This window comes from Salmo salar, chromosome ssa18 (assembly GCF_905237065.1).
Source record: "Salmo salar chromosome ssa18, Ssal_v3.1, whole genome shotgun sequence".
NCBI lineage: Eukaryota > Metazoa > Chordata > Actinopteri > Salmoniformes > Salmonidae > Salmo > Salmo salar.
In genome coordinates this window covers 60,081,397-60,153,485 of record NC_059459.1, presented here as the reverse complement: position 1 = coordinate 60,153,485, position 72,089 = coordinate 60,081,397, and the positions used below count along the sequence as shown (strand labels likewise).

Here is a 72,089-nt window from a genome sequence, read left to right as displayed (position 1 = left end):
ATTATGTCAGCAGAGTACCCAGCCAGAAATAATCAGACACCCATTTTTCAAGCTAGCATATAATGTCACAAAAAACAAAACCACAGCTAAATGCAGCACTAACCTTTGATGATCTTCATCAGATGACAACCCTAGGACATTATGTTATACAATGCATGCATGTTTTGTTCAATCAAGTTCATATTTATATCAAAAACCAGCTTTTTCACATTAGCATGTGACGTTCAGAACTAGCATACCCCCCGCAAACATCCGGTGAATTTACTAAATTACTCACGATAAACGTTCACAAAAAACATAAATTATTTTAAGAATTATAGATACAGAACTCCTCTATGCACTCGATATTCTCAGTAGATAGCCCAGCCATCACGGCTAGCCATTTAGACACCGACCAAGTTTAGCCCTGACCAAACTCCGATTTACTATTACAAAAGTTTGATTACCTTTGTTGTCTTCGTCAGAATGCACTCCCAGGACTGCTACTTCAATAACAAATGTTGGTTTGGTCCAAAATAATCCATCGTTATATCCAAATAGCGGCCTTTTGTTTGTGCGTTCAAGACACTATCCGAAGTGTAAATAAGGGTCACGAGCATGGCGCAATTCGTGACAAAAGATTTCTAAATATTCCATTACCGTACTTCGAAGCATGTCAACCGCTGTTTAAAATCAATTTTTATGCAATTTTTCTCGTAAAAAAGCGATAATATTCCGACCGGGAGTCGTTGTTTTCGTTCAAAGATGAAAGAATAAAAACATGGTGTCGCCTCGTGCACGCGCCTCCAGTCTCTGTTCTCTGATCGACCACTATCCAAATGCGCTACTGTTTTTCAGCCAGGGCCTGCAAAGACAGAAGGCGGCAAAACGCTGAATGATGAGAGCCTATGGGAGCCGTAGGAAGTGTCACGTTACAGCAGAGATCCTCAGTTTTCAATAAAGAGAGTGTAGAAGGCCAAGAAATGGTCAGAGAGGGCACTTCCTGTAAGGAATCTTCTCAGGTTTTTGCCTGCCAAATGAGTTCTGTTATACTCACAGACACCATTCAAACAGTTTTAGAAACTTTGGAGTGTTTTCTATCCAAAGCTAATAATTATATGCATATTCTAGTTTCTGGGCAGGAGTAATAATCAGATTAAATCGGGTACGTTTTTTATCCGGCTGTGAAAATACTGCCCCCTAGCCATAACAGGTTAAACAGCTTGGAAAATTCCAGAAAATTATGTTATGGCTTTAGAAACTTCTGATAAATGATGTCAATTTGCCTGAGTCAACTGGAGGTGTACCTGTGGATGTATTTCAAGGCCTACAGTGAGAGAAAAAAAGTATTTGATCCCCTGCTGATTTTGTACGTTTGCCCACTGACAAAGAAATGATCAGTCTATAATTTTAATGGTAGGTTTATTTGAACAGTGAGAGACAGAATAACAACAAAATAATCCAGAAAAACACATGTCAAAAATTGTATAAATTGATTTGCATTTTAATGAGGGAAATAAGTGTTTGACCCCCTCTCAATCAGAAAGATTTCTGGCTCCCAGGTGTCTTTTATACAGGTAATGAGCTGAGATTAGGAGCACACTCTTAACGGGAGTGCTCCTAATCTCCGTTTGTTACCTGTATAAAAGACACCTGTCCACAGAAGCAATCAGACTCCAAACTCTCCACCATGGCCAAGACCAAAGAGCTCTCCAAGGATGTCAGGGACAAGATTGTAGACCTACACAAGGCTGGAATGGGCTACAAGACCATCACCAAGCAGCTTGGTGCGATTATTCGCAAATGGAAGAAACACAAAAGAACTGTCAATCTCCCTCGGCCTGGGGCTCCATGCAAGATCTCACCTCGTGCAGTTGCAATGATCATGAGAACGGTGAGGAATCAGCCCAGAACTACACGGGAGGATCTTGTCAATGATCTCAAGGCAGCTGGGACCATAGTCACCAAGAAAACAATTGGTAACACACACCGTGAAGGACTGAAATCCTGCAGCGCCCGCAAGGTCCCCCTGCTCAAGAAAGCACATATACATGCCCGTCTGAAGTTTGCCAATGAACATCTGAATGACTCAGGACAACTGGGTGAAAGTGTTGTGGTCAGATGAGACCAAAATGGAGCTCTTTGGCATCAACTCAACTCGCTGTGTTTGGAGAAGGAGGAATGCTGCCTATGACCCCAAGAACACCATCAAACATGGAGGTAGAAACATTATGCTTTGGGGGTGTTTTTCTGCTAAGGGGACAGGACAACTTCACCGCATCAAAGGGACGATGGATGGGGCCATGTACCGTCAAATCTTGGGTGAGAACCTCCTTCCCTCAGCCAGGGCATTGAAAATGGGTCGTGGATGGCTATTCCAGCATGACAATGACCCAAAACACACGGCCAAGGCAACAAAGAGGTGGCTCAAGAAGAAGCACATTAAGGTCCTGGAGTGGCCTAGCCAGTCTCCAGACCTTAATCCCATAGAAAATCTGTGGAGGGAGCTGAAAGTTCGAGTTGCCAAACGTCAGCATCGAAACCTTAATGACTTGGAGAAGATCTGCAAAAAGGAGTGGGACAAAATCCCTCCTGAGATGTGTGCAAACCTGGTGGCCAACTACAAGAAACATCTGACCTCTGTGATTGCCAACAAGGGTTTTGCCACAAAGTACTAAGTCATGTTTTGCAGAGGGGTCAAATACTTATTTCCCTCATTAAAATGCAAATCAATTTATAACATTTTTGACGTGTTTTTCTGGATTTTTTTGTTGTTATTCTCTCTCACTGTTCATATAAACCTACTATTAAAATTATAGACTGAATTTCTTCGTCAGTGGACAAACGTACAAAATCAGCAGGGGATCAAATACTTTTCCCCCCTCACTGTACCTTCAAACTCTGCTTTGCTTGACATCATGGGAAAATCAAAAGAAAATCAGCCAAGACCTCCGAAAAAGATTTGTAGACCTCCACAAGTCTGGTTCATCCTTGGGAGCAATTTCCAAATGCCTTAAGGTACCACGTTCATCTGTACAAACAATAGTGCGCAAGTATAAACACCATGGGACCACGCAGCCGTCATACCACTCAGGAAGGATCTGTCTTTTTCGTACTTTGGTGCGAAAAGTGCAAATCAATCCCAGAAAAACAGCAAAGGACCTTGAAAATGCTGGAGGAAACAGGTACAAACATATCTATATCCACAGTAAAACAAGTCCTATATCGACATAACCTGAAAGGCTGCTCAGCAATGAAGAAGCCACTGCTCCAAAACCGCCATAAAAAGCCAGACTACGGTTTGCAACTGCACATGGGGACAAAGATCGTACTTTTTGGAGAAATGTCCTCTGGTCTGATGAAACAAAAATAGAACTGTTTGGCCATAATGACCATCGTTATGTTTGGAGGAAAAAGGGGGAGGATTGCAAGCCGAAGAACACCTTCCCAACCGTGAAGCACGGGGGTGGCAGCATCATGTTGTGGGGGTGCTTTGCTGCAGGAGGGCCTGGTGCACTTCACAAAATAAATGGCATCCTGAGGCAGGAAAATTATTTGGATAGATTGAAGCAACATCTCAAGACATCAGTCAGGAAGTGAAAGCTTGGTCACAAATGGGTCTTCCAACTGGACAATGATCACAAGCATACTTCCAAAGTTGTGGCAAAATGGCTTAAGGACAAAAGTCAAGGTATTGGAGTGGCCATCACAAAGCCCTGATCTCAATCCTATAGGAGGCCTACCAACCGGACTCAGTTACACCAGCTCTGTCAGGAGGAATGGGCCAAAATTCACCCAACTTATTGTGGGAAGCTTGTGGAAGGCTACCCAAAACTTTGACCCAAGTTAAACAATTTAAAGGCAATGCTACCAAATACCAATTGAGTGTATGTAAACTTCTGACCCACTGGGAATGTGATGAAAGAAATAAAAGCTGAAATAAATCAATAATTCTCTCTATTATTATTCTGACATTTCACATTCTTAAAATAAAGTGGTGATCCTAACTGACCTAAGACAGGGAATTTTTACTAGGATTAAATGTCAAGAATTGTGAAAAACTGAGTTTAAATGTATTTGGCTAAGGTGTATGTAAACTTCCAAACTTCAACTGTAGCATGGGCATTAGAGACAGCTTAGCTTACCTGGTTGCGTTTTTCAGGTGGTAAAGAAGGATCTCCATCCTGAAATAAATAAACATTTTACTATAAGGTGATTCAGAGCATGAACAATGGTCCCATTGTTTTGCCCTCAAAATACTAATGCTAAGCTCTATCAAATTTAAACAAACATTCATGGGTCACTGATTTTCCAGGTCCATAAACCACTTTTTAGAAACCATAAAACCAAGTCAAAGTAGTCATTTGGCCGGATTATCACTTTAAGGCAAATCATTACAGATAAAGGATTTCTAAACATTGAACATAAATCCTATAGACAGACTAACAATGAGCTCCCTGTACTTCTTCTTGAGTCCTTGGTGGTGTTCTCGCAGCTGGTTGGCCATCAGCTTGTACTGGTCTCTCTCCTGTTGACAGGTGTCCAGCTCTTTGGACAGGATCAGGAGGGCCTCCTTCTTGCTGTCCAGCTTACGCTTACACACCAGGAACTAAGAAACAATATAGGGGAGGGTACGGAATGGGAAGTAACACCGGTTCCTACTGTGGAAGGAAAAAAAAACTATTGCTCCCATTGTGATAAAGTGTAATGACAGGTTTGTATTTCAGAAAGTGTTGGCTTTGCACCAATCGTGTTGAATAGCTTTCATTTCATTTGATTCAAAGCTTTGAAAGGTGAAAATAATATGGTGATTAACTATCAAGGCCCTTTCATTAAGTTATTTAACAGGAAAAAATAAAATGAGGAAACTAAACAGTTAAGCAGTTACAACCATGGTACTACTTTCCAGTTAATCTCATCATCACTTTTGCATACACAGTATACTGACAATTCAAGACTTTGGGACTATAAAAAGGTTCTATCTGCGCAAAGCATTGTTCTGAGATATTCAGCATTAAAGTTCACATCCCAGAACTGTTTTGTAGTGAATTCTTCTTTCACAACACATCAAAGTCCTAAGACATTTGGTACCCAAAGTGCAGAGCATCAAAATCCTAAGACATTTGTAAATCCGTTTTATTATTTTTAAAGGGGGGGAGGGGCTGGGGTGCAATCGCAGACAGAACCGTATGGCTCTGAAATGTCATTCTTGGTTCAGCCAAAACGTTTTATCTGGCCCAGAAAGTTACAATTATTTCAATTAAAAACTCCAGACATTTAATGAATAAAGACAACACCCTTCATTCTTTCTAATCACATCATCAAAATAATGTTCATCACACATTTGTTAAAGCAATATTTCCCTAAAAGGATATACACCTTATCATATGGATAACTAGCAACATTGCTAAAGTTTAGCTCTGGATGAGTAAACTGATATATTTGTCTGGTCTCTGACATCCAAAGTCAGTAAACTACTTGCTAGTTATCAATAAAATGTGGTAAGTTTGTAATTTTTGTGAAATACCTCGTCCATGGAGCTTTTCGTATTGATATAGAACAAGACAAAAACAGAAATGCCTCTAAGGGCCTTAAACATGCTCTAAAGCACCTGTATTTATTTGTTTGGGTTTTTACCATAAAGAGCTTCTTCTTCAGAAAAGGTGAGACTATGAGACTATACGGTTCTATCTGCAAAATGCATCGTTTTGAGATTGAGTATTTTTCAAGTCCCAGATCTCAGAACTGTTGTGACGTCTTCCTCTTTCGTGACTCAATAAGTATATCACCTTACATACAAGTACAGTGCATTTGGAAAATATTCAGACCCCTTGATTTTTTCCACTTTGTTACATTACAGCCTTATTCAATCTACATACAATACCCCATAATGACAAAACAAAACCAAATGTAGAAATTTTGGCAAATGTATTGTAAAATAATTACAAAAAAAACATTTACACAAGTATTCACACCCTTTACTCAGTACTTTGTTGAAGCACCTTTGGCAGCGAGATTACAGCCTCGAAACATCTGGGGTATGACGCTACGAGCTTGGCACACTTGTATTAGGGGAGTTTCTCCAATTCTTCTCTGCAGAGCCTCTCAAGCTCTGTCAGGTTGGATGGGGAGTGTCGCTGCACAGCCATTTTCAGTTCTCTCCAGAGATGTTCGATCGGGTTCAAGGCTGGGCCACTCAAGGACATTGACACATGTCCCGAAGCCACTCCTGAGTTGTCTTGGCTATGTGCTTAGGGTCGTTGTCCTGTAGGAAGGTGAACCTTGGCCCCAGTCTGAGGTCCTGAGCGCTCTGGAGCAGGTTTTCGTCAAGGATCTCTCTGTACTTTGCTCCGTTCATCTTTCCCTTTATCCTGATTGGTCTCCCAGTCCCTGAAAAACATCCCCACAGCATGATGCTGCACCATAGGGATGGTGCCAGGTTTCTTCCAGACGTTACGCTTGGCATTCAGGCCAAAGAGTTCAATCTTGGTTTGATCAGACCAGAGAATCTGGTTTCTCATGGTCTAAGAGTCCTTTACCAAACTCCAAGTGGGCTGTCATGTGCCTTTTACTGAGGAGTGGCTTCCATCTGGCCACTCTACCATAAAGGCCTGATTGGTGGAGTGCTGCAGAGATGGTTGTCCTTCTGGAAGGTCCCAGACCTGCTGTGTTCGCTCTGTCTAACTGTCTAACTCTGAATGCTCGGCTATGAAAAGCCAACTGACATTTACTCCTGAGGTGCTGATCTGTTGCACCCCTCTACAACCACAGGGATTGTTATCATTTTTCTAGTCACCGTGCTTCTGCATTGCTTGCAGTTTGGGGTTTTAGGCTTGGTTTCTGTATAGGACTGTGACATCGGCGGATGTTAAAAGGGCTTTATAGGCACTGGAGGAACTCTGGAGCTCTGTCAGATTGACCATCGGGTTCTTGTTCACCTCCCTGACCAATGCCCTTCTCCGATTGCTCAGTTTGGCCGGGCAGCCAGTTCTAGGAAGAGTCTTGGTGGATTCAAACTTCTTCCATTTAAGAATGATGGAGGCTACTGTGTTCTTTGGGACCTTCAACGCTGCAGAAATGTTTTGGTACCCTTCCCCCGAGCTGTGCCTCGACACAATCCTGTCTTGGTGTGCCATGAACAATTCCTTTGACCTCACGGCTCGGTTTTCTCTCTGACATGTGCTGTCAACTGTGGGGCCTTATATAGACAGGTGTGTGCCTTTCCAAATCATGTCCAATCAATTGAATTTACCACAGGTGGTCTCCAATCAAGTTGTAGAAATATCAAGGGTTATCAATGGAAACAGGATGCACATGAGCTCAGTTTCGTGTCTCATAGCAAACTTAAGTAAAATAAGGTATTTCTAATTTTTTCTGAAATTTCTAACAACCTGTTTTCACTGTCGTTTTGGGGTATTGTGTGTAAATTGATGAGGGAGAAAAATAATTTTATCAATTTTAGAATAAGTCTGTAACGTAACAAAATGTGAAAAAAGTCACGGGGTCTGAATACTTTCCGAATGCACTGTGCTTTGCAGATAGAACCTTATAACACCAAGTAAAAGGTGTTTGCGGCCTCCCGAGTGGCGCAGCTGTCTAAGGCAATGCATCGCAGTGCTAGAGACATCACTACAGACCAAGGTTCGATCCCAGACTGTTGTAGCCGGCCGCAACCGGGAAACCCATGAGGTGGCGCACAATTGGCCCAGCGTCGTCCGGGTTAGGGGAGGGTTTGGCCGGCCGGGATGTCCTTGTCCCATTGCACTCTAGCGACTCCTTGTGGCGGGCCGGGGGCATGCACGCTGACTGCGGTCACCAATTGGACGGTGTTTCCTCCGAGTTAAGAGAGCAGTGTGTTAAGAAGCAGTGCGGCTTGGCAGGGTTGTGTTTCAGAGGACGCATGTCCCTCGACATTCGCCGTACGGGACGGGACAAGACTAACTACCAATTGGATATCACAAAATTGGAGAGAAAACAGGTGTAACAAAAAAAACGTATAATCTGGAGTTTGTGCAGATAGAACTTCCTGATTAAATGTTTTTTATCGTAAATGTACTTCTCACATGTAAAGGACCACCTAAAGAGAAACTGTGTGAATAACTCATTTTTTTAAACCAAAATGTCAGATAGAACCTTATAGTCCCAAGGTCATGAATTGGTACAGAAAAAAACAAGTCCAAGAAATGATCAGCCCAATTATTGACTAAAATACATCTCATATACAGTAACACTTGTCAGCTAACAGTAACAGGTAAATCACCTGTAACTTGACTTACAGTATCACCAGTGTGGCTGCTAGCTCAGCTAGTACAGCACTGATGGAAGAATAAACAGTTGGCTATGCACAGTATGCATTGTGTGAAGATAAGAAACACTGGAATATTCATGTGGAACCTTCCCCCCCACCCCACATACAGGTTGTCATGATAACAGGCACTCAGTTATGCAAAGGATATAGAAGTGATAACCAGTAGTAGCAAAGTGTAATATCTGCAGTAAAGACACGACACAGCCTTCTCAATGAATGCACTAACTGTGTTCCCTCAGCCATCGCACCTGGTGTGGTCCAAGGGATGACAGTGTGATTGGTACACTTTTTGTGCAAACATTGAGTGTGTGCTCATTCTGAAGCCCAATAACAGGTAGGAGATTACAGGTTATAGCTGATTATTATTTAAAAAAAATCGAGTCTTTTTCAAATTCTAACCCACGGGATAACGACTGCCCCCTCTCATTGAAGCCACGAAAGTAAAGGTCAGACTGCGGTACTGCAGGCATTGTTTGCAGAAAACATGATCCCCCATTATAGTAAATGTGTAAAAAATATATATACACTGCGCAAAAAAATAAACACTTAAACAACACATCCTAGATCTGAATGAAAGAAATAATCTTATTAAATACTTTTTTCTTTACATAGTTGAATGTGCTGACAACAAAATCACAAAAATAAATCAATGGAAATCCAATTTATCAACCCATGGAGGTCTGGATTTGGAGTCACACTAAAAATTAAAGTGGAAAACCACACTACAGGCTGATCCAACTTTGATGTAATGTCCTTAAAACAAGTCAAAATGAGGCTCAGTAGTGTGTGTGGCCTCCACGTGCCTGTATGACCTCCCTACAACGCCTGGGCATGCTCCTGATGAGGTGGCGGATGGTCTCCTGAGGGATCTCCTCCCAGACCTGGACTAAAGCATCCGCCAACTCCTGGACAGTCTGTGGTGCAACGTGGCGTTGGTGGATGGAGCGAGACATGATGTCCCAGATGTGCTCAATTGGATTCAGGTCTGGGGAACGGGCGGGCCAGTCCATAGCATCAATGCCTTCCTCTTGCAGGAACTGCTGACACACTCCAGCCACATGAGGTCTAGCATTGTCTTGCATTAGGAGGAACCCAGGGCCAACCGCACCAGCATATGGTCTCACAAGGGGTCTGAGGATCTCATCTCGGTACCTAATGGCAGTCAGGCTACCTCTGGCGAGCACATGGAGAGCTGTGCGGCCCCCCAAAGAAATGCCACCCCACACCATGACTGACCCACCGCCAAACCGGTCATGCTGGAGGATGTTGCAGGCAGCAGAACGTTCTCCACGGCGTCTCCAGACTGTCACATCTGTCACGTGCTCAGTGTGAACCTGCTTTCATCTGTGAAGAGCACAGGGCGCCAGTGGCGAATTTGCCAATCTTGGTGTTCTCTGGCAAATGCCAAACGTCCTGCACGGTGTTGGGCTGTAAGCACAACCCCCACCTGTGGACGTCGGGCCCTCATACCACCCTCATGGAGTCTGTTTCTGACCGTTTGAGCAGACACATGCTCATTTGTGGCCTGCTGGAGGTCATTTTGCAGGGCTCTGGCAGTGCTTCTCCTGCTCCTCCTTGCACAAAGGCGGAGGTAGCGGTCCTGCTGCTGGGTTGTTGCCCTCCTACGGCCTCCTCCACATCTCCTGATGTACTGGCCTGTCTCCTGGTAGCGCCTCCATGCTCTGGACACTACGCTGACAGACACAGCAAACCTTCTTGCCACAGCTCGCATTGATGTGCCATCCTAGATGAGCTGCACTACTTGAGCCACTTGTGTGGGTTGTAGACTCCGTCTCATGCTACCACTAGAGTGAAAGCACCGCCAGCATTCAAAAGTGACCAAAACATCAGCCAGGAAGCATAGGAACTGAGAAGTGGTCTGTGGTCCCAACCTGCAGAACCACTCCTTTATTGGGGGTGTCTTGCTAATTGCCTATAATTTCCACCTGTTGTCTCTTCCATTTGCACAACAGCATGTGAAATTTATTGTCAATCAGTGTTGCTTCCTAAGTGGACAGTTTGATTTCACAGAAGTGTGATTGACTTGGAGTTACATTGTGTTGTTTAAGGATTCCCTTTATTTTTTTGAGCAGTGTATAATTGTTTCTAATACACTAGATGCATGTCCTTAAACAAATATTTTTTAATCTTTTTTTTTGTTGTTTAAAAATCACACACATAAGAAGTTAAGGATTATTGTGTTGGTAATGGCAGCCTGCAGTACCCTGGTCGGCCTTCAACTTCAGTTAAAGGTGCTGCATGTGGTCAATCCGAAATCTGCATTTACAGTGATAAGGCCTCTGCAGAAGTCAGGGCATTCATACTTTTTGCACTTCGCAGAGCAGCGCAGAACTGTTCAGCAGAGCTGTTGTGAAGGACATTTTCAAGGAAGTGAGTTTGTGTTTATACAGGACCTGCCGCCCCCACCTACCGTCAACCAATCATGTCAATGCGGAAATATATGGAGCCCGCTGCACTGTTACAAAACTTTGGAGGTGCACGGCTATGCGGTACGGAGCTCAAGTTGACCTCTGCATGCCTCTGGAGGCTCCGCATTTGCGTCACACCCTCCATACGGAACCTCCAACCACATTTTCGGATCAAGCCTAAATTGGCTCTTAGTCAATAAGAGGGGGCAGCACTGAGCTCGCCTGCAATTTCACTTCCTGGAGTAGTCAGAGAGAAGAGGGAAAGCTAGAGGGATAACTGAGCCCAAAATCTGTCTTCTCCAGCAGGTTTTATAGCTTATTTTCTACATGTGGTTTATTTGATCGAATGGAAGTATCATAATGATTAGGATGTTACGAGTGTAGTGATAAGTAGGACACGTGACATCCCTGCAACTTTGAGAAAAAGGTTTTTTTTCGGAGTTGTGCCTGGTTGTCACTAGTTACCACACCAAAGTTATAAACCCTGCCGATTTCCATTCTTAAAATGTGATTGACACTAACCTTAACACCACTAACCTTATGCCTAGCCTTGAATTAAGACCAAAAAGCTAATTGTTGTTTTCATGAATTTTTACAATATAGCCCATTTTTACTTTGTGGGTGTAGTAACTAGTGGAAACCGTTGTTCCTATTGTTCACACGTATCTGCTCTCTAATTGTCTAGAATGGTCCCATCTGATCTTGCCTCCTCCCGACTGCATTCCATTTTTGAAGACATTTATTTTCATTAAAGCAGCCACTAGAGTATCTGGTCAATATAATGGATAATCTGTGGAGTAGTTCAAACTTCAACTTCATCTTGTTATTGATACCATGTCTTGTTTTGAGTGGTTTTAAATTGATTTCATGTCAATGCTAATATGGCTCAAATTCACTAGCTAGCCTAACCATCAACTATATATTTGAGAGACAAGTGGTCATTGTGCAAATGTATTTCTGTTTTCAATAAACATTGTAGACCAAATATAGCCATTTGGTTTGCATGTTTGGTCACGATATTGTTTTGGACTGATGCCGGTGTAACCGATGTGAAATGGCTAGTTAGTTAGCGGTGATGCGCGCTAATAGCGTTTCAATCGGGTGACGTCACTCGCTCTGCGACCTGAAGTAGTTGTTCCCCTTGCTCTGCAAGAGCCGCGGCTTTTGTGGAGCGATGGGTAACGATGCTTCATGGGTGTCAGTTGTTGATGTGTGCAGAGGGTCCCTGGTTCAAGCCCAGGTTGGGGTGAGGAGAGGGACGGAAGCTATACTTACACCGGGACTGAGCATTCTACTCAATGCATCGTCAATGAGCGCTGATAAAGATATCAAAAGTGCATTACAGTGGATTGGAAATACAATGACATTAAGGAGGAGGCAAATAATTAGAAGGAAAACCTTTTGTCATCATTTTGATGCCACCATATTGACTTTAGATGCAGCTAAGCTAGCTAAGAATGAAGGCACCAGATTTTAGCTAGCTAACATTCGCATTGCTAGCAATTTTTGATGAACTTGAGCTAATTTTATTTAGGCAAGTCAGTTAAGAACAAATTCTTATTTACAATGACGGCCTGCCGGGGAACAGTGGGTTAACTGCCTTGTTCAGGAGATAGAACGACAGATTTTTACCTTGTCAGCTCGGGGATTCGATCTAGCAACCTTTCGGTTACTGGCCCAACTAGATGACCTGCCGCCCCAGCTAATGACCAGTGGCGTAAAGTACTTAGGTAAAAATAATTGAAAGTACTAAAGTAGTTTTTTGGGGTAATCTGTACTTTACATTTGACAACTTTTAGTTCACTACAATCCTAAAGAAAAGAATGTACTTTTTACTCCATAAATTTTTCCTGACACCCAAAAGTACTCATTACATTTTTTATGCTTAGCAGCACAGGAAAATGGTCAAATTCACACACACACACACACACACACACACACACACACACACACACACACACACACACACACACACACACACACACAACAAGAGAACATCCCTGGTCATCTCTACTGCCTCTGATCTGACAGACTCACTAAACACACATGCTTTGTTTGTAAATTATGTCTGAGTGGAGTATGCCTCTGTAACCGATGTGAAATGGCTAGTTAGTTAGCGGTGGTGCGCGCTAATAGCATTTCAATCAGTGACGTCACTCGCTCTGAGACTTGAAGTAGGGTTTCCCCTTGCGTTGCAAGGGCTGCGGCTTTTGTGGCGCGATGGGTAACAATGCTTCGTGGGGTGTCAGTTGTTGATGTGTGCAAGGGTCCCTGGTTCGAGCCCGGGTTGGGGCGAAGAGAGGGACGGAACCTACACTGTTACACCTCTGGCTATATATATATATATATAACTTTTGTGTGTGTGTGTGAGATAGAGAGAGAGATATATATCTCTCTCTCTATCTCACACACACAAAGGTTGACACACCTACTCATTCCATTTTTGTATTATTTTTATTTTCTACATTGTAGAAAAATAGTCAAGACATCAAAACTATGAAATCATGTAGTAACCAAAAAAAAATAATTGTTAAACAAATAAAAAAATATATATATCAATTAGATTCTTCAAAGTAGCCACCCTTTGCCTTAATGACAGCTTTGCACACTCTTGGCATTCTCTCAACCAGCTTCATGAGGTAGTCGCCTGGAATGCATTTCAATTAATAGGTGTGCCTTCTTAAAAGTTCGTTTGTGGAATTTCACTTCTTAATGCGTTTGAGCCAATCAGTTGTGTTCTGACCAGATAGGGGTGGTATACAGAAGATAGCCCTATTTGGTAAAATACCAAGTCCATATTATGGCAAGAACAGCTCAAATAAGCAAAGAGAAACAACAGTCTATCATCACTCAAGTACTTTGAAAGTTTCTTCAAGTGCAGTCGCAAGAACCATCAAGCGCTATGATGAAACTGGCCATCATGAGGATCGCCACAGGAAAAGAAGATGCAGAGTTACCTCTGCTGCAGAGGATAAGTTCACTAGAGTTACCAGCCTCAGAAATTGCAGGCCAAATAAATACTTCAGAGTTCAAGTAACAGACACATCTCAACATCAACTGTTCAGAGGAGACAGTGAATCAGGCCTTCATGGTCGAATTGCTGCAAAGAAACCACTACTTAATGACACCATTAAGAAGAAGAGACTTGCTTGGGCCAAGAAACACGAGCAATGGACATTAGACCAGTGGAAATCTGTCCTGATGGGTCCAAATTGGCGATTTTTGGTTCCAACTGCTGTGTCTTTGTGAGACGCAGAGTAGGTAAACGGATGATCTCCGCATGTGTGGTTCCCACCGTGAAGCATGGAGGTGGTGGTGTGATGGTGCTTTGCTGGTGACACCGTCAGTGATTTATTTAGAATTCAAGGCACACTTAACCAGCATGGCTACCACAGCATTCTGCAGCAATACGCCATCCCATCTGGTTTGAGCTTAGTGGGACTCATTTGTTTTTCAACAGGATAATGACCCAACACACCTCCAGGCTGTGTAAGGGCTATTTGACCAAGGAGAGTGATGGAGTGCTGCATCAGATGACCTGGCCTCCACAATCACCCGACCAAAACCCAATTGAGATGGTTTGGGATGAGTTAGACAGCAGAGTGAAGGAAAAGCAGCCAAGAAGTTCTCAGCATATGTGGGAACTCCTTCAAGACTGTTGGAAAAGCATTCCAGGTGAAGCTGGTTGAGAGAATGCCAAGAGTGTGCAAAGCTATCAAGGCAAAGGGTGGCTACTACATTTGAAGTCGGACCTTTACATACACCTTAGCCAAATACATTTAAACTCCGTTTTTCACATTTCCTGACATTTAATCCTCGTAAAAATTCCCTGTCGTAGGTCAGTTAGGATCACCACTTTATTTTAAGAATGTGAAATGTCAGAATAATAGTAGAGAGAAGGACTTATTTCAGATTTTATTTCTTTCATCACATTCCCAGTGGGTCAGAAGTTTACATACACTCAATTAGTATTTGGTAGCATTGCCTTTAAATTGTTTAACTTGGGTGAAACGTGTCGGGTAGCCTTCCACAAGCTTCCCACAATAAGTTGGGTGAATTTTGTCCCATTCCTCCTGACAGAGCTGGTGTAACAGTCAGGTTTGTAGGACTCCTTGCTCGCACACACTTTTTCAGTTCTGCCCAGAAATTAGGATTGAGGTCAGGGCTTTGTGATGGCCACTCCAATACCTTGACTTTGTTGTCCTTAAGCCATTTTGCCACAACTCTGGAAGTATGCTTGGGGTCATTGTCCATTTGGAAGACCCATTTGCGACCAAACATGTCAATTAGCCTATCAGAAGCTTCTAAAGCCATGACATCATTTTCTGGAATTTTCCAAGCTGTTTAAAGACACAGTCAACTTAGTGTATGTAAACTTCTGACGCACTGGAATGATACAGTGAATTATAAGTGAAATAATCTGTCTGTAAACAATTGTTGAAAAATTACTTGTGACATGCAAAGTAGATGTCCTAACCGACTTGCCAAAACTATAGTTTGTTAACAAGAAATTTGTGGAGTGGTTGAAAAACGAGTTTTAATGACTCCAACCTAAGTGTATGTAAACTTCCACCTTCAATTGCACATGATTCCATGTGTTATTTCATAGTTCTGATGTCTTCACTATTATTCTACATTGTAGAAAATAGTAAAAATAAAGAAAAACCCATGAATGAGTAGGTGTGTCCAAACTTTTGAACGCTACTATATAAGAAGGCAATTAGAAATGGCAGACAGGCTCATTTTTCAAACTTGATCACTAATAATCAGAATAATTTGAGTGCTCGTCGACCAAATCCTGCACCCGCAAACTATTGTGAACTTTCCTCCACATCTAAATGTGATGAGTTTGCGTCATAAGATACCCAGCCTAATGTTTGTCGTCAGAGGATCGCCAGAGGTGTGTTGGGTCATTCTCCTGTTGAAAAACAAGCAAGACCTGATGAGAAGTTTGATATGTGCCCTAGCCCACCACGCAAATGCACTATGGATTAATTTTCACTGGTTGACACAGGCACGCTCAAGAAAGTGACATCACAACTTAAGCATTCTACCTGCCTTCTCGATCCTATCCCAACCACCTTCAAAACACTTTTTAATTGCATATTTGAAGAAGTGCAAGCTATTGTTAAAAATCGCTTACTATTCACAGGCACTTTCCCCACTGCACTAAAAACTGCTATGGTGACACCCCTTCTGAAGAAAATGTATCAAGATTTTTCAGCTCTTAGCAATTTTAGGCCAATCTCCAACCCTCCATACTTAAGCAAAATTCTGGAGAAATTGGTTTGCAAACAGCTTAATTACTTTAAGTGCCAACTAACTCATTTAAAAAAATATATATATATATATTCGAATCTGGTTTTCGGGCCCACCACAGCACAGAGACAGCCTTAGTTAAAATGGTAAATGATCTTGGAGCCAACAGAGTCCAAACAGCTCTATTTCCTTGTACTCTTGGATTTAAGTGCTGCATTCGACCCTATTGACCGTGATGTCCTTCTGGACAGACTGGAGAGGTGTGTTGGCCTCTCTAGTCCAGTTCTAAATTGGTTTAGGACCTATTTAACCGGTCAAGAGTTTGTCATCACCCTTGGTGAACATAACTCAGAGAAAATAGATATCACATGTGGCTTTCCACAAGGTTCGATTTTCGTTCCGGTACCGTTCAGTATATGTGTATATATATATACACACACGTTATCCCTTGGCAGTGTTATCAATGCTGACCTTTCTGATTTTCACTGCTACGCAAACGATACACAACTTTACATTTCTATGTCCGAGTATTTTAGCTCCACAGAAATTATTATACGGTATTAGTGATTTAAATATCATGGCGCACAACTTCGTCTAACTAAATCAAGACAAGAGCAAGGTACTTATAGTTGGGGCAAAAGCACAGAGAGAATATTGCCACACATTTTCATTCACGGGCAATAAAGATAAAATCCCAGGTAAAAAAAAACAACCTAGGTCTTATTTCAGATGCTGAACTCAATTTCAAATCACACATTAGGAATGTGACCAAATTAGCTTTTTACCGTCTGAGGAACATTGCCAAGGTGTGGCCGTTTCTCTCTCAGGCTGATACAGAGAGACTCATCCATGATTTTATTACAAGCAGGCTTGACTACTGTAATGCGCTCGTCTGGTCTACCCAAGAAAGCCATTGGTCAACTGCAAAACAAACAGAATGCTGCAGCACAGGTGTTGACCAAGACCAGACGGAGAGCACACAATACATCGGTTTTAAGGTCTCTGCACTGGCTGCCTGTCAGTTTTAGAATTCATTTTATGATTCTATTGGTTTTTAAAATCAATCCACGATTGTGCTCCCCAATACATGTCAGACATGCTTTTAAGTTAGACTACATGACCAAAAGTATGTAGACACCTGCTCGTCGAACATCACATTCCAAAAACATGGGCATTAATATGGAGTTGGTCCCGCCTTTGCTACTATAACAGCCTCCACTCTTCTGGAAAGGCTTTCCACTAGATGTTGGAACATTGTTGCGGGGACTTGCTTCCATTCAGCCACAAGAGCATTACTGATGTAGGGCGATTATGCCTGGCTCAGAGTCGTTGTTCCAATTCATCCCAAAGGTGTTCGATGGGGTTGAGTTCAGGGCTCTGTGCAGGCCAGTCAAGTTCTTCCACACTGATCTCAACAAACCATTTCTCTATGGACCTCGCTTTGTGCACTGGGGGGCAATGCCATGCTAAAACATGAAAAGGCCTTCGCCAATCTGTTGCCACAAAGTTGGAAGCATATAATTATCTAGAACGTCATTGTATGCTGTAGCATTAAGATTTCCCTTCACTAGAACTAAGGGGCCAGCCCAAACCATGAAAAACAGCCCCAGACAGTTATTCCTCCTCCACCAAACTTTACAGTTGGCACTACGCATTCGGGCAGCTAACGTTCTCCTTGCATCCGCCAAACCCAGATTCTCCCGTCGGACTGCCAGATGGTGAAGCGTGATTCATCACTCCAGAGAATGCATTTCCACTGCTCCAGAGTCCAATGGCGGTGAGCTTTACACCACTCCAGCCGACGCTTGGCATTGCGCATGGTGTTCTTAGGCTTGTGTGTGGCTGCTCGGCCATGGAAACCCACTTCATGAAGCTCCCGACTAACAGTTATTGTGCTGACGCTGCTTCCAGAGGCAATTTGGAACTCGTAGTGAGTGTTGCAACCGAGGACAGACAATTTTTAATCACTTGACAGTCCCGTTCTGTGAGCTTGTGTGGCCTACCACTTCACAGCTGAGCCGTTGTTGCTTATAGATGTTTCCACTTGACAAGAACAGCACTTACAGTTGACTGGGGCAGCTCTAGCACGGCAGAAAGTTGATGAACTGACTTGTTTGAAAGGGGGCATCTTATGACGATGCCACGTTGAAAGTCACTGAGCTCTTCAGTAAGGCCATTTTACTGCCAATGTTTGTCTATTGAGATTGCATGGCTGTGTGCTCGATTTTATACACCGGTTGTGGCTGAAATAGCCAAATCCACTAATTTGAAGGGGATTCCACATACTTTTGTACATATAGGTTATGTACCCAGTAGGTCCCTCAGGTCCTCTGGCACTAGCCTTTTATCTATCCCATTGCCTAAGACCAAGAGGCATGGAGAGGCAGCCGTTAGGTACTATGCCCCAAGCCCCTGAGAATAGCCTGCCAGAGAACCTGAGGGGGCCCAAAACTGTGTACATTTTAAAAGAGATATTAAAACACACCTTTTTAGCTTTTCTTTAGGGTGCTTTTAAATCATTCAGTTTATTATTTAGTTTTTTACCCTCTCATCTCTGTTGTGTAGTAAATATTTCCGTTTTTATTTTCATTGTTTATATTAGTTTTTTCCTCTGAAGCACATTGTGTTGCATTCCATGTCTGAAACGTGCTGTATAAATAACGCTTGATTTGATTTGGAGGATTCTGTTAAAAATACGTTGTGATAGGCAATATGCGCACACACAACCATATAATTATTCAAATTGGCTAGATAATAGTAACAAAATACCTATCCCGAAGTAGTCATTTAATTTCTCTTTCCATATGGCAACCCAATTCTATATGCTAAGCATCACTGATGGCTCACGCAACCGATTGTCACAGTGTTTTTGCAGCGCACTCACCTCGCTCACCAGGCCTTGCCAGTCACTTTCACTCCTTTTCGAAGAATTCATAATTTCGTAGCCTCTTCCAACACGCAAATTTCACGGTTTTCCCGTATTAGTTGGTACGATACTGTCTTCAGCAAGGTGACTTCTCTTCTTTTGACTCCTCCTCCACTTCGCTGCATCTATGGCAGTTATATTAAGCTGGCCGCACTGAACCAGCCTCTGGCCCATCACGTGACCGGGCGAAGTCGGTGAGGGAGAAGCGCCACTCAAATCGAATAGCAATCTGAGTCGCTTGGTTATGTTGTCAACCAGGCAGCATGGTCCAGCGTTCAGAAACATATACATATTTTTTTCATAAAATATATGTTCTCACTTTTGTTTTGAGCTGTCGGACAGAGCGCGATAACTGCCTCAAGTCTGGGAGACAGCCTCGTTCCATATCGAAAATGCAATCAACTTTCAGCCGGTGCAAAACACGCCAACACGGGCCTCCGGGCAAGATTAATCGAATCCCCTCTGTTATTACTCATGTCAGCTGTTGCAGGTGGGCGGGGATGTCCGGGTGGGTCGGCAGAGGATGGAAATAATACATTTCTGTTTTATCCTAGGCCTATTGTACTGAGAGAGGTGGTTAGTTTATATAAACAGTGAGCAGAGATGGAACATTTTGTCAAAGAGGATATGAGAAAGTCCTTGGAAGATATTTGATTTACCTTAGAATTAAAGTAACTACAGGGACTTGCTCTGGGGTTGTTCTAGCTAACTAAAATTCCACTCAATGGGAAGGAAGTTTTTGATGAACTCCAATGTAGTGGAGCTGAGACCAGGCTTTGTGGAATTCAGCTCTGACAACATTGATTCGCCCAAGATAATACTTTTAAAAAATTATGAAACGCTAACCTTGTACCTATGTTTGTCCTTTGTAGTTGCATGTCTTTCTTTGTTTGCTGAAATTCATACTTTTTCAATAAATGTTGATCAAACACAACCACCGACTGTTTCTTTATTGGGATTCCATTGTAACATGCACATTTGCGCTGAGTTTCCATCTTACAGCAATGAGCAGTCACAGATTGTGATTAAAGTTTATTGAAAAAGTATGGCTTTCAGCAAACAAAGTGAGGCACAAAACTACAGAGGACAAACACAGGTACAAGGTTAGCATTTCATAATTATTATAAAGTATTGATCTTGGATGAATTTTTTACATTTTACATTTTTAGTCATTTAGCAGAGGCTCTTATCCAGAGCGACTTACAGTAGTGAATGCATACATTACATACATATTTTTTTTTTTCTGTGCTGGCCCCCCGTGGGAATCGAACCCACAACCCTGGCGTTGCAAACACCATGCTCTACCAACTGAGCTACAGGGAATGTAGTTGGAGCTGAATTCCACAAAGCATGGTCTCTGCTCCACTCTGTTGTAGAGTTCATCAGAAACGTCCTTCACCGTGGAGTTTAGTCTGAACCAGTATCTGGGCAGAGGAGGATACTATGAATTTGATGAGTCTCCTCTCTAGCCCAGTTAGAAACCATTAATTCTCACATTAGACAAATTTGAAAGCGTTATGTCAAAATACATTTGTTACTCACTAAATATGGAGTTTCGCTGAGCAACTATCATAATTTACTGCCATCAGCCCGGTATGTACTTCCCAATTAATTTTTTTATTTAAAAAAAAAATCGTGTTAAACACTATTATTGCACACAGTGAGTCCATGCAACTTATGTGACTTGTTAATACTTGCCATAACAAAATGGTTGAATACTTCTTGACTCAAGACGTTTCAACTCTTCATTATTTATTAACTTGTAAACATGTCTAAAAACATAATTCCACTTTGACATTATGGGCTATTGTTTGTCACTGATCTACACACAATCTCAATTTCATCCTATTTTAATTCCGGCTGTAACACAACAAAATGTGGAAAAAGTCACGAGGTGTGAATACTTTCTGAAAGCAGTATTGTTTTTGACCGGATTCTCTTTGATTTTCAACTGTTGGTGGGGTTAAATGTGGAATGCCTGTCATTAGACAGCCAACACTTCCTGTTCCTTCAAAATAAAGGTTCAACCTTCGAACCAATAGCTGCCTATACCGTGCCCACTAGCGGTTCTGGGGGCGGGGCAGTGCCCCTGTGACAACAATTTTGGACCCCCTTGTGGCCCCCCTAAATGTGGAGTATGAAATCATTTTTACATAACTAATTTTTACTATCGTTCTCTTTTTTTTACATCCGTTATAAGACAGTGGCAACGCGGAACACTAATTTAACCCACACATTTTCTAGAGGGACGGCTTTAGGCGGAACACAACACTATCGTACCACATGCATCTGCAAGTTTTTTTCTATTCAGAAGTTGTAAGAAATTCCGCACGAATATTATAGTTCAAGCACAAAGAAGGAAATATAGAGGTGAGTAAAATTGTTAATGTTGTATTTGTATTAAATACATTACAGAAGTGTAACGTTAGATCAGCTTATCTTAACCTGGCCGTTTGTTACTTTGTGGCAGTATGAAAAAGGATAAAATATATGATCAACAAACTCATGGTGCTGAGTGTTTTTACTTAAACCACACTCTGTAAACGCATTGTAACGTAAAACGTTTAGACATAAAGGGTAGTTACCTAGCAAGTCAGTTATTTTAAGTAAATTAATTAATAAGCGTGGTCCCCATTGCTTTTGCTCTTTAGTTTTCACCAAAATGAAGAGAAAGAAGGACATCATGTCCTTCTTCCAGAGAGAAGGCAGACAGTGAGACAGAGCCAGATGGTTCAGGTGTGGAGAGAGCAGAGAGCCTGCAGAGAGGGAGCAGGAAGACATGTCCATTGGAGAGACTGAGAGTGAAGGCATAGTAGAGCAGGAAAGTGAGACCGATGAAGAGACTGAGGCTGAGAGTGAGACACCAACAGAGGAGCCTCATGTGTCCACAAGCAGTGGACCATCAGGTTTGTGATGTTGAATAAATCTGTGGTTACTTGTAAAGCAGTGCAATTAGTCAGTTTATATGGTGTATAGAAATGACTCGGTTTGTGATTGAAATGAATTCTTATTTAACATGGTATTGGGCTTGTGACATAGATATCAGATGGATTTCAGAAATTGCCTAATGGCAATGGTATATCTAAAATTACCCAAATAGATACTTTTAATTATATATTTTTTTATTTGGCAGATAAAACCAAATCCCAGGAGGAACCTGGTGGGATGAACATATACCCAAGAACTCTGATGGGGGACTGGAGGAGGAGCTTCAAGGCGGCCTGGTACCATATCCACCCCTAGCTTGAATATTCAAAAAAATCAGACTGTTTTGTTACGACTGCAGGCATTTTAGCACTCCCAAAGTCTCAGAGACTGTATTTGATTCACAATTGGGTTTTAACAACTGGAAGAAGGGAACTTACAAAGAGGGAGGATTTGCAATTCATGCCAGGTCTGAGCGGCACAAACACGCAATGATTACATGGAGAGACTCAGAAAGCTGTAAAAAGTAATGCAACACTGGTAAATGCCCTAAACAAGGAACACAACAAACAGGTTCAAGAAAATCGGGACTATATTAAAACAATAGAAGTACTACTACTTACAGCCACACAAAACATTGCACAAAGAGGACACGATGAGTCTGCAGAGTCAGATAATAAAGGGAACTTCATGGCAATCCTAGAAACAATAGCTAAGCATGACACAACTGTTAAAAAAAGGTTGACTTCCATTCATAATGGAAAATATACAAGCAAAGGGATTCAGAATGAGGTTCTGAGTTGTTTGGCAGACATGGTTCGAACAAAAATGATAGAAGAAGTGAAAGACAGTGAGGTCTTTAGCATAATGGTAGACGAAACAAAAGATGTAAAAAAAAAAAAAAAAAGGAGCAGATATCTCTAGTACTCGGGTACTATTTCAGAGCTGTCCATGAGAGCTTTCTCCACTTTGAATCGGCTGATCGACTAGATGCAGCAGGGCTTACTGACAAAATCATACACATATTAGCAAGTCATGGTCTTGAATACAAAAACAACCTAGTAGGCCAAGCATATGACGGTGCTTCCGTTATGAGTGGCAAGCATTCAGGTGTCCAGGCACGCATTAAAGAACAAGCAAAGCATTCCTTTTACATCCACTGCAGTGCACACTGTCTAAACTTAGTTTTAGTGGATACAGTCAAAGCTGTCCCTGAGGTAGGACAGTTCTTTTCCTTACTAGACAGACTGTACGTCTTCACATCTGGGTCATATGTGCATCAAAAATGGCTTAGCATACAAGAAGAGATGTACCCAGGTGCACCTAGAGAGCTTCAGAGACTAAGTGACACTCGCTGGGCATGTCGATATATGGCTCTACATACTATTATGGATAGATTACCTGCCATTAAGCGAGTCCTGCAAGACATAGTCCAAGAACACAATGGTGACAGATCTGTTGAGGCACTAGGTCTGCTTGCACAGATAGATTTACAATTCATTGTGTGCCTTGTTACACTCCATAAAGTGGAGAAGCAACATTTCAATCAGATATGCTACAGTCTTCATCACTTGACCTGTCAAAGGCTGTTGATTTAGTTGAAGCCTTAGTTCAAACTTTGAATGACTACAGGGATGAGTCATTTTTTGATGACCTATGGAATGAAGTGTTGAACACAGCTGAGCAATGTGATACTGCAATACACCCCCCTGCAAAACAACCAAAAAAGCTAAGCTCTCAATTTAATGGAGACTGTGTACTCAGTACAGTGGGTCAGAACAAGAAAAAGGCAGTTTTCATACCCCTTTTTACCCTGTTTTAGATCATATGCTCAATGAGCTTAACAGAAGGTTCCCTAGCAAAAACTGTGACATAATGAATGGCATCCAAACTCTAAACCCTACAAGTGATGTGTTTCTCAAAGAGAAGTCCCTGTTTCCATTTGCTAGAATGTATGAATCAAATATTGAGGACTTGGGGCATGAACTACATCAGTTCAGAAGAATTTTAGAAAGGAAAATACAGTGGCATGCAGAGACCCTCCAGTGTAGTATAGCTGGCATTATTCATTGAGCCTTAGAAATAAGTTTTCTTTGAGCTCTTTAAACTGTGCAAGATAGATGTTTCAATCCCTGTTAGTACTGCTTCTTGTGAACTGAGTTTTTCTGCACTAAAGCTGGTGAAAATGTATCTCAGGCCCACAATGTCAGATGACAGATATTGAGTATTGAGTCAAGGAGGGCAAAGGCCTTGAGTCTAGATGAATTTGCTGATCTTTTTGAGAACCCCCCCCCCCCACACACAAAAACCAGAGAATACAGTTGATGTGACCTGATACTGAATATGTAATGCAAATGAAAATTATAATGGAAATAAATTGTTGAATGATTATGAACATGGTCTTTTGCCTGCAATGCAGTGAAGAAAACGATATGACAACAATAACGTCTAATGTAACTGGCCCCTCTAACAGTACAACTGGCCCCAGCTTGGCCCCCCCAGTTGAAATGGTCTAGAACCACCACTGACCGTGCCACAGTGTCAAGGTGAGACTTCTCATTTTTTACATTTTAGTCATTTAGCAGACGCTCTTATCCAGAGCGACTTACAGTAGTGAATGCATACATTTCAAACATTTCATACATTTTTTTTTCTGTGCTGGCCCCCGTGGGAATCGAACCCACAACCCTGGCGTTGCAAACACATTACATTTACATTTAAGTCATTTAGCAGACGCTCTTATCCAGAGCGACTTACAAATTGGTGCATTCACCTTATGATATCCAGTGGAACAACCACTTTACAATAGTGCATCTAAATCTTTTAAGGGGGGGGTTAGAAGGATTACTTTATCCTATCCCAGGTATTCCTTAAAGAGGTGGGGTTTCAGGTGTCTCCGGAAGGTGGTGATTGACTCCGCTGTCCTGGCGTCGTGAGGGAGCTTGTTCCACCATTGGGGTGTCAGAGCAGCGAACAGTTTTGACTGGGCTGAGCGGGAACTGTGCTTCCTCAGAGGTAGGGGGGCCAGCAGGCCAGAGGTGGATGAACGCAGTGCCCTTGTTTGGGTGTAGGGCCTGATCAGAGCCTGAAGGTATGGAGGTGCCGTTCCCTTCACAGCTCCGTAGGCATGTAAACACCATGCTCTACCAACTGAGCTACAGGGAAGGCTTCTCAATTTTACTTCAGATTTGATTAAATAAATGAAAACTACACTTTACAGCTGTGTTCGAATACCCATACTATTAGTTCATTTTACTATACTGTAAACGAACAGTATGCTTTCAGTTGAGTGTACTAGCTCGTCGCCAAGCTACCGGACGTTGATGCTGTTGCTATGCAACCTCTTGCTAGCTAGTTAACGTAACAAATTAGACGTTAGACATTTTACGACTTCGGGTGTGTTTTTAAATTCAATGTGGAGTGCGCTCCTAAATTCGAAGCATTGTCAGATTTGTTTGTTTGTAAATTCAGAGCGTTTCGCTCTCAAAGCGCACAATGGACGTTTAGGGTTGATTTGAACATTCTGACCTTACAACTGCAGTCAGGCACCCAAGCTAACGTTGGCTAGCTTGCTAGCTACTTCCAGACACAAATGAGACCACTCTGACCATTTTACTCGTCCTAGTAGAGCTGGTTAGGCAGTTTTCATGTTATCCAGAGCGTTGGTGAATGTAACTGCTGCTGGCAACAATTTAATTACGCTTTTTTTTGCCGATGTTTACCGACACCGGCCATATTCAACGGGTGTTGAGCGCTAGTAAATTCATTATTCCACGCTTTGGTACACTCAGACAAGAGTGCTCTGAAATCGGAGTAGATAGCCGATATAACTTTTGTCATACTAACTATACTCAATTAACGTCACAAATAGTACGGTTAGTATGAGTACACGGCATTTGTCTGGAAATAAAATAAACTTCTCTCAACTGCGTTACCCATTCCAGTCAGCAGATGGCGATGTGCGTCTTTCGGGCGATGCTGCTAATGTGACGTATATTCTAGTGGACGGGACCAGATGCTTCTTCAACAACCGCTAACGTTAGTCAACTACCTCGGTAGGTTAATAGCCAACAGCCGAAACACTCAAGCGCTTTACTGTCGGTTGTTTTGGTGTATATTAATCACAGTGTTTTAAACACACTGCTGTTGTATCTACTTGTTACCCCATTTAATGTGATACTTTGTTAGTCAGCTAAGTGGTTGGTTAAGTTAGCACTAATTTAGCTAGCTATTATCCACGACCATGAGCTCACTAAACTACTCTCCCCCTGCAAGTAGGGGGCGAGGCTGTTACGGTGAAAGAAGAGGATGTTGCCGTGAAAGAAGCTACTGCAGTTCATGGAGTGAAGAAGGAAGGGGAGATTACTGTCACATTGACAGAGGAGACCGGAGATCTGATTGACACCAGTAAGTACCGCCGTAATGGGTTTTCACTTTAGATATTCAGAGTTCGCTCCTCAGTAGCTAGGTTTCCATCCAATTGGCAACAGATTTTCATGCGAGTATAAATAAAATCTGCGCATTTTCCCACCAGAGATGTTTCCATCAAATTCACTTGAGGATAAAAGTCGGCGCGTGATGACGTAGTGCACATAAATACCTTTTGCTTTAAATTACCATGTACCGAATAATTATTTAGCGATTATTACATTATGGACAAAAGAGCGATATTATTTTAATTTATCAAATAGCAGCCAAGCATCGATCATTATGTCACCAGAATCAGACCCTCTGTATTTATTGGAAAGGAGCATCAAGCTCATCACCTTGCACTTTCACCAACCTGTGAAGTTCATAACTTATTGCCTCAGTAGCCTAATAAATTGTATGCTTTGCATGCTTATAGACAACTGCCATAACTACGTTTGCCCTATGGATAATATCATGCTGTTGAAGATGACGAATTCCCCTCTTTACTTGTTACTCCGTCCAAACCTCCACCCTCCAAAAAACCCAACATGAACTCTGACATCGTGTTCTCTCCTTACTCATCAACTCCAGGTCTGACGCCATTGAGAAAATGGTAGGCGCGAACACCATGGTTATCGAAGGCTTGAAAAAGACTGGAGTTTGTATGTGGTGAAATCAAGAATGTGAAAATGAGAGTGGCAAAAGTTGAAAAAAAAAGTGTGGAAAAGAATAACAGTGTCTACCATAGACGTCTCACTGATCTGCAACAATACTCAAGAAGATGGAACCTGAAACTCTACGGCGTGCCAGAGGTGGAGAATGAGGATGTGCGAGGAGAGGCTATCCGCATCTGCCAAGAAGTTATGCCTGCAGAGAAGAACAAAGTTGGTGATACCATCGACGTTGTGCATCGCCTCGGCAAGAAGCAACAGCAAAACGATTCAAGTATCATCATCCTCTTCACTGCCAGATTCAACAGGGATGCTGTCAGGAAAGCTGCTAGGAAGAACGCCTTCCTTCAGAGCCATGGTATGCGTTTCGCCGAGCATCTCAGCCCGGAGGACATAGAGAGAAGGAACAAGTTGTGGCCAACGATCAAGAAAGCACGAAATGAGGGAAAGGCCGCTTACTTCGTCGGAGGACGAGGCTTCATCGACAGTTCAGAAATCCATGTTCCTCCCTAAAATCTCACCAGGAGGAACAGATTGATGGTTTCGGCCATGGTATTCTCATTTTCCTTGTATTGATTAACGTTACCTAACAAGCATCAGGTGACTTTTTTTCCCCGGAATACTCGGCTACCTCAATTTATTCATTTGTTCTTGTATGACCAGAAGGCCTATTTTGTGATGAATGAGCCATTTGATTCAATGAAGGATGGAGCTGAGTTCAACTTTTTGCCCAAAAGGATGGAGCGAAGTACACCTTTTTGCCCAAAATGTTATTTAAGGTGATCCAAAGCTTTTTACAATCATCTTTTATATAATTTCTTTGTTTCATAATATAGTTTCTTATGTTTAGTCATATGATTTTTAGTCACACAATTTACAGTACGTTTGCCAATTGGCTGTGCAGCCAGACTTATTTGCCATTCCTTTTGCCTCGTTCCTCTCAACCATGCAATTTTTTAATTCCTCATCAATCCACAGGGATTTAGCAGTTTTTAGTCAGTTTCTTAATGGGTGCAAATTTAGTAACTGGATGAAGCTATTTCATAAATGCTTTAAGTGCGGCATCTGGTTGCTCCTCATTACACACAACAAACCAGTAAATATCCTTTACGTTTTCACCATAGGAATCACTACAAAACCTCTTATATTATCTCTTATACATTTATTTTAGGCCCAGCCTTTGGAACTTAGGTTTTTCTAGATATGGCTCCTATATTATGGTCACTACATCCGATGGGTGTGGGTACTGCTTTAGAATAGATTTCTGCAGCGTTAGTAAAGATGTGATCGATACACATGGAGGATTTCATTCCTGTGCTGTTTGTGTTTACCCTGGTAGGTTGACTGATAAACTGAACCAGATTGCAGGCACTGGTTACATTTTGATGAAAGCAAGTCAATATTTAGGTCACCTAGAAAATATACCTCTCTGTTGAGATCACATACACTATCAAACATTTCACACATACGCTACATGACCAAAAGTATGTGGACACCTGCTTGTCGAACATCTCATTCCAAAATTGCTTCCAGAGGCAGTTTGGAACTCTGTAGTGAGTGTTGCAACCGGGGACAGACGATGTTTACGCGCTTCGGCACTCAACGTTCCTTTTTCTGTGTGCTTGTGTGGCATACCACTTCGTGGCTGAGCCGTTGTTGCTGCTCCTAGACGTTTCCACTTCAAAATAACAGCACTTACAGTTGATCGGGGCAGCTCTAGCAGGGCAGAAATTTGACGAACTGACTTGTTGGAAAGGTGGCATTCTATGATGGAGCCACGTTGAATGTCACTGAGCTCTTCAGTATGGGCCATTCTATTGCCAATGTTTGTCTATGGAGATTGCATGGCTGTGTGCTCGATTTTATACAAGTGTCGGAAACGGGTGTGGCTGAAATAGCCGAATCCACTAATCAGAAGGGGGTGTCCACATAGTTTTGTGTGTGCATATATAGTGTTTTATCCAGATACTTACTGTTAGCGCTCGGTGGTCTACAGCAACTTCACACGAGAATAGGCTTTTGGTGAGGCAGGTGAACCTGTACCCATATTACTTCAACAGCATTTGATGTGAGATCCTCTAAGCTTTACAGGAATATTCCTGTGAACAGGGCGTGGGAGAACAAGTATGCTACGTAGGATTTGAATTCCGAACAACTTAAAAGGATACAAATAAATGTTATTTGATGAAAAATACATCTAAGAACGTTATCAGACCGTATAAGTTTATTAATGGGTTATATCCCCTGGAGTGACAGCTGTTTCCTCTGGTGTGACACCATCTTAATGTCACACCATTGGACATCTCAGGGAATACGGTCCATTTTGGCCATTATTGATAACAGTAAGCATTCCATTTGATTTCACTGCAACATGTTTTCATTGTGTTTTTTTTTTTTATAGTTCAATAGTACAAAAATATTTAGAATTTTCATATTTAGTGTCACACCAAAGGCAATAGCTGAAATGTGTAACATTTTGATTAATATTTCTGATAGAGCTTAGCTTACGGTCTTTTCAGACCATGTGCTCCAGCAATGTCTTTTGAATTTCCTCATTGCAGTAGAACCCTCCCATGCGCAATGGTGCCCAAATCAATCCCATTTTATTTATTACAGAATTGGAAATGGCATAAATTGACTCGAACTATTGTTTCTTGAAAATTACTTCTGTGTTATTATTAAAGGAGTAGGAGAAGGGGATTTTATTCATTTTTACATTAATATACTCAAGTAAAAAATTGTAAGAACCAATTATTCAGTGCATGAATTAACTTGTGATCCAAGTAAAAAAAAAAAAAATGTTTTTAATATGTCACCATTTTAATCAATTTGGCAGGGCGGCAGGTAGCTTAGTGGTTAGAGCGTTGGGCCAGTAACCGCAAGGTTGCTAGATCGAATCCCCGAGCTGACAAGTTAACAATCTGTCGTTCTGCCCCTGAACCCACTGTTCCTAGGCCGTCATTGTAAATAAGAATTTGTCCTTAACTGATGTGACAGACGTGACGTCCCTTTTTTTGGTTCATAATGGCAAAAACATATAACCTAATTAAAATGTGTATTTTATTTAACTATTTTATTTAACTATTTAACTACTTGACAGACACGCCTAGCTAAATAAAGTTAAATAGAACAGTACACTAGATTAGAAATCCTATTTAAGAGCTGTGAGAGGTAACATTAACTGAAGGTGCCATGTAGTTGTTAGAGCATGGCAACACAAGGGTTGTGGGTTAAATTCCCATGGCGGACCAGTACGAAAAAAAAGTATGAAAATGCTTTGGATAAGAGCATCTGATAAATGACTAAAATGTAGATTGTGGGAGGGGTTGTCCAGGGCCCGGTTTGCCAAAGCATCTTAAGGCTATGTTCATCATTAGAACCCTCGTAGGAGCATCGTTAACCCTCCAAGCTGTTTTCCAAAACCATTTTTACTAAAGGTGCACTTGAAACCGCTTGTGAGTCACAGATCTACTCACAAGTGCAGTGGATATACATGGGCAATTCCATGTTCACAGAAAAAGACTCTGAGACTCAGATTTTTCTCTTTATAATTATGCCAAACAAAAACTTTTGATTGCAAACTTAACAAACCACACAACCCTTTGCGTAACAACTACTTTTAACAATTTCCACTGAGAATTTTACAAAAACCTATTTCCTTGAAGAACAGTGCAGTTTGGTAAGGCCATTTCCATGTAAAAGGACCAACACGTGAGCACCAAGAAATGAATTCGAAGAGTTCATTTTACATTTTTTATTATGGCATATATACATTTTTCAGCAATCTTCCATCCTAAAATTAGGAAGAAGCAAAGGTTTTCAATTCTGGTCAAACATTGAAAAGGGGTATTAGAAAACGTCTTCCAGAAAAAGTCTTAAGGTATTAGAAATGCATCAAAACACAATAATGTGGAAGTTAAAACCCTTGCCAACTAATATCAATATTTATACAGTGCCTTCAGAAAGTATTCACAACCCTTTTTCCACATGTTGTGTTGCAGCCTGAATTTCAAATGGATTAAAATGTGATTTTTATCTCACTGGCCCAAACTCCACTTTCACATTATGGGGAATTGTGTTAAGTGTCAATAAGTATTCAACTCCTATTCCTAAATAAGTTCAGGAATAAAAATGTTCTTAAGTCACATAAGTTGCATGGACTCACACTGTGTGCAATAATAATAGTGTTTAACATGCTTTTTGAATGATTTCCCAATCTCTGTACCCCACACATACAATTATCAAAGGTCCCTCGGTCGAGCAGTGAATTTCAAACACAGATTCAACCACAAAGACCAGGGAGGTTTTCCAATGCCTTGGAAAGAAGGGCACCTATTGGTAGATGGGTAAAAATAAATAAGCAAACATTGAATATCCCTTTGAGCATGGTGAAGTTATTAAACTTTAGATTGTGTATCAATACACCCAGTCACTACAAAGAGTGATTAGAAAACTGACACTACACATCCAAATATATCTGACCAAATTATGAAAGACAAGCATTGTAATTTTTTATTCTGTAAAGTGAGTGTGGAAGAGGTGATTTTTATTTTTATTTTTTATTTTTTTGTCTGTCTATCAACAATGACAAGCGACCGGGGTCTGACAACTTAGATGGAAAATTACTAATAATAGCGGGCGATTTATGCCACTCCCGTTTGCCATATCTTCAATTTAAGCCTACTAGAAAGTGTGTGCCTTAAGGCCTGGAGGGACGCAAAAGTCATTCCCCTACCTAAGAATAGTAAAGCCCCCTTTGGTCGGCTATTTGAGCCAGTAATCAGCCAACCCTTAGTAAACTTTTATAAAAAATTGTTTGTCCAGATGCAATGCTATTTTACAGTAAACAAATTGAAAACACACTTTCAGCACGTGTATAGGGAAGGACATTTTAACAAGCACAGCACTTACACAAATTACTAATGATTGGCTGAGAGAAATTGATGATAAAAAGTTTGGGGGGGCTGTTTTGTTAGACTTCAGTGTGTCTTTTGATATTATCGATCATAGTCTGCTGCTGGAAAAACGTATGTGTTATAGCTTTACACCCCCTGCTAAACTGTGGATAAAGAGTTACACGTCCAACAGAACACAGAGGGTGTTCTTTAATGGAAACATAATCCAGGTAGAATCAGGAATTCCCCAGGGTAGCTGTTTAGGCCCCTTGCTTTTTTCAATTTTCACTAACGACATGTAAAGCCAGTGTATCTATGTACACTACCAGTCAAAAGTTTTAGAACACCTACTCATTCAAGGGTATTTCTTTATTTTTACTATTTTCTACTTTGTAGAATAATAGTGAAGACATCAAAACTATGAAATAACACATATGGAATCATGTAGTAACCAAAAAATATATTTGACATTCGTCATATAGACACCCTTTGCCTCGATGACAGCTTTGCACACTCTTGGCATTCTCTCAACCAGCTTCAACTGGAATGCTTTTCCAACAGTCTTGAAGGAGTTCCCACATATGCTGTGCACTTCTTGGCTGCTTTTCCTTCACTCTGCGGTCCAACTCATCCCAAACCATTTCAATTGGGTTTGGGTCGGGTGATTTTTGGAGGCCAGGTCATCTGATGCAGCACTCCATCACTCTCCTTCTTGGTCAAATAGCCCTTACACAGCCTGGAGGTGTGTTGGGTCATTATCCTGTTGAAAAACAAACTATAGTCCCACTAAGTGCAAATCAGATGGGATGGCGTATTGCTGCAGAATGTTGTGGTAGCCATGCTGGTTAAGTGTGTCTTGAATTCTAAATAAATCACTGACCGTGTCACTAGCAAATCACCATCACAGCTCCTCCTCTATGCTTCACGGTGGGACCCACACATGCGGAGATCATCCGTGCGTCTCACAAAGACACGGCGGTTGGAACCAAAAATCGCCAATTTGGACCCATCAGACCAAAGAAGAGATTTCCACTGGTCTAATGTCCATTGCTTGTGTTTCTTGGCCCAAGCAAGTCTCTTCTTCTCATTGGTGTCCTTTAGTAGTGGTTTCTTTGCAGCAATTCGACCATGAAGGCCTGATTCACTCAGTCTCCTCTAAACTGTTGTCTGTTACTTGAACTCTGAAGCGTTTATTTGGGCTGCAATTTCTGAGGCTGGTTTGAGTTTGAGTTTATTTTATTTTTACAGGGACAGTGCACATTAATCAATGTTTCAGTAAAAGTGCCGGTTTTAGCCAGCCGGCTAATTTTCAACCGCAGTCCCTGGGCAGGTTATTAAAAACAATTACAATATAGACAATCATTGAACAGTGAGCACACGCAGAGTAACATAGGACAAGCAAGACATAGCATACAGACAGAGCAACATAGAACAAAAAGCAACAAGACAAAATCCATAAAAACAACAGTGTTTCCACACCTCACAAGCTACAGACAACATGGAAAGCGGCAATACACTGCTAGGGATTATGTTCACAAGTCTGATTGACCTTTAGCCATGTCTTCATGCATTTTGTGAAAGTGTGATATGTGGTGCAGTTATGTGTGTCTGATGGCAGTGTATTCCAGACATGGGAAGCTCTCACAGAGAAAGCAGATTTACTAAAGGTGCTTTTCCTTAAGGGAACTATACAGTCACCTCTCATGGCAGACCATGTGGATCTGCTGCCATATGTTTGGGTTTTCTGTTTTGCAAAAATACTGAGTGGAGGGGGTGCTAGGCCATTTAGGATCTTGAATACAAGACATGCGTCGGTGTATTGCACAAGATTTTCCCAACTCAGGAGCTCATGCTTTCTGAGGATGTAACAGTGATGATGGCTATTGGGCTTTCTATCGAGCACTTTGAGAGCCTGTTTGTAGACAGACTGAATAGGTTTTAATGTTGTATAGCAAGCTTGGGTCCAACTAGTCAAGCAGTATGTTAAGTGGGGGAGTATCATCGATTTGAAATACAGATTTGCTACCTCTGTGGTCAAACAATTTCGTATAAATCGGAAATTAGCTAGGTTGAATTTGGTTATTTGAATTACCTTTTTCACATGCTTTTTAAAAGGGAGGTTGGAATCAAGTATGATTCCAAGGTACTTAAAATCAGATACCACCTGGAGCTTCTCCCCTGACACATAGACATCTGGCTCAGTAGCATCTGTTGCCCTCTTTGTGAAGAACATGCTGTTTTTTTCACATTGAGATGCAAACACGAGTCACTGAGACACTTTGTAACCTGGACCATTACAGTAGTGAGTTCTTGTGCAGCTTGTTGTTTGCTCTTTGCATGCACATATATCACTGTATCATCTGCATACATTTGAACTGTAATGGACTTATCCTCTTCGGCAGAGGTAACTCTGGATCTTCCTTTCCTGTGGCGGTCCTCATGAGAGCCAATTTCATCATAGCGCTTGATGGTTTTTGTGACTGCACTTGAAGAAACTTTCAAAGTTCTTGAGTGATGATGGACTGTTGTTTCTCTTTGCTTATTTGAGCTGTTCTTGCCATAATATGGACTTAGAGCTATCTTCTGTATACCACCCCGACCTTGTCACAACACAACTGATTGGCTCAAACGCATTAAGAAGGAAAGGAATTCCACTATTTAACTTTTAACAGGGCACACCTGTTAATTGAAATGCATTCCAGATGATTACCTCATGAACCTGGTTGAGAGAATGCCAAGCGTGTTCAAAGCTGTCATCAAGGCAAAGGGTGGCTGCTTTGAAGAATGTAAAATATATTTTGATTTGTTTAACACTTTTTTGGGTTACTACTAATGATGCACCGATTGTGAAAAAAATGGAGTTTAAATGTATTTGGGTCTATGTAAACTTTTGACTTAAACTGTATATACACTCCGCTTTAGGCACTCCTCCTTCTCTCCAATACTTACATCTTATGGTTCGACATGAAGAGGGTAATAGGGTAATGAACCATAATTTCTCCCTTCGGGGATCTGACCTGACCTCAACCACTCCTTCGCCTAATCCACGGATGTCCATCCGCTTCCCCTATAGCAATCCTGTTACTTCCTCCCGTCCACCCAACACATTCCAAAGGCATCTGTCTTTCTGTAGAGAACTATTATCTTCTGATGTAAAAACCCGTCTCTTTCACTCCTTTATATACTATGCTTCTGATCTATCATGTCTCCAGTATATCAATGTTCAAAGTTTACCCCGAATCCAACAGTAACAAGTCGAAGTTGAGCAGCATGTCCATCTGTGTGTGTTCTGTACAGTAATAGTTCAAGAACTTATGTTTCCAACCCAATGCTTTGTGCATCAACTGTCATCTTCATTAAGAAGCAACTTTATGGATGGAAGTAGGCTAGTATGCAAGCCATTCATAGGTTGTGTGCGTAAAAATGACCAACACCCGCAAGGCATCTTCAGAGGGTTTTCTTTTTTTGGTAACGCAAAGTAATGTAACGAGTTACTGTCCACAGTAAGTAACGTAACAAGTTACTTTAAAAAGTAACATTCCCCAACACTGCAGCTATGATATGACACATTAAGTTTTGAAAAATCTATTTTGGTTATTGAACTACAGTAAGTGAAGTGGCTTAACATCCGGTAACATAATTACATAATGGGTCCATGATCTGTACTATACAGAAATTCATAATTATTCATGTCATTATCTTCATGGTGATGTATCCTGAATAGGTACACAAAGGTAGAAAATGTAATATCCTCTTTTGCGTGTTTAGTTATTATTCTACACAATAGCTATTATTCTAATGAACTCCTCATAGATGTCTATGTTTCACAAGTTTGGCTCAGTTGGTAGAGCATGGTGTTTGCAACGCCAGCATGGTTTGTGCAACGCCAGGGTTGTGGGTTCGATTCCCACGGGGGGCCAGTACAAAAAAATGCATGAAATGTATACATTCTCACTACTGTAAGTCTGCTACTGTAAGTCTGCTACTGTAAGTCTGCTTCTGTAAGTACTGTAAGTCTTCTAAATGACTAAAATGACTCAAATGTAATGTAAATGTAAGAGTAGGTTTGAGTTCAGTACAGTAGAATAGAGTAAAGTATTGTATTTTTCAGTATAGGACAGTAGAGTAGTGTACAGTGTACTGAAATCTACTGTACAGGCATAAATTATTGGCATACATTTTAAAGTGAGTCTCAGGGCAATTCAGTTATGGAGAGAGAGAAAAACGCAGCAAGTTTGATATTTAATGATGAAATGTTGTGAAAACTAGCCTTCGGGTTTTGAGCGATCTAGTTTGGATTAAACCTCATGTGAAGACTGTTTTATCATTTATCACTCCATTTGTCTTTGGCAGGAGAGGGACCTTACTCTCGCCATGACAGCAGGAAGAGTCCTTCAGGGGAACCAGACCCAGAGACACCCAAACCAGCGAGACGACACCACTGTTCTGTGTGGAAAGAGTTTTACCAAGTTAGGTAGCCTGAAAAAACACGAGGGGACACACAGGAGAAAAGCCTCACCACTGCGCCCAGTGTGGAAAAAGTTTTATTTGGTTATGTGACCTGAAAAGGGATGAGGACACACACACAGGAGAAAAACCTTTCCAATGTTCCCAGTGTGGAAAGACTTTTGACGAAGTAGGGTACTTATTAATACATAAAAGAATACACTCTGGAGAGAAGCGTTACTGCTGCTCCAAATGTGGGACGACTTTTACCTGGTTAGGGAGCCTGAAAACGCATGAGGGCACACACAGGAGAAAAGCCTTTCCAATGTTCCCACTGTGGAAAGAGTTTTACCCAGGTAGGGGCCCTAAATAAGCACAAGAGGACACACACAGGAGAGAAGCCCTACCAATGCGCGCTGTGTGGAAAGAGTTTTACTAAGTTTAGGGGGCCTGTATAGGCATGACAGGGCACACACAGAAGGGGATAAGACCTACCACTGCTCCCTGTGTGGAAGGATATGTAACTGGTTAAGGCATCTGAATAAGCATGAAAGGATACATGCATAGGAGGAGAAGACATACCACTGCTCTCATTGTGAAAATACATTTTCCCGGTTAGAGGACATGAAATCACATGAGAGAATAGAAAGGCTGTGTTCAGACTTATGTTTTTGACTGAGAATTTGTGTTTTTGTTTATGCCTCATGAAATCAAATTGTATATTTGAAAGCTTGCTTGAAAATAGGCTTATTTTTGTATTATTGTTTTGGACATGATTATATATAAAAATCAGATGTATTCATTTTGTATTATGATATATAGAATACAAGAATAAACCCCTTAGATGTTCATTTTATGATTTGGATATTTTAAAATCTAAGTAGGTAGCCTTGCACAAGGCTTGGCTATTCTAAGCCAGAAGTCTGATAGGCTCTTGCTCCAATCCCCTATTTCTGTAGGTTGAGGCAGCTTGATGTGCAAGTACACCCCCTGGGCAGGATGTTAGTTTATACAATTATTATATAGATTAATGGTAATTTGCATTTTAATTCTAACCTTGAAAACCTCTTGAATTGAATATATGATTTGGATATTGCTAAATTAATTGGAATTTGATTGGATAAATTATTTGGATGTTAAATGTATTTGATAATGATTTGGATATGTCAATATAAATGATTAAATCAATGAAGTGTGCATTTCTTGTCAATGTATTTTATTGAGTTAATTTGTGTATTAGTCATCAAGCTAAAGGTGTATGAAAATGTGATGTTGTTCTGAGAACATTGATAAGTTGTTGAAATGCATGTTCCCATCAGTATTATTATACCATGTCAGAGAGAATTCTCACTCATTTAAAGTCTGCACTAATCAACACATGCTTCTTTTTGTACGTTTTCATGTAATATTATTCTTTAAATAGGGCAATTCGCAGTAGAAACAATAACAAACCGTTCTTCCCGCCCATGTTTCAGTAAATAGCTTTGGGATGAGTGTGGAGAAATGTAACCACTCTCAAATTCATAGACCGGTATGGACTGACCATCTGTGATAGTTTTAATATTTTGAGGCTATACAGTTAAGTTTAATATTTAGTTTCAATCAATCAATCAAATATATTATTTGACCCCAGCAGGGTCAAATAATAATAATCACAGTGGTTGTAGAGGGTGCCACAGGTCAGCACCTCAGGAGTAAATGTCAGTTGGCTTTTCATATCAGAGCATTCAGAGTTCGAGACATCAGGTGCGGTAGAGAGAGAGAGTCAAAAACATCAGGTCCGGGACAAGGTAGCACGAATGGTGAACAGGTCAGGGTTCAATAGCCGCAGGCAGAACAGTTAACTGGAGCAGCAGCACGACCAGGTGGACTGGGGACAGCAAGGAGTCGTCAGGCCAGGTAGTCCTGAGGCATTGTACTGGGGCTTAGGTCCTCCAGGAGGGGAGGGAGAGAAAGAGAATTAGAGGGAGCATTCTTAAATTCACACAGGACACCGGATAAGACAGAAGAAATACTCCAGATATAACAGACTGACCCTAGCCCCCCGACACAAACTATTGCAGCATAAATACTGGAGGCTGAGACAGGAAGGGTCGGGAGACACTGTGGCCCCATCCGACGATACCCCCGGACAAGGCCAACCAGGCAGGATATAACCCCACCCACTTTTCCACAGCACAGCCCCCACACCACTAGAGGGATATCTTCAAACCACCAACTTACTACCCTGAGACAAGGCTGAGTATAGCCCACAAAGATCTCCCCCACGGCACAAACCCGAGGGGGGCGCCAAACCCGGACAAGAAGATCACGTCAGTGACTCAACCCACTCAAGTGACGCACTCCTCCTAGGGACGGGATGGAAGAGCACCAGTAAGCCAGTGACTCAGCCCCAGTAATAGGGTTAGAGGCAGAGAATCACGGGGGAGAGAGGGGAACTGGCCAGACAGAGACAGCAAGGGCGGTTCGTTGCGCCAGTGCTTTTCCGTTCACGTTCACACCCCAGGGCCAGACTACTCAATCATAGTACCTACTGAAGAGATGAGTCTTCAATAAAGACTTCAATGTTGAGACTGAGTCTGCATCTCTCACATGGATAGGCAGACCATTCCAAAAAAATTGAGCTCTATAGGAGAAAGCCCTTCCTCCAGCTGTAGGGACAGTAAAGTAAATTCTAGGGACAGTAAGTAGGCCTGCGTATTGTGACCATAGCGTGCGTGTAGGTATGTACGGCAGGACCAAATCAGAGAGCTAGGTAGGAGCAAGTCCATTTAATGCTTTGTAGGTTAGCAGTAAAACCTTGAAATCAGCCCTAGCCTTTACAGGAAGCCAGTGTAGAGAGGCTAGCACTGAAGTAATATGATCAAAGTTTTTGGTTCTAGTCAAGATTCTAGCAGCCGTGTTTAGCACTAACTGAAGTTTATTTAGTGCTTTATAGGGTAGCCGGAAAGTAGAGCATTGCAGTAGTCTAATCTAGAACTGAAAAAAGCATGGATTCACTTTTCTGTATCATTTTTTGGACAGAAAGTTTCTGATTTTTGCAATGTTACGAAGATGGAAAAAAGCTGTCTTTGAAATAGTGTTGATATATTCGTCAAAAGAGAGATCAGGGTCCAGAGTAACGGTGAGGTACTTCACAGGTCCTTCACGAATCCCACGCCGAGGTCCTCCTGCCCACAGTTCTAGCCAACTACTCTAAAATCCGCACCATTGTCACTTATGTTGGATTTAACAACATTCACTTTCAGCAATCTGAGGAATTGAAGGACTACAACATTCTCTTGAACACCCTTGTTTGCACAGGAAAGAGAACAGTCATCTCTGGCCCCCTGCCGTGCAAAAGAAGGGGTTAAGAACATTGCATCCACCTCGCTGCCCTAAACGAGTTCGTGAAGAAACTCTGCAAAGACAGGAATATCCCCTTTTGTGACAATTTTGACTTGCTGTGGGAGCAACCAACACTCTTTAAAAGAGATGGGATTCACCCTAACCGCAGGGGTTCCAGGATTATCTCCATCAACATAGTGAACTGCTTAAGAGTCTGGATTTGGTAGCGCTCCAGTCCTCCCTGTCATAATAAGCAACAGAGGACATGGAAATCAGATTATATCCCAGAGAAATAGAAGTGCAGTAAATGTAAGTAACTTAATCTATGTTCCTTTAACTGTTAGCTCTGAGGGTATTGTCTGCAATAATCATATGCGCATAGAATTTAATTCCACTGTTTGCACTGAAACTTTCTGCCTTAAGACGAATCCCACTGTGAGCAGCCCACTCAGTACCATTGACTCAAATGTAAATGTCACTGACATGTCTACCTTGGATCAGCCTCTCAGAATAGCACTAACAAGCAACCCAGAAAAGGACAAAAAAACAGCCCATATTAATGTATGTAGCCTGAGAAACAAGGGTCATGAAATTGACAACTTATTAACATCCGAAAGCATTCATATTCTGGTCATCTCTGAAACACACTTAGATCATTAATTTGATGATGCAGTAGTAACTATACATGGTTATAGAATATATAGGAAAGATAGAACTGCAAATGGAGAGGTGTTGCCATGTATGTCCAGAGTCATATTTCTGTTAGGCTGAGAGAGGATCTCATGTCAGATGATGTGGAAGTAATATGGCTACAGGTTCTGCCTCACCTAAAGCCTATTCTTGTAGGAAGTTGCTATAGACCACCAAGTGATAAAAGTCAGTATTTGTACTAAACTCAGCAAAAAGAAACGTCCCTTTTTCAGCACCCTATAAAATCAAAATAACTTCACAGATCTTCATTGTAAAGGGTTTTAACACTGTTTTCCATGCTTGTTCAATGAACCATAAACAATTAATGAACATGCACCTGTGGAACGGTTGTTAAGACACTAACAACTTACAGCCGGTAGGCAATTAGGTCACAGTTATGAAAACTTAGGACACTAAATCAAATTTCAAATCAAATCAAATTTATTTTTATATAGCCCTTCGTACATCAGCTGATATTCTCAAAGTGCTGTACAGAAACCCAGCCTAAAACCCCAAACAGCAAGCAAAGCATGTGAAAGAAGCACGGTGGCTAGGAAAAACTCCCTAGGAAAAACTCCCTAGAAAGGCCAAAAACCTAGGAAGAAACCTAGAGAGGAACCAGGCTATGAGGGGTGGCCAGTCCTCTTCTGGCTGTGCAGGGTGGATATTAAAACAGAACATGGTCAAAATGTTAAAATGTTAAAATGTTCATAAATGACCAGCATGGTCAAATAATAATAATCATAGTAGTTGTCGAGGGTGCAACAAGCACGTCCGGTGAACAGGTCAGGGTTCCATAGCCGCAGGCAGAACAGTTGAAACTGGAGCAGCAGCACGGCCAGGTGGACTGGGGACAGCAAGGAGTCATCATACCAGGTAGTCCTGAGGCATGGTCCTAGGGCTCAGGTCCTCCGAGAGAAAGACAGAAAGAGAGAAAGAGAGAATTAGAGAGAGCATATTTAAATACACACAGGACACCGGATAAGACAAGAGAAATACTCCAGATGTAACAGACTGACCCTAGCCCCCCGACACATAAACTACTGCAGCATAAATACTGGAGGCTGAGACAGGAGGGATCAGAAGACACTGTGGCCCCATCCGATGATACCCCGGACAGGGCCAAACAGGCAGGATATAACCCCACCCACTTTGCCAAAGCACAGCCCCCACACCACTAGAGGGATGTCTCCAACCACCAACTTACCGTCCTAAGACAAGGCCGAGTATAGCCCACAACGATCTCCGCCATGGCACAACCCAAGGGGGGGGCGCCAACCCAGACAGGAAGACCACGTCAGTGACTCAACCCACTCAAGTGACGCACCCCTCCCATGGACGGCATGGAAGAACACCAGTAGGCCAGTGACTCAGCCTCTGTAAAAGGGTTAGAGGCAGAGAATCCCAGTGGAAAGAGGGGAACCGGCAAGGCAGAGACAGCAAGGGCGGTTCGTTGCTCCAGCCTTTCCGTTCACCTTCACACTCCTGGGCCAGACTATACTTAATCATAGGACCTACTGAAGAGATAAGTCTTCAGTAAAGACTTAAAGGTTGAGACTGAGTCTGCGTCTCTCACATTGGTAGGCAGACCATTCCATAAAAATGGAGCTCTATAGGAGAAAGCCCTACCTCCAGCCGTTTGCTTAGAAATTCTAGGGACAATTAGGAGGCCTGCGTCTTGTGACCGTAGCGTACGTGTAGGTATGTACGGCAGGACCAAATCGGAAAGATAGGTAGGAGCAAGCCCATGTAATGCTTTGTAGGTTAGCAGTAAAACCTTGAAATCAGCCCTTGCCTTAACAGGAAGCCAGTGTAGGGAGGCTAACACTGGAGTAATATGATCAAATTTTTTGGTTCTAGTCAGGATTCTAGCAGCCGTATTTAGCACTAACTGGAGTTTATTTAGTGCTTTATCCGGGTAGCCGGAAAGTAGAGCATTGCAGTAGTCCAGCCTAGAAGTAACAAAAGCATGGATTAATTTTTCTGGCGTCATTTTTGGACAGAAAATTTCTGATTTTTGCAATGTTACGTAGATGGAAAAAAGCTGTCCTTGAAACAGTCTTGATATGTTCTTCAAAAGAGAGATCAGGGTCCAGAGTAACGCCGAGGTCCTTCACAGTTTTATTTGAGACGACTGTACAACCATCCAGATTAATTGTCAGATTCAACAGAAGATCTCTTTGTTTCTTGGGACCTAGAACAAGCATCTCTGTTTTGTCCGAGTTTAAAAGTAGAAAGTTTGCAGCCATCCACTTCTTTATGTCTGAAACACAGGCTTCTAGCGAGGGCAATTTTGGGGCTTCACCATGTTTCATTGAAATGTACAGCTGTGTGTCGTCTGCATAGCAGTGAAATTTAACATTATGTTTTCGAATGACATCCCCAAGAGGTAAAATATATAGTGAAAACAATAGTGGTCCTAAAACGGAACCTTGAGGAACACCGAAATTTACAATTGATTTGTCAGAGGACAAACCATTCACAGAGACAAACTGATATCTTTCCGACAGATAAGATCTAAACCAGGCCACTAAAGAGACCTTTCTACTGACTCTGAAAAACACCAAAAGAAAGATGTCCAGGGTCCCTGCTCATCTGCGTGAATGTGAGAGACATGAGAACTGCAGATGTGGCCAGGGTAATAAATTGTAGTGTCCGTACTGTGAGACGCCTAAGACAGCGCTACAGGGAGACAGGACGGACAGCTCGTCGTCCTTGCAGTGGCAGACCATGTGTAACAACACCTGCACAGGATCGGTACATCCAAACATCACACCTGCGGGACAGGTACAGGATGGCAACAACAACTGCCCGAGTTACACCAGGAACGCACAATCCCCCCATCAGTGCTCAGACTGTCCGCAATGGGCTGAGAGAGGCTGGACTGAGGGCTTGTAGGCCTGTTGTAAGGCAGGTCCTCACCAGACATCACTGGCAACAACGTCACTTATGAGCCAAACCCACCGTCACTGGAATAGACAGGACTGGCAAAAAGTGCTCTTCACTGACGAGTCACGGTTTTGTCTCACCAGAGGTGATGGTCGGATTCGCGTTTATCGTCGAAGGAATGAGCATTACACCGAGGCCTGTACTCTGTAGCGGGATCGATTTGGAGCTGGAGGGTCCGTCATGGTCTGGGGCGGTGTGTCACAGCATCATCGGACTGAGCTTGTTGTCATTGCAGGCAATCTCAACGCTGTGCGTTACAGGGAAGACATGCTCCTCCCTCATGTGGTACCCTTCCAGCAGGCTCATCCTGACATGACCCTCCAGCATGACAATGCCACCAGCCATACTGCTCATTCTGTGCATGATTTCCTGTAAGACAGAAATGTCAGTGTTCTGCCATGGCCAGCGAAGACCCCGGATCTCAATCCCATTGAGCACGTCTGGGATCTGTTGGATCGGAGGGCTTGGGCTATTCCCCCCAGAAATGTCCGGGAACTTGCAGGTGCCTTGGTGGAAGAGTGGGATAACATCTCACAGCAAGAACTGGCAAATCTGGTGCAGTCCATGAGGAGGAGATGCACTACAGTACTTAATGCAACTGGTGGCCACACCAGATACTGACTGTTACTTTTGATTTTGACCCCCCTTTGTTAAGGGACACATTATTCAATTTCTGTTAGCCACATGTCTGGGGAACTTGTTCAGTTTATGTCTCAGTTGTTAAATCTTGTTATGTTCATACAAATGTTTACACATGTTAAGTTTGCTGAAAATAAACGCAGTTGAGAGTGAGAGGATGTTTCTTGACAAACTTCTCTCGTATTTCGCTACTAGCTTTTAATTCAATCTTTTCAAAACCTGCAATGAGTTTCTAGCCAGAGGGAGGGTATTTTTTTGCTCCTCACTTAGAATCTCATAGGGTTGGACAATCACTGTTTTTAAAATTGTGTAACTTTTGATGATGACATCGGGTATTACTTTTTAACTTTATATTTTTTTCTATGAAATGTGCCATTTTCACATATGTAGACACCGGTACTGTGCTGGAGATAATGGAAATGAGATTGAAAATTGGTGGAGTTGCCCTTTAATTACCACTAGCCTAGTCACTAATGATAGCTAGCTAGCTAACATCCCTGACCATGAGATCACAAAGCTACTGCCCTCCTGCTAAAGAAGAGGACGTCTGCTGGACGTAGAAAGGGCGCCTATGGCTGAACATTGTCATGAAAGATGAGAAGGAAAAGGATGTCACGGTAAATAAAAAAGTCGAGGCTGAGGCTGTTACAATGAAAAAAGAAGAGAAAGACGTTTCAGTGAAAGAAGAGGAAGAGGCATGAAAGTGTGTGAAAGTCCAATTGACACACTTATCAAGAGAACATCCCTGGTCATCTCTACTGCCTCTGATCTGACTCACTTAACACACATGCTTTGTTTGTAAATGATGTCTGAGTGAGCTCCTGGCTATCCGTAAAAAAAGAAAATGCAAATTGTGTCGTCTGGTTTGCTTAATATAAGGAATTTGAAATGATTTAGACTTTTACTTTTGATATTTAAGTATATTTTAGCAATTACATTTACTTTTAATACTTAACTTTATTTAAAACCAAATACTTTTAGACTTTTACATTTACTTTTAAGGTATCTTTACTTTGACTCAAGTATGACAATTGGGTACTTTTTCCACCCCTGGCCATTCACACCACCCTCTGCAGGGCCTTGTGGTCGAGAGCAGTGCAGTTGCCATACCAGGTGGTGATGCAACCAGTCAGGATGCTTTCCATGGTGCACCTGTAAAAGTTAGTCTCTTTAACCTCCTGAGAGAGAATTGGTGTTATACGACTGTGCTAGTGCGAGAGGACCATGTTAAGTCCTCAGTGACGTGGACACAAAGTCCCTTTCGGCTGCTGTTAATCCAGCGCAGTTGTGAAACACCCGCTTGTTGGCAAACATGACACCCAGCCTGTATTCAAGCGTATGTTGTGTATCAACCGATGACTGGCGCAACACAAACAACTGAGATGATGTAAAATAGTGTCTAAGCTACAACATATGCATTTTTTGATAATTTAGGTTATAAAGTAGTTTGACAACCCTGTTTGTGAGCTTTCCAATCATGTTAAACTCAACCGTTAATGTTATTCAGCGGTGAAGACATGGATGTCTTATGGTAGGGTTCGGTATGGAAAATGGGTCATCTTTGAGCACCTCTATCTCCTGACTGTTTTACCATTCAGGTCCAAAAAGTCACTCGGACCACTTCTACTATGGGCAAACATGTATGGAAGGATTCATTCAAATCAAAAGGGGCGCAGTCAGAAATGGATTGAAATCATATGGAACGACTGGTACAAACCAAAGCTGGTCTCCGGGGTAAGGCAGTTGGTTATGGCATGACTAGGGTCTTTTGTCAACCTCGATAAAGGGAAAATAATTCTGGGGTGGGTCCTCTTCAGATAGACAACTCTCCCAACAAATCACATTACAGACATGCCAAAAGGTTGTAGGTTTGCAGGCAAACTTTGCAGGTGAAGTTTGCAGGCAAAACCTTTGCAGTGGTTTAAAAGTGAAGGTGGTTGATGCAAACTAGCCACTTGTGGAATGCACTCATTAAACATAACCTCTGTGATCTCCATATTGCTAACTACTATTTTGTATTTTAGGGGGCTTAGTTCCTCTATGCCAAAACTGACATTCGCTAGCTGCAACCTGGTCTCAGGGCCTTTCATATTATTTTGTACATAATTACAAGACACTCCATTTAGTATGATATGTAATATTTCGTATGTTATGTTTTCATTTGTGGATGTCTATCACCCATTTTGTATGATATGTTATGAGTTACAATTCATATTATATTAAACAAATTTTCAAAATGTGCAATATGTTATGAATTTTCAAAATGTACAATATGTTACAAATTTGCTAAAAAGTAGTAAGTAGTTGAAAAGTTGCTAAAATACTAAAATTGTCCTTGATGAGATTAGAACTCGGTTGCTAGACATTTGTGTTACCATCTGTCTTATGTAACCATACCAAACACAACATATCATATTAATTTGAGTGTTCTGGATTTACATTTAGTATGTTACGTCCAGTCTATGAGACCAGGCTGTTCTATTAAGTACAGAAGGTGTTAAACATTAAATATAAGTTAACTGTTGTAAGGTGCCATGTGTCCATAAAATTCATATAGTTTGTATAAGCTGGAAGTTGAAGCGTAAGTGCTGTTGTCCATTAGTTTACTACTTGGAGTGGGGTGGGTAGGGTTAGGGGAAAATAATAAAGGAAAATATATTTTAAAAAGGTGTGTATATATAGTACCAGTAAAAGGTTTGGACACCTACTCATTCCAGGGTTTTTCTTTATTTTTACAAATTTCTACATTGTAGAATAATAGTGAAGACATCTTGTTTCAAGCAGACCAACATAGTGCCCAAGAACGCCAAGGTAACCTTCCTAAATGACTATCGCCCCGTAGCACTCACATCTATAGGCAGGAAATGCTTTGAAAGGCTCACATCAACACCATCTTCCCAGACACCCTGGACCCACTCCAATTTACATATCGCCCTAACAGATTCACAGATGACGCAATCTCTATTGTACTCCACACTGCCCTCACCCACCAGGACAAAAGGAATACCTATGTAAGAACACTGTTCATTGACTACAGCTAAGCATTCAACACCATAGCAGCCTCCAAGCTTGTGACCCTGGGACTAAACACCTCCCTATGCAACTGGATCCTGGACTTCCTGACAGGCCGCCCCCTGTCGGTGAGGGTAGGCAACAACACATCCGCCACACTGACCATCAACACGGGGGCCCCATAGGGGTTTGTGCTTAGTCCCCTCCAGTACTCTCTGTTCACCCATGACTGCATGGCTGCGCATGACTCCAACACCATCATCAAGTTTGCTGACGACACGGCGGTGGTAGGACTGATCACCGACGACGATGTGGCAGCCTATAGGGAGGTCAGAGACCTGGCAGTGTTGTGCCAGCACAGCAACCTCTCCCTCAGGGTCAGCAAGACAAAGGACCTGATCATGGACTACAGGAAATGGAGGGGAGGTTGTTCCTAAGAGTTCACATCACCAAAGGAATTAACATGGTCCACACACACCTGCACAGTTGTGAAGAGGGCACGACAGCACCTTTTCCCCCTTGGAAGGCTGAAAAGACTTGGCAGCTTCGCCATTGAAAGCATCTTGACTGGCTTCATCACCGCTTGGTATGGCAACTGCAAGGCACCTGACTGCAAGACGCTACAGAGGATGGTGAGAATGGCCCATTACATCACTGGGGCCAAGCTCTCTGCCATCCAGGACCTCAATACCAAGCAGTGTCAGAGGAAGGCCCAACATTATTTCAAAGACTCCAGCCACCTAAGCCATGGACTGTTTTCTCTGTTACCGTACGGCAAGCGGTCTGGAACCAACAGGACCCTGTTGGGTGCTAGTCTACACCTGTTGTTTACGAATCATGTGACAAATAACATTTTATTTAATTTTATGTAGACTGGGGGAGTATCGTATGCCAGTTGAGTTGAAATACTACAATTGTGGTGGCAAAATGTGCCCAAATTACTGAAGTGCCCTGTTAGAGTGAAGGAGGTGGCAAGTGTATGGACTGTCCACTATGTCTCCTATACGGAGGTGGTGAGAAGAGTGGAAGAAGGGAGTAATGTTGAAGAAACCATGGTAGTTGGATTAGTGACACCAGTAAATGTTCCTCGCCAACAGTATCCTGACATGTTGCATGTTAAAAAGATAGACTTTGTATAATTTATTGCATAGGTTATAAACTGCACAGAGCAAAGAAAGAGGAAATCTGAGAATATGCATTGCCGCTGTTTTTTGGGACTCTGAGGCATTACAAGGAATCCTATCAGACGAATGTTCCATCCTAGGGATGTGAATTGGACTATGACTGAAGGAGTGGGATGGATTTTTTTGTATTTGTTGTATTTTATGTTGTTTTTCCCACAAAGAAAACCTAAATTCTCACTCACAACCCATACAGTAGATGGCGGTAATAGACCTTCTCGGTTGTAGTCTGTCAATAATCTCTCAAAGAAGAACAACAGCTAGTCAGCAGCATCGGTAGCTTGCTAGCCAACAACCGAAACGTTAAAGGCCTTTAGACTGTTTTGGTGTATATTATTCACTGTGTTTTAAACACACTCCTGTCATGTCTTTGTGTTACCCCATTTAATTTCATATTACGTTGTTTCAAGCAGATCCACAGGCTGGTTAAGTTAGCAGTAGCACTAATTTAGGCTAGTCGCTAATATCTCCGACCATGAGCTCACCCAGCTACTCTCTCCCTGCTAAAAAAGCGGTCTGCTGGACGAAGAAAGAGGGTATGTGGCTAAATATTGTCGTGAAAGAAGAAAGTGAAGAGGAGACAGTCACAGTAAAAAACGAAATAGAAGGTGAGGATGTTACATTGAAAGAAGAAGAGAAAGACGTTTCAGTGAAAGAGGAAGACGCATTCAGAGTGAAAGAGGATGGTGCCGTTTTTGGAGTGAAGGAGGAAGGGGAGATTACTGTCACATTGAATGAGGAAGAGGAGACAGGAGATCTGATTAACACCAGTAAGTACTGCCGTAAATTTGTTTTCACTTTGGATATTCGGAGTTCGCTCATCAATACCTCCAGCGGAAGGCCCTGTGATGAGAGGGGCAATACCATACACACATATCTAAAAAATAAAATAATGGAGTTTAGAAATATTAGGAAGAGCAATGTCGGATTCCGGAGTGTGTGTGTATGATGGGATGTATAGACATGATGGATAGAATATGTAGTATATCTGAAGAATACTAAGGATAGTATATGTACAGCAATAGTTAAATAGAATAGGCCTCGACTATAATACACTAGTATTTTCATATGAAGTGGGTAAAACGGTATATAAAAAAGAAATGAAAACACGCACACTGCTGCTCATGCTCCCAGGTGATTTTATTTATAACAACGTTTGGAACCTTAGGTCTGCTTCAGGCATCCATTTCTCAGATGGGGGTGGAAGGTCCTACATATAGGGGCAGTACTCATAACATGTGTTCACAATATTAACATTCAATGTATCAAAATATACGATCATACACAAGGAATGTGATCAATATTTACATATATATATATATATATATATATATATAGTACCGGTCAAAAGTTTGAACACCTACTAATTCAAGGGTATTTCTTTATTTGTACTATTTTCTACATTGTAGAATAATAGTGAAGACATAAAAACTATGAAATAACACATATGGAATCATGTAGTAACCAAAAAAGTGTTAAACAAATCAAAATATATTTTATATTTGAAATTCTTCAATGTAGCCACCCTTTGCCTTGATAACAACTTTCCACACTCTTGGCATTCTCTCAAACAGCTTCATGAGGTAGTCACCTGGAATGCATTTCAATTAACAGGTGTGCCTTGTTAAGTTCATTTGTTGAATTTCTTTCCTTCTTAATGCGTTTTAGCCAATCAGTTGTGTTGTGACAAGGTAGGGGTGGTATACAGAAGATAGTCCCAAGTCCATATTATGGCAAGAACAGCTCAAATAAGCAAAGAGAAACGACAGTCCATCATTACTTTAAGACATGAAGGTCAGTCAATACGGAAAACATTTTAAGAACTTTGAAAGTTTCTTCAAGTGCAGTCGCAAAAACCATCAAGCGCTATGATGAAACTGGCTCTCATGAGGACCGCCACAGGAAAGGAAGACCCAGAGTTATCTCTGCTGCAGAGGATACGTTCATTAGAGTTACCAGCCGCAGAAATTGCAGCCCAAATAAATGCTTCACAGAGTCAAGTAACAGACACATCTCAACATCAACTGTTCAGAGACTGAGTGAATCAGGCCTTCATGGTCGAATTGCTGCAAAGAAACCACTACTAAAGGACACAAATAAGGAGAAGAGACTTGCTTGGGCCAAGAAACATGAGCAATGGACATTAGACTGGTGTAAATCTGTCCTTTGGTCTGATGAGTCCAAATTTCTGATTTTTGGTTCCAACCGCCGTGTCTTTGTGAGACGCAGAGTAGGGGAACGGATGATCTCCGCATGTGTGGTTCCCACTGTGAAGCATGGAGGAGGAGGTGTGATGGTGTGGGGGTGCTTTGTGGCGGTTCTAGACCATTTCACCTGGGGGGTCCAAGCTGGGGCCAGTTGTACTGTTAGAGGGGCCAGTTACATTAGACATTATTGTTGTCATGTCGTTTTCTTTACTGCATTAGCAGGCATTAGCAGGCAAAATACCATGTTCCGCGTTGCCACTGTCTAATAACGGATGTAAAAAAAGAACAATAGCAAAAATTAGTTATGTAAAAATGATTTCATACTCCACATTTAGGTTGGCCACAAGGGGGTCCACAATTGTTGTCACAGGGGCACTGCCCCCCCCCCCCCCCCAGCTAGTGCTGGTGACACTGTCAGTGATTTATTCAGAATTCAAGGCACATTCTGCAGCGATACGCCATTCCATCTGGTTTGCACTTAGTCCCACTATCATTTGTTTTTCAACAGGACAATTACCCAACACAGGCTGTGTAAGGGCTATTTAACCAAGGAAGAGAGTGATGGAGTGCTGCGTTAGATGACCTGGCCTCCACAATCACCCGACCTCAACCCAATTGAGTGAAGGAAAAGCAGCCAACAAGTGCTCAGCATACGTGGAAACTCCTTCGAAGCTGGTTGAGTGAATGCCAAGAGTGTGCAAAGCTGTCATCCAGGCAAAGGGTGGCTACTTTGAAGAATCTAAAATATAACATATATTTTGATTTGTTTAACACTTTTTTGGTTACTACATGATTCCATATGTGTTATTTCATAGTTTTGATGTCTTCACTATTATCTTACAATGTAGAAAATAGTAAAAATAAAGAAAAAGCCTTGAATGAGTAGGTGTGTCCAAACTTTTGACATGTACCGGTGTCTTGGATAAGTGGAATTGCCTTGGGGCAGGGTACGAACAACAGATCCAATTCAGGAAAGTCATATTTCTGGTCGAAATGCTGTTAACTTACTGCTGCTCTGTTGTGCTCCACGTTGGCAGGCCAGGGTCGGTGCCGTTTTGCAGTTGGTCTCGATCTGTGTGGTGTTGATGTTTGAGCCCATGTCCCTCAGCAGCTTGACCGCAGGGACGTGGCCATTCATTGCAGCCAGCCTCAGAGGAGAGATACCCAGACTAGAGATACTTCTAGTCCTGAAAGGAAACAAATACCCAGAGAGGAACAGACAGGGAGAGGGGAAAACATGGACAGGGAGGATTATACACAGTTAAGAGTGGTATAAATCCTTGTCACTGACAGGGATGGTCATGAATTTCAGGGGTTGATAAACAGTCATACCAGGAGTTGATTTCAGTGCCATCGTTTAGGAGAATGTTGATGCAGCCCCCTGAGGTGGCTAGGCTGAGACGAGTGTAATCTGAAACGTTACTGTGCTCCTTGTTGGCCCTGTGCAGCAGCAACTGCTTTACCATCTGGAAGGAATGGACCACAGGTTAGTCAATCTACAAAACACCTTTGGGTAATTTCCACTAAGGACATTCCTCGGTATGTTAAATTATTAGACAAATGTAGGCTTCTACTGTAACTGCTCACATACCTCGAAAGAAATCAAATGTTATTTGTCACATACTTCGGAAACAACAGGTGTAGACTAACAGTGAAATTCTTAGCTCCTGGTGATGGGGGGGGGAGAGATTGATACAGTTACATATCAAGATATTATTTGACGATATATCGTATATTCTTTTGACAAAATTGTATTACTATTATTTTTGTGCTAGTTGACAGTACCGGCACCAAAACTCCAGTATTTTTCCTTCATAGCTTGTTCTCCATCTTATTTTTTAAATAGGAAGCCAATTTGTTTTCAGCACTTATTTCCATGACTAATTAACTCATTTTCTCATGCTTTCTATGGTGGGCAATATGTTTGGAACATTGAATCAGAATAAAAACACAGTATCAACTTGCAATACATTTAGAATCGTTCGAATCGCATACAAATCGTATCGCCACCTACAGTATTTATCACGATTATATCGTACCTTGAGGTCCCTGGCAATTCCCAGCCCTAATACTTCCCACGATGTCTTCTATTGTGTCTGTGACGCTCTGTGCGGGGAAGGCCAGTATAAGTCCGTTGGCGGTCTGGGTGAGGCCTTTGGCTTTCATGTACTCTTTGGTGAATAGCTCCTTGAGGATCATCTTCTTATTCTGTTGGCAGGGCCTTCTCTATGGCTGAGATCCTCTGGCCCAGCTCGTTCGGCCACTTTCACCGGGTGCGTCATTCAGACCCATTCAGCAATATGGAGCGCTTCAAATTCAAGTACTTCCGGCTTCACGCGCCATCGGGAATTTTCCACTGGTTTTAATCTGTATGGTCTTCAGTAATGGGGTTACCCTGTAGGGGGCTTAGCCTCTGCTTGTAGCTGCTGAGACAGGACAACAGTAGCCACAAGGTTGTACCATACAATATTTTAGTAATCATTACCTGTAACTAGGGATGGGCATTTGACTGTTCAAGTACTTAAAAAAAATGTTTTCACTGAAATTTTTTTAAAATAAAGCAATTATGCCAGTGGTCCCCAAACCTTTTATAGTCCCGTACCCATTCAAACATTCAATCTCCAGCTGCGTACCCCCTCTAGCGCCAGGGTCAGCGCACTCTCAAATGTTTTTTTTGTTGCCATTATTGTAAGCCTGCCACACACACACCCTATACAATACATTTATTAAACATAAGAATGAGTGTGAGTTTTGGTCACAACCCAGCTCGTGGGAAGTGACAAAGAGCTCTTATAGGACTAGGGCACAAATAATAATAATAATAATCAATAATTTTGATCTTTATTTAGCCATCTTACATATAAAACCTTATTTGTTCATATAAAATGGTGAATAACTCATCACAGGTTAATGAGAAGGGTGTGCTTGAACTCTGCAATGTTGGGTTGTATTGGAGAGAATCTCAGTTTTAAATAATTTTCCACACAGTCTGTGCCTGTATTTAGTTTTCATGCTAGTGAGGGCCGAGAATCCACTCTCACATAGGTACATGGTTGCAAAGGGCATCAGTGTCTTAACAGCTAGATTTGCCAAGGCAGGATACTCTGAGCGCAGCCCTATCCAGAAACCTGGCAGTGGCTTCTGATTAAATTACATTTTCACAGAACCGCTTGTTGCAATTTCGATGAGGCTTTCTTGTTCAGATATCGGTAAGTGGACTGGAGGCAGGGCATGAAAGGGTTAACGAATCCAGTTGTTTGTGTCATCTGTTTCGGGAAAGTACCTGCGTAATTGCGCACCCAGCTCACTCAGGTGCTTCGCTATATCACATTTGACGTTGTCCGTAAGCTTGAGTTCATTTGCACACAAAACAAAATCATACAATGATGGAAAGACCTGTGTGTTGTCATTGTTACTGCAGACAGAGAAGAGCTCCAACTTCTTAATCATAGCCTCAGTTTTGTCCCACACATTGAATATAGTTGCGGAGAGTCCCTGTAATGCTAGATTCATATCATCCAGGTGAGAAAAAGCTGTCAGACAAGTGAAAATGATGGTCAGTAAAGAAAACTTTAAGCTCTCAATTCAAAAATACGTGTCAATACTTTGCGCACTTCTGTATGTTGTAAAAGCGTTACATGGTCACTGCCCATATCATTGCATAATACAGAAAATACATGAGAGTTCAGGGACCATGCTTTAACAAAGTTAACCATTTTCACTGTAGTGTCCAAAATATATTTTTAACTGTCAGGCATTCCCTTGGCAGCAAGAGCCTCTCGGTGGATGCTGCAGTGTACCCAAGTGGTGTTGGAAGCAACTGCTTGCAAGCCCGTTATGGCTTTTGTGCCATCAGTACAGATACCAACACATCTTGACCACCAAAGTCCATTTGATGTCACAAAGCTGTCCAGTGCTTTAAAAATATCCTGTCCTGTTGACCCCCCCATAAACGTAAGGGACATATACCAGGAGCTGTGCCAGGCCCGCCACGTCTGTTGACTCATCCAGCTGTAATGCATAGAATTCACTGTCTTGTATGCGAAGTAGTAATTGTTTCAAAACATCTCCTGCCATGTCACTGATTTGTTGTGAAACAGTGTTGTTTGATGAAGGCATTGTCTGTATAATTTTTTGGCTTTTTCCCCCAGCATTGTCTCAGCCATATCCGCGGCAGCAGGAAGAATGAAGTCCTCCACAATAGTATGTGGCTTGCCTGTCCTAGTCACTCGGTAGCTCACCATATAAGACGGTTCTAGTCCCTTCTTATTAATGGTATCTGTTGCTTTTATACATGTCTTACTACTCGAAAGTCATCTTTATTCTCGCTCAAAAAACTTGTGGGGCTTATTTTTCAAATTGACATGTTTCGTTTCTTAATGTCTGTGCAAGAGTGAAGGTTTCCCGCAAGAGAGTAACGGTTAATGTGATTGGATGTTAATTATTTGACTAGGCTACCTGTATTTGACATTGTGTTGTTATTTTGCTGAACACCAGATGGTTTAATGTTATTTTTGGCAGTGATACGAGGCTAATCAGGTGAGAAAAAAACATCACCCAAATGTATAACCCTGTTGGAAAATCTAAATGGACTGTTTGAAAATGTTTGGCTTACCCCAGTTTGGGAATACCTGATCTATGAAAACAGTGCACAGCAATGCCTATTTTATCGTAACCCTTACAGATAACTTCCTAACTGCCCCATATACTTTGAGTGTACAAAATATTAGGAACACTTTCCTAATATTTCCCTCAGAATATTTCCCTTAGAACAGCCTCAATTCATCTGGGCATGGACCAGTGTTCCAAAGGGATGTTGACTCCAATGCTTCCCATAGTTGTGTCAAGTTGCCTGGATGTCCTTTGGGTGGTGGACCATTCTTGATACACATGGGAAACTGTTGAGCATGAAAAACACAGCAGCTTTGCAGTTCTTGACACACTCAAACCGGTGCACCTAGCACCCACTACTATACCCCGTTCAAAGGCACTTATATTTTGTCTTTTTTTTTTAAATATATTTTTTATTTTAAATCTTTTGTGTTGCCCATTCACCTTATGAATGGCACATACACAATCCATGTCTCAATTGTCTCTAGGCTTAGAAATCTTTATTAAACAGTCTCCTCCCCTTCATCTACACCTATTGACTGGTTTAAAGGGATCATAGCTTTCACCTGGTCAGTCTATGTCATGGAAAGAGCACGTGTTCTATACACTGTTTTGCAAGTGCCATTGCAGATTCATTTATTGAAACCGTAATATCAGCTGGTTATATCTTCAAAAAGGCAGTAACCTCAGTGGTGGTGCTTGTTTGTAGAGACATATGGCTATGCAATGGCACAGCCTTGTTTTTATTAATTTAGCAGACAATTTCCAGAGCCTTTATCACAGTTGTTCAGGGATGCAAACTAGTCATCTTTCTGCAAAATTTACCATTTTGAATCCAAAATAGGTGACCTATGGCTTTGGATCACTACTGGCTGTAAGCGAACGAGTGATGCGCGTTTGGAGCAATCGTTCACATAACAACAGAATGCAGCACGAGACTGAAGAGAGAAGAGACAACCAATTTTCTAGTTACAGCATCAGTGCGCGCTCTGGAGAGACAGCAGAGAGTGGAAAGGCAGTTTGCCAGTTACAGCAGCGCGTCCCCTGAACGATAACGAAGAGGTCGGTGAGAAGCCTGACCACGGAGACGGGGGTGAGAAGGTGATGAAGCGTACTTCATGAGCTGTAACCAAAAACAACTGGCATTTGGAAAGTTTGCGGTGAGGGACAAAGTGTGGTGGAACAAGTATTGTTAGCATTGTTAAGTATCTTGCTAGCCTGTTGGGGATAGGGGGCAGTATTTGCGCGGCCGGATAAAAAACGTACCCGATTTAATCTGGTTACTACTCCTGCCCAGTAACTAGAATATGCATATAACTATTGGCTTTGGATAGAAAGCACCCTAAAGTTTCTAAAACTGTTTGAATGGTGTCTGTGAGTATAACAGAACTCATATGGCAGGCAAAAACCTGAGAAGATTCCTTACAGGAAGTGGCCTGTCTGACCATTCCTTGAGCTTCTTGACTCTGTTTATTGAAGACTGAGGATCTTTGCTGTAACGTGACACTTCCTATGGCTCCCATAGGCTCTCAGAAGGCGGGAAAAAGCTGAATGATGTAATTCCAGCCCCAGGCTGAAACACATTAGCGCTTTTGGCAAGTGCTCTATCAGAGGACAATTGGCTGAGGCGCGTGCACGAGTCGACCCTATGTTTTTATTTTCTATCGTCTTTGAACCTAAACACAGATTCCCGGTCGGAATATTATCGCTTTTTTTACGAGAAAAATGGCATAAAAATCGATTTTAAACAGCGGCTGACATGCTTCGAAGTACGGTAATGGAATATTTAGACATTTTTTGTCACGAAATGCATCGTGCGCGTAACCCTTATTTACCCTTTCGGATAGTGTCTTGAACGCACGAACAAAACGCCGCTATTTGGATATAACTATGGATTATTTGTGACCAAACCAACATTTGTTATTGAAGTAGAAGTCCTGGGAGTGCATTCTGACGAAGAACACCAAAGGTAATAACATTTTTCTTATAGTAAATCTGACTTTGGTGAGTGCTAAACTTGCTGGGTGTCTAAATAGCTAGCCCTGTGATGCCAGGCTATCTACTTAGAATATTGCAAAATGTGCTTTCACCGAAAAGCTATTTTAAAATCGGACATATTGAGTGCATAGAGGAGTTGTGTATCTATAATTCTTAAAATAATTGTTATGCTTTTTGTGAACGTTTATCGTGAGTAATTTAGTAAATGTTTAGTAAATTCACAGGAAGTTTGCGGGGGGTATGCTAGTTCTGAACGTCACATGCTAATGTAAAAAGCTGGTTTTTGATATAAATATGAACTTGATTGAACAAAACATGCATGTATTGTATAACATAATGTCCTAGGTGTGTCATCTGATGAAGATCATCAAAGGTTCTTGCTGCTTATAGCTGTGGTTTGGGTTTATGTGACATTATATGTTAGCTTGAAAAATGGGTGTCTGATTATTTCTTGCTGGGTACTCTGCTGACATAATCTAATGTTTTGCTTTCGTTGTAAAGCCTTTTTGAAATCGGACAGTGTGGATAGATTAACGAGAGTCTTGTCTTTAAAATGGTGTAAAATAGTCAAATGTTTGAGAAATTGAAGTAATAGCATTTCTAAGGTATTTGAATAACGCACCACAGGATTCCACTGGCTGTTACGTAGGTGGGACGATTTCGTCCCGCCGACCCTAGAGAGGCTAGCTAGCCAGAGAAATGTTGAGCAACATTAGCCAACTTAACTGATCAACTAATTGAGTTTATGGTGTGAAAATTAGCTGGCTAATAAAGTCAGACAGCTAATGTTAGCTAGCTAACGTTTAACATCAGATGAGCTATCGTTAGTAACCTAACCAATTCGCTATTATATTAACTGGTATACAACACCTTGCCGTTCATCAAGTTATAACGCATTAGTTGCCTACTGGACCCTGGAAATCTGTGTGAAATGTTAACTAGCTAACGAACTAACATCTATCTATGAACTAATGTTTTCCCTCTACAGTATGTGGTAGAATAAGAGAAATAGGTGAAAATTAGGCATTGCTTGCTAAACAAGTGGATTCAGGGATCAAGTTTAGCTGGAGCTGGGCCTGGCTTAAGCTGGATGCCACTATAGAGGTGAAAGGAACACCACACACTTTCCCTCTTTCTCACTTTTTTAATACAGTGGATAAAAAGGGGTATGCCAGGTGTACTCTCTGCCTGAAAGAGATCAATTATGCCAACAAAGGGTATCATGCTCTGCTGGCACATTGTAGAACAGATGTCTACAGGCAGAAAGTGTACAATGTAATAATGTGTAGTGTAATCCAAAGATATTGATTTTGTTGTGTTGAATTTGACAGTAACACTTGTGTGTGAGGGGGGATTATATATTTTTTAACTCCGTGAATGTTATTTTTGCACATGTAGCCTTGTGCACTTTTTCAATGTCTACTATAGTGGCCATTAAAAATAGAGACAAAATAGAATGCCTGTTTGTTTCATTCTATTTCTACTTTAAGATGTTTTTTCCCCAAGTGCAATATTTAGATGTGTGTGGTCACAAGCGTTCTATTATAAAGACTGTCATGGCTAACTGCAATATTAGTGTATTGTTTTTTTCTCAAGTCATGAGTGTCATTTGCAGTAAAGTTTAGGCAACAAATAACATTGGATTGGTTTCTTTACATGTTTTAGCTGTGAGTTAGGTTCACATTAACCACTTTTTATTTTACACACAGAGACTGATCATGTAGATCATATTCTTTGTTGTTTAATTAGTTAAAACCCGCATTTCCTCCTGGAATGGATTTTTTGCATGTTTCAGTGCAAAAAAAAGTGTCACCTTTTTGGGCCCTCACCAGTTTGCATCCCTGTATGTTATAGTAAAGAAACATGATGTAATATAACAGAATAAAATATAACCAAATATTTTTCAAAATTAATAAAGTTGCCAGTGCAAAGTGATACGCGTCTGGAACAGTTATTCTCAAAGAGTGATGATTTGAAACTGGGCTCAATTTGGCGAGTATACATTTTTTCAGGGTTACAAACTTAAATTGTTTTTCTTTCCGATAAACAGACATTCCATTTATTTTTTTTATTCTGATGGTTCTTTGGAATTTGCCAAATGGATTAAGAATTCCACATTGAACACTGCATGGTGATAAATTACAGCAACGACATCAGTTTGGTGAGAAGGCCTAGGCTTAATGTTCTGATAAAAAATATGCTTTTTGTCTTTATCAAACTAATGTTTTTGTATATTTTTAGTGTGGAACCTGTCTTTGTTCGCAAAGTAGCCTCAGTTGAAAATAGACAGGACGCAATTATTCCAAAACTGCAGCCTGTTGTTGGAACACATATTTCCCTACTTCAATCAACCAGTCCATTTTGAATTTGTGATAATACTGACGTCATTTGGCAAGGAATGTAGCTTGTGTATCCCATCAGTTGGAACATTTTTATAGGCATTTATTTCTGTATGCCTAACTGGAGCTTGTGTGTGCTCTTAGCACGCGTGTGAAGAGGGAGCGATCTGAACTAGGCTTGGGCGGTATCCAGATTTTCATATCGTCCTTAACTCATCCCGGGATTTACGGTATTACTGACATGCTAAAAATGCCAGAAAAGACCCCATTGGGCCTCTATTACCAGAATGCTAACAAAATGAACACAAACTAATTGTGAAATCACAGACGCTGTTAGCTAACTGCTAACGTGCAAAAATTAACAAACTAATTGCAAAGACAGGCAAATCCTGCTCATAAAGTTATACAAGCATAGCTAGTAACTACCGAATGTCATTTTTGGTGAGTGTTAACATTTGCAAGCGAAAGTGAACTAGAGAAATTGTGCAAATGAACAAAGTTGTGATGAATGCTTTTCTGAAGGAAGAGCAGGATGTGTAAACGGAGCATAGGGGAGGAGATTAAAAAAACTCTACTAGGAAGCACAGGGAAAAAATGGCAGCTATACGAAACTCATCCAGAGCTCTTTGACTTCTGGCGGAAAGCCATTGTAAAATATCTGAGGGAAAACATTTACACGGAACAAAAATATAAACGCAACATGTAAAGGGTTGGTCCTATGTTTCATGAGCTGAAATAAAAGATCCCCAAAATGTTCCATATGCACAAAAAGCTTATTTCTCTCAAATTTTGTGCACAAATGTATTTACATCCCTGTTGGTGAGCATTTCTCCTTTGCCAAGACAATCCATCCTGACCGGTGTGGCATATCAAGAAGTTGATTAAACAGCATGATCATTACACAGTTTCAGCATGATAATGCATGGCCCCATGTTGCAAGGATCTGTACATAATTCCTCGACGCTGAAAATGTCCCAGTTATTTCATGGCCTGCATACTCACCAGACATGACACAAATTGAGCATGTTTGGGATGCTCTGGATCGATGTGTACGACAGCGTGTTTCAGTTCCCGGCCATATCCAGTGACTTCACACAGCCATTGAAGAGGAGTGGGACATTTCACAGGCCACAGTCAACAGCCTGATCAACTCTATGCCCAGGAGATGTTGCCCTGTATGAGGCAAATAGTGGTCACACCAGATAGTTTCTGATCCAGACCCCTACCTAATTTATTTATTTCAATTGACTGATTTCCTGAACTATAACTCAGTCAAATCTTTAAAATCAAAATTGTTGCATGTTGCGTTTTATATTTCTGTTCAGCGTGCATCTAAAACGACTTGAAGTTAGGTCTCTTGACTTCCCTCATTTTTCATTTCACTGAGTTTATATGAATATTTCCAGTTATGGGTCAAATTTTCATTAACTCACTGTCCATAAAACCTACAGATCTACAGACAAGTGTGCCGGGTTCTCTGACCTCTCTTACCAAAGCTATACCAATTACTTTTTCAACATTTCTTCCAATTGATTTTCTACCAATATTTGGGCTATTAATACTTTAGTTATGTGTACAGATCACATTTTCAAGAGAAAGATCACATTTTACGTTCTACATTATTATCATTTTAAGGGCCACCAAGTTGAAACAATTATGGACATTTTGTGTAAACTGATCTAGTACTGGATTAAACCTAATTGGAAGACAGTTTTATAATGTGGATGTTTTGTTCAAGTCTATTTAACTAAACACTGTCTTTTTACAGGAGAGAAACCAGACTCTCACTCTGACCACGGGATGAGTCCTTCAGTGGAACCAGACCCAAAGACATCCAAACCAGCAAGACCACACCATTGCTCCCAGTGTGGAAAGAGTTTTACTAAGTTACGAAACCTAAAAGAGCATGAGAGGACACACACAGCAGAAAAGCCTTTCCAATGTTTGCAGTGTACAAAGAGTTTCTGCTGGTTAGGGAAGCTAAAAGTACATGAGAGAATACACACAGGAGAAAAGCCTTACCACTGCTCTCAGTGTGGAACAAGTTTTACCCAATTAGGGACCCTAAAAACACATGAGAAAATACACTCTGGAGTGAAGCCTTACCACTGCTCTCAGTGTGGAACTAGTTTTACCCGGTCAAGGGACCTGAAAGAGCATGAAAGAATACACACAGGAGAGAAGCCTTACCACTGCTCACAATGTGGAAAAACGTTTACCTGGTTAGGTAGCTTGAAAACGCATGAGAGGACACACACAGGTGAGAAGCCTTACCACTGTTCCCACTGTGGAAAGAGCTTTCCCCTGTTAGGGAATCTCAACAACCATGAGAGAACGCACACGGGAGAGAAGCCTTACCACTGCTCCCATTGTGGAAAGGGTTTTGGACAGTTGGGGCATTTAAAAGTGCATGAAAGAACACACACAGGAGAGATGCCTTACCAGTGCTCCCATTGTGAAAAGGGTTTTGGACAATTGGGGCATCTAAAAGTGCATGAAAGAACACACACAGGGGAGAAGCCTTACCAATGCTCCCATTGTGGAAAGGGTTTTACCCAAGTAGGGAGCCTGAAAACACATGAAAGAACACACACAGGAGAGAAGCCTTACCAATGCTCGCATTGCGGAAAGGGTTTTACCCAGTTAGGGAGCCTGAAATCACATCAGAGGATACATACACGGGAGAAGAAGACCCCAGGAAGGGCAGCTGCTGCCTTGGCAGGAGCTAATGGGGATCCATAATAACAATTTAAAAAATACAATACTCCCAGTGTGGAAATATTATTGGACAATTAGAGCACCTGAAATTACATGAGCTACTAGAGGCTGAGTTATGTTTTTGACTGAGAAAGTGTTTTTGTTCATGCCACATGAAACCTAATTGTCTGAAAGTTTTTTTTCCCAGCACAAATTTAATTAAAATGTTAAAATGTGTATTTTATTTTGATTATGAACTTTGATTGATCGGATACAAGTATAAACCTTTAGATATTGCTTGCTATATGATTTTGATATTTAAAAATGTAAACTATTCAATATATTAATAAAATGTAAATTTCTTGACTAACCTTGAAACCTCTTGAATTTAATTTATTTTAGTTAATTTGTGTACTCATAAGAGGAGAAAGATCCAGAATTATGTAGAAATGCTTATTAATGTATGGAAACCAAGCCAGGAGTTTTTGTATGGAGATCAATGAGAGAGTTTTGAATTTGGTTAACAAAAACATGAATGGATTATTTGCTCCATGTGCATTTGATAGAATATAAGTTTTGTAATGCTTAAGTTGTTAGGGGTCTACTAAGGTAAGTAGGACACGTGACATCCCAGCAACTTTTTTGCCTGGAGTTTTGCCTGTTGTTCACACACGTATCTGCCCTCTCATTGGCTACAATTGTCCCAACTGGTCTTGCCTCCTCCCGACTGCCTTCCATTTTTGAAGACATTTATTTTCATTGTTTAAAGTGGCCACTTGAGTATCTGGACAATATAATGGATAATCTGTGGTTGAGCTAATTAGGACAGCTGATTGGGGCTTGATACTCTATTTTATACCATCCATTGCATCTTGCCTATGCCGCTCTGTCATTGATCATCCATATATTTATATGTATATATTCTTATTACATTCCTTTACTTAGATTTGTGTGTATTAGGTAGTTGTGTGGAATTGTTAGATTACATGTTAGATATTGCTGCACTGTCAGAACTAGAAGCACAAGCATTTCGCTACACTCGCAATAACATCTGCTACCCATGTGTATGTGACCAATAAAATTTGATTTGATAGAAACTGGAAAACGCCATGGAGAGCTTCAGTTTTCTACAGTTTCATTCGGATTTAATTTACCTGCTATTTTATCATTTTTGTACCTTTTGGGATTTTACATTTTTGCAATTCATATCACTTGGAACCTGTTATACACTGATTTATATATGTACACTAGATGACTGACACGGTTGCTGTTTTGAACCCACCGCACCTTCATCTTGGCACCCCCCACCATTGTAAAAAATATTTTGGAAGCTATAGAAAGGCATTTATTAATGTCTACATTTATTTTTGCCACATTTATTCTATTACAGACATCTGAATGCAAATGTTTAAATTACATTGTGAGCTAAGCAAAAACATTTAACAAATATAAATAATTTTATTTCAAGTATAATTTTTAGAAAGTACTACAAAAAATAGTTATATACATGTCATTTGTCCTTCCAACATTTAAATGAAATACTGAAGAATTCCATTAATTCCTATAGAGGATTGCTTTTCTGAGGAGTGCCAATATGGCCGACCAGAGGTTTCAAAGCCATTCATTGGCCAATACATAGCATCAGCAATCCAGGGTTTATATACAGTATTCACACCCCTTGACTTTTTCCACATTTTGTTGTGTTACAGCCTGAATTTAAAATTGATTAAATTGAGATTGTTTGTCACTGGCCTACACCCAATACCCCATCATGTCAAAGTGGAATTATGTTTTTAGACATTTTTACAAATTAATAAATAATGAAAAGCTGAAATGTCTTGAGTCAATAAGTATTCGAACCCTTTATTATGGCAAGCCTAAATAGGTTATGGAGTAAACATTTGCTTAACAAGTCACGTAAATTGCATGGACTCACTGTGTGCAATAATAGTGTTTAACATGATTTTTGAATGACTGCATAATCTCTGTACCCCACACATACAATTATCTGTAAGGTCCCTCAGTCGGGCAGTGAATTTCAAACACAAAGACCAGGGAGGGCACCGATTGGTAGATGGGTAAAAATAAAGTGACATTGAATGTCCCTTGGAGCATGGTCAAGTTATTAATTACACTTTGGGTGGTGTGTCAAAACACTCAGTCACTACAAACATACAGGCGTCCTTCCTAACTCAGTTGCCAGAGAGGAAGGAAACCGCTCAGGGATTTTACCATGAGGCCAATGGTGACTTTAAAACAGTTACAGAGTGTAATGGCTGTGATAGGAGAAAACGGAGGATGGATCAACAACATTGTAGTACTCCACAATACTAACCTAAATGACAGAGTGAAAAGAAGGAAGCTTGTACAGAATAAAAATAAGGCACTAAAGTAAAAAATGTGTCAAAGAAATTAACACTTTGTGTTCAGGACATAAAGTTATGGAATAACTCCAACACATCACTGAGTACCACTTCATATTTTCAAGCATGGTGGCTGCATGATTGTTATGGGTATGATTGTCCTTTTTTGGGATAAAAAACGGAATAGAGCTAAGTACAGGCAGAATCCTAGAGGAAAACCTGGTTCACTCTGCTTTCCAACAAATATTTTCTTTGTATTTCATTACTTGAACATGTTCTTCGTAATGTTCTAGGAACGTTCTCCAACTGGTTTGACATTGGGAATGTTCTAAAATAGTTCAGAGAAAATGTAATTCTGAGTCATGTTCTCAGAATGATCAAAGAACGTTAAGAAAACACTATCTGTACTTCAGCATAATGTTTCCTACAGGTTTCCGCAAGGCATGTTCTCAGAAGTTTCAGAGAACATTAAGAACCAATTTTCTTCTGTGGGAATTTCAGAACTTTTGTAACATTCAGAGAACGTTCTAAGAATGTTATTTGAAAACCTATTAATTCTATCGTCAGAACATAAAAACTTTCCATAAAAACAAAAGACACATTAGTAATGTTCAAAGTACGTTCTAAGAATGTTCTTTAAAAACATATACATTCAGTTCTCAGCGTCAACATAACTCCCACTAATTTGCCACACCTGATCTTAATTTGGGCTTGTTTCCCTTGAAATGGGGTCTGTTTGAATAAACTAAAATGAACAGTTTTGTATGAGTTAAAAAAAAACATGGCATGCTAGCTCCATCCTGGTGGCGCAGTGGAATCTCACTGATGCCATGTCACAATACAAAATGTGTTTGCATGATTAATGCCTAAGAACATTAATTTCCATGTGAACTTTCTGTGCTTGGAGTTCAAAACAGTTAACTCAAGCTAAGTTAGCAGTAACCAGGTTTCCATCCAACCTTTTTATGCGAGTAAAGTACATGTCGGATAACAAATGTCTTGACTGTCCTGATGGAAACAGAAAATGTGTTGGTAAACATTCCAAATGTCGACCAAAAAAAATCCCTAGACAAGGTGTGATATTTTTCTGTCCGTAAAATGTATTACGCGAGAAATGCCGGTGAAAACGTTTTTACGCCCAAATATTGACATAATAACATCAAAGTAAACTTGGAGTCTTTACATGTTGTGTGGTCCTCCCACTAGGACTCATCTGGAAAGCATGCAGTTTATAAGGCTACAGATGAAAAAGTTATGAACTTCACAGGGTGGTGAAAGTGCAGGGTGATGAGCTTGATGCTCCTTTCCAATACATATCAAGGGTCATATTCTGGTGATCAACGATGCTTGGCTACCATTTGATAAATACAAATGATCTTGCTCTTTTGTCCATAATAAGCTCATCATGTAGGCCAGGGGTGTCGAACTCATTTGGCCTGGAGGGCTGTACTGCAAATGTGTTCAAAATTTACCTCCAACATTTGCTAAAAATAGTCCTCTGTTGTTTTTGGAATTTTCTATGCTCCCTGACTGTCTAGTGATAATTAGCAAGCTGGACAGTCAAGAAACTGTAGGAATACAGGACCATTATCATTTCTACACAGTTTCGATTTGGTTTTAGTCATTTGAAAGTATATCGAGTTAGTTTACCCCTGTACATTTTTGGCTAGAGCGCATGTGCCTGCCCAATACCAGAGTGGGCACACTCGCTATACAGTGCATTTGGAAAGTATTCAGACCCCTTGACTTTTTCCACAGCCTTATTTTAAAATGGATTAAATAGTTTTTTTCAATACTCCATAATGACAAAGCAAAAACAGGTTTTTAGAAATGTTTGCAATTATAAAGGAAATGTAACTTTGTGTGTCTTGGATTTGGTGTCATAAACAATCCTTGGTTCCTGCCTGATATGAGGGGGGGGGAGATGGTGCCAGACACATGCCGGAACCAACCCTATGAACACACCTGTATTTGGGGAGTTTTTGGAGCAGGCTTTCATCAAGGATCTCTCTGTACCTTGCTCCGTTCATCTTTCCCTCGATCCTGACTAGTCTCCCAGTCCCTGCTGCTGAAAAACATCCCCACAGCATGATGCTGCCACCACCAAGCTGGTGCTAGGTTTCCTCCAGACGTGACGCTTGACATTCAGGCCAAAGAGTTCAATCTTGTTTAATTCAGACCAGAGAATCTTGTTTAGGTGTCCTTTAGGTGCCTTTTGGCAAATGACAGGCAGGCTGTAATATGCCTTTTACTGAGGAGTGGCTTCAGTCTGGCCACTCTACCATAAAGGTCTGATTGGTGGAGTGCTGCAGAGATGGTTGTCCTTCTAGAAGGTTATCCCATTTCCACAGATGAACTCTGGAGCTCTGTCAGAGTGACCATCAGGTTTTTGGTCACCTCCCTGACCAAGGCCCTTCTCCCCCGATTGCTCAGTTTGGCCGGTGCGGCGAGATCTAGGAAGAGTCTTGGTGGTTCCAAACTTCTTCCATTTAAGAATGACGGAGGCTACTGTGTTCTTGGGGACCTTTAATGTTGCAGCCATTTTTTGGTACCCTTCCCCAGATCTGTGCCTCAACACAATCCTGTCTCGGAACTCTACGGACAATTCCTTCGACCTCATGGCTTGGTTTTTGCTCTGACATGTACTGTCAACTGTGGGACTTTATATAGACAGGTGTGTGCCTTTCCAAGTCATGTCCAATCCTTTGAATTTACCACAGGTGGACTCCAATCAAGTTGTAGAAACATCTCAAGGATAATCAATGGAAACAGGATGCACCTGAGCTCAATTTCGAGTCTCATAGCAAAGGGTCTGAATGCAAAAATGTCTAAAAACCTTTTTTTGCTTTGTCATTATGGGGTATAGGGTGTAGATTGATGAGGGAAAAAATGATTTTATTCATTTTAGAATACTTTTTTTTAAGTAAAGGGGTCTGAATACTTCACGAATGCACTGTATAACACAATTATTTTGTGAGAAAACCATCATTAGAGTTCAAAATGCAACGGAAACCCATTTAACTTGTATGTTTTATTCAGTACATGGGAATTTAACCGCAAAAGGTGTCATTACGCACAGCTTTTTATCTACAACAAGTGAATTTGATGGAGACATCTCTGGTGGGAAAATGCTAATATTTTTTTTATGCGGATTTTAGGATATTTGCATGAAAATCTGTAGCCAATTGGATGGAAACCTTGCTAGTGTTATTTGATTTATATATTTTTATTTAACCTTTATTTTGTTGACAGGAAAGTTCTCTTTTAAAGATGAGCCCTGCATAAACACATCAAACACATACAATATACAAAATTACAAAACATATTAAGAAAAACAGACACATTTATGACCATCTAATTTCAGAGCGCTCTGGAAGTTTTTCCACATAAAGGGCGCAAAAACACTGAAAGCAGATTTACCCAACTCTGTGGAGACCGAAGGGGCATCCAGTGTTATCCAAGCCTGAGACCGGGTTTGGTCATTTGTAGGTCTAAATTGAATTAATGATGATAGATAAATATCTAGGAAGTTTCTGCATGAGTGCTTTGTAAATAAACACAAGAAAATGCTGCTCTCTCCAAATAGGCCCAAGCCACTTTTTGATACAAAACATAATGGAGAGTTCTATAAACATTACCAGTAATAAACGTAAGGGCACAATGGAAAACAGCATCTAGTGGTTTAAGTGTAGATGCTGCTGCACGCATATAGATAATATCCCCATGATCTAAAATATACATAAAAGTTGCCTCAACAATTTCATTCTTATTAACAAAAGTCAGACATGCTTTGTTTCTGTAAAAGGCCAGCAAAATATTTCAGGCTGCAAAGTTTGGTAAAAAGCTGTGAAATATTTCAAAGGCCATGAAAATATTTGAATGACCATCAAAATATTTCAACGGTGTCTCGCATTTTCTATTTTTGAAATTGGCAGATTTTTTGGCTTTTACTTTATTTGGCACTGTCACGTCCTGACCAGTAATAGGGGTTATTTGTTATTGTAGTTTGGTCAGGACGTGGCAGAGGGTATTTGTTTTATGTGGTTCGGGGTGGTGGTTTGTTTAGTAGGGTATTTGATTTATGTATTCTGGGGGTTTTTGGGCACTGTTCTATGTTAGTGTATTTCTATGTTTTGTGTATAGCCCTGTGCCTTACCAGCCTGTCGTTGTGTTTTGTTTGTGTACGTGTTTATTTTGGTTCTCCTTCTTGTCCGTTTAAAAATAAAGAAGATGAGTACACATTTCCCCGCTGCATTTTGGTCTAAATCCGACGACAGTCGTTACAGGCACTTGCTATAGTAATTTATTTATTGAACTTATTTAGCATCTTGAGATGAGAACATGTTTTATTAAGTTGAGCTCTTTATGACAGAATGTTAAAATTACTTGCTTTGCGTGATGTATCGAAGTCTCTACCTTCTTGCTTTTTGTGCTGTTGTCTGTGCCCAATGATGTTTGTACCATGTTGTGCTGCTGCCATGTTGTCTTACTACCATGTTGTTGTCATGTTGTGTTGCTACCATGCTGTGTTGTCATGTGTTGCTGCCTTGCTATGTTGTTGTCTTTGATCTCTCTTGTCGTGATGTGTGTTTTGTCCTATATTTATTTATTTTTTAATCCCAGCCTTCGTCCCCGTAGGAGGCCTTTTGGTAGGCTGTCATTGTAAATAAGAATTTGTTCTTAACTGAATTGCATAGTTAAATAAATAAATAAAATAAAAAATATATACAGTAGAAGTCAGAAGTTTACATACACAGGTTGGAGTCATTAAAACTCATTTTCAACCACTCCACAAATGTTTCATTAACAAACTATAGTTTTGGCAAGTCGGTTAGGACATCTACTTTGTGCATGACACAAGTAATTTTTCCAACAATTGTTTACAGACAGATTATTTTTTTATTATTATACAATTATTATACAATTCCAATTCCAGTCAACACTAAGTTGACTGTGCCTTTAAACAGCTTGGAAAATTCCAGAAAATGATGTCATGGCTTTAGAAGCTTCTGATAGGCTAATTGACATAATTTGAGTCAATTGGAGGTGTACCTGTGGATGTATTTCAAGGCCTACCTTCAAACTCAGTGCCTCTTTGCTTGACATCATGGGAAAATCAAAAGAAATCAGCCAAGACCTCAGAAAAAACATTATAGACCTCCACAAGTCTGGTTCATCCTTGGGAGCAATTTACAAACGCCTGAAGGTACCACGTTTATCTATACAAACAATAGTACGCAAGCATAAACACCAATGGACCACGCAGCCGTCATACCACTCAGGAAGGAGATGCGTTCCGTCTCCTAGAGATGTACGTACTTTGGTGCGAAAAGTGCAAATCAATCCCAGAACAACAGCAAAAGACCTTGTGAAGATGCTGGAGGAAACAGGTACAAAAGTATCTATACAGTAAAACGAGTCCTATATCGACATAACCTGAAAGGCCGATCAGCAAGGAAGAAGCCACTGCTCCAAGACTGCCATAAAAAAGCCAGACTATGGTTTGCAACTGGACATGGGGACAAAGATCGTACTTTTTGGAGAAATGTTCTCTGGTCTGATGAAACAAAAATAGAACTGTTTGGCCATAATGACCATCGTTATGTTTGGAGAAAAAAGTGGGAGTCTTGCAAGCCGAAGAACACCATCCCAACCGTTGTGCCCTCTTCATGATTGTCTTGGTGTGCTTGGACCATGTTAGTTTGTTGGTGATTTGGACACCAAGGAACTTGAAGCTCTCAACCTGCTACACTACAGCCCTGTCGATGAGAATGGGGGAGTGATCTGTCCTCTTTTTCCTGTAGTCCACAATCATCTCCTTTGTCTTGAACACGTTGAGAGAGAGGTTGTTGTCCTAGCACCACACGGCCAGGTCTCTGACCTCCTCCCTATAGGCTGTCTCGTCATTGTCGGTGATCAGGCCTACCACTGTTGTGTAATCTGCAAATTTAATGATGGTGTTGGAGTCGTGCCTGGCCGTGCAGTCATGAGTGAACAGGGAGTACAGGAGGGGACTGAGCACGCATCCCTGAGGGGCCCTTGTGTTGAGGATCAGTGTGGCGGATGTGTTGTTACCTTCCCTTACCACCTGGGGGTGGACCGTCAGGAAGTCCAGGATCCAGTTGCAGAGGGAGGTGTTTAGTCCCAGGGTCCTTAGCTTATTGATGATCTTTGAGGGCACTATGGTGTTGAACGCTAAGCTGCAGTCAATGAATAGCATTCTCACATAGGTCTTCATTTTGTCCAGGTGGGAAAGGGCAGTGTGGAGTGCAGTAGAGATTGTATCATCTGTGGATCTGTTGGGGCGGTATGCAAATTGGAGTGGGTCTAGGGTTTCTGGGATGATGGTGTTGATGTGAGCCATGACCAGACTTTCAAAGCACTTCATGGCTACAGACATGAGTGCTATGGGTCGGTAGTCATTTAGGCAGGTTACCTTAGTGTTATTGGGCACAGGGACTATGGTGGTCTGCTTAAAACATGTTGGTATTACAGACTCGGACAGGGAGAGGTTGAAAATGTCAGTGAAGACACTTGCCAGTTGGTCAGCGCATGCTCGCAGTACACATCCTGGTAATCTGTCTGGCCTTGCAGCCGTGTGAATGTTGACCTGTTTAAAGGTCTTACTCATATCGGCTGCGGAGAGTGTGATCACACAGTCATCCGGTACAGCTTGTGCTCTCATGCATGTTTCAGTGTTATTTGCCTCGAAGTGATACCCTGATGAAGACAGCTTCGCTGTCGAAACGTTGGTTATTACATTTTTGCATCTGAGCTCTTAGAGTGTGCGGCTTTCCTTTATTTTCTAGTGTTCTACTCCGCTAGCCAGCACCTCGCCTTTATAGGTGTGCGTTTCTTTTTTTCTAGATTTGCCTCGAAGTGAGCATGGAAGTAGTTTAGCTTGTTTGGTAGGCTTGTGTCACTGGGCAGCTCTTGGCTGTGCTTCCCTTTGTTGTCTGTAATGGTTTGCAAGCCCCGCCACATCCAACGAGTGTCAGAGCCAGTGTAGTATGATTCGATCTTAGTCCTGTATTGATGCTTTGCCTTTTTGATTGTTCGTCGGAGGTCATAGCAGGATTTTTTTATAAGCTTCCAGGTCAGAGTCCCGCTCCTTGAAAGTGCCAGCTCTGTGCAATTACTGCTTGTAATCCATGGCTTCTGGTTGGTGTATGTTCATACGGTCACTGTGGGGACGACTTCGTCAATGCACTTATTGATGAAGCCAATGTCTGATGTGGTGTACTCCTCAATGCCATCGGAGGAATCCCGGAACATATTCCAGTCTGTGCTAGCAAAACCATCCTGTAGCTTAGCATCTGCTTCCTCTGACCACTTTTTTCTTGATCTAGTCACTGGTGCTTCCTGCTTTAATTTTTGTTTGTAAGCAGGAATCAGGAGGATAGAATTATGGTCAGATTTTCCAAATGGAGAGCGAGGGAGAGCTTTGTATGCATCTCTGTGTGTGGAGTATAGGTGGTCCAGAGTTCTTTTTCCTCTGGTTGCACATTTAACATGCTGATAGAAATTTGGTTAAACGGATTTAAGTTTCCCTGCATTAAAGTCCCCGGCTACTAGGAGCGCCGCCTCTGGGTGAGCGTTTTCTTGTTTGCTTATGCCGGAATACAGCTCATTCAATGCTGTCTTAGTGCCAGCCTCTGACTGTGGTGGTATGTAAACAGCTACAAAGAATACAGATGAAAACTTTCTCGGCATGTAGTGTGGTCTACAGCTTACCATGAGATACTCTACCTCAGGCGAGCAATAGCTCGAGACTTCCTTGGATATTGTGCACCAGCTGTTGTTTACAAAAATGCATAGACCGCCGCCC

The 72,089-nt window shown here is 41.3% G+C and overlaps 3 protein-coding genes and 1 non-coding gene across 4 annotated transcripts in view; 2 read left to right on the top strand and 2 right to left on the bottom strand.

Moving 5' to 3' along the window:
• The window catches only part of ccdc149a (coiled-coil domain containing 149a), a 31,607-nt gene extending 12,561 nt beyond the window's left edge, over window positions 1–19,046 (bottom strand). Inside the window, exons 1-3 of the mRNA XM_014155814.2 lie at window positions 18,860–19,046; window positions 4,427–4,588; window positions 4,125–4,163 (exon numbers count right to left, since the gene is read on the bottom strand). Of these exons, the coding sequence (XP_014011289.1) occupies window positions 4,125–4,163; window positions 4,427–4,588; window positions 18,860–18,910 (252 nt within the window). The 5' untranslated portion in view covers window positions 18,911–19,046. The remainder of the gene's footprint in view (window positions 1–4,124; window positions 4,164–4,426; window positions 4,589–18,859) is intronic.
• A 2,056-nt stretch (window positions 19,047–21,102) lies between these two features.
• Window positions 21,103–24,221, top strand: LOC106577605 (uncharacterized). Its single transcript, XR_006760475.1, has 3 exons — window positions 21,103–21,271; window positions 21,553–21,807; window positions 22,035–24,221. It is a non-coding gene; the product is annotated as an uncharacterized protein (transcript).
• Window positions 24,222–48,271: 24,050 nt separating this feature from the next.
• On the top strand, window positions 48,272–63,591 carry LOC106577602 (zinc finger protein 135). Its single transcript, XM_014155804.2, has 2 exons — window positions 48,272–48,816; window positions 60,970–63,591. Exons 1-2 carry the CDS (start codon window positions 48,522–48,524, stop codon window positions 61,941–61,943), a joined length of 1,269 nt encoding a protein of 422 aa, XP_014011279.2. The 5' UTR covers window positions 48,272–48,521; the 3' UTR covers window positions 61,944–63,591.
• Window positions 51,086–52,542, bottom strand: LOC106577607 (ankyrin repeat and KH domain-containing protein 1-like). The gene is made up of 3 exons (XM_014155811.2): window positions 52,293–52,542; window positions 51,586–51,719; window positions 51,086–51,440 (listed from the first exon to the last, which is right to left on the bottom strand). The coding sequence occupies exons 2-3, from the start codon at window positions 51,717–51,719 to the stop codon at window positions 51,230–51,232; spliced, it is 345 nt and encodes a 114-aa protein (XP_014011286.1). The 5' UTR covers window positions 52,293–52,542; the 3' UTR covers window positions 51,086–51,229.
• Window positions 63,592–72,089: the final 8,498 nt, after the last annotated feature.

What these genes read in the sequence shown, in the direction of transcription:
- LOC106577602 (XM_014155804.2), top strand. Translation starts at nt 48,522, where the DNA reads ATGAGCTCACCCAGCTACTCTCTCCCTGCTAAAAAAGCGGTCTGCTGG. An exon ending in AGGAGATCTGATTAACACCA is followed by an intron (nt 48,817 to 60,969) that starts GTAAGTACTGCC and finishes GTCTTTTTACAG; the next exon opens with GAGAGAAACCAGACTCTCAC.
- LOC106577607 (XM_014155811.2), bottom strand. Translation starts at nt 51,719, where the DNA reads ATGGTAAAGCAGTTGCTGCTGCACAGGGCCAACAAGGAGCACAGTAAC. An exon ending in GGCACTGAAATCAACTCCTG is followed by an intron (nt 51,441 to 51,585) that starts GTATGACTGTTT and finishes GTTTCCTTTCAG; the next exon opens with GACTAGAAGTATCTCTAGTC.